The sequence below is a fragment of the Sceloporus occidentalis genome, unplaced genomic scaffold, assembly GCF_023333645.1.
Source record: "Sceloporus occidentalis isolate IW3139 unplaced genomic scaffold, rSceOcc1.0.p SCAF_204, whole genome shotgun sequence".
Classification (NCBI taxonomy): domain Eukaryota; kingdom Metazoa; phylum Chordata; class Lepidosauria; order Squamata; family Phrynosomatidae; genus Sceloporus; species Sceloporus occidentalis.
Window position 1 is genome coordinate 725,197 of NW_028317184.1, and position 72,089 is coordinate 797,285.

Genomic DNA, 72,089 nt, shown 5'->3' on the forward strand with positions numbered 1-72,089 from the left:
ACCTTACCTGGTGTTTCACTCTAACGTCCGCTGTCTGTCAGAGCCCTTCTTCCTGAGTGTGGCAAGGACCTGCCAGACAGGCAATATATGTGGATGGAGGTGCTCGGTGTAGGCTCTTTCTAAGAGTTATTGCTTTTCCGCCCAGTCGTCTTGGTGGTTTCTTGTGAGACTGACCATTTTTTGAATGAAGTGAATGGCACGTGGAGTTATTGTGTTTATAAAAACCAATTCTAGTGCAACATGGTAAAAAAGTATAGTATTCAGAAGAAACATTATTTTGATTGCTACAGTGATTGGACCATTTCACAAAATTGCTGTGATATTTTTTTGAGATATGCTTACATTGATTTCACCAGGTTATCCAACCATGTGACAAGTTTTTAGGAATATAGTACATCATTGTACATAATTATCCTGATTTTTACCACAGTATTCCATGCACCATAAACCAACATCAGTGAATTAATCACTACAACCTCTATTTATGAATCAGCAGTTTTAAATATGGATTAAAATAAGCAATATGTATTCAAACCCCACTATATATATATACATATATCAGTGCAAACAATTATTTTAATTTCCAATCCTCATTTTTCCTCAGTAAAGTATTCCTTCTCTTTTAACGTGATAGGTGTGATGAGAGTTCCTAGAAGAGCTTAATGCAGACAGAATTCAGAGAAAATTCAGCAAAATGGTATATTATGTTAAGAAAAAGGAATACGTTAATTTAGGATGCATTTTAGCACTAATTTAGTACTAAACAATTTAGTGTAAACAATAGACATGGAAATGGCTCTGTGTACTAAAATCTGATAAAGGAATTACAAACTCTTTGATGAATCTTCATAAAAGCCACTTTGAACTCTTTGTTTCTAAGGCTGTATATTAGAGGATTCAGGAATGGAGTTATAACTGTATAAAACAGAGATAATATTTTATCCTTATCTGAGAAATAGTTGGCTTTTGGCCGTACATACAAAAAGATGCAAGTTCCATAAAATATTAAAACAACTGTTAAATGGGCGGCACAGGTGGAGAAGGCTTTTTGGCGGCCAAGACTGGATGGAATTCTTATAATGGTTTTAATTATATAAGAATAAGAGACTGTAGTAACAATTAAGGAGCTAAGTACAACCACCCACGCAAATGAGAAAAAAACTGTCTCACTCAATGAAGTATCGGAACAGGACAGTTTTACCAATGGAACAAAATCACAGAAAAAATGATTGATATGGTTGGGCCCACAAAACTTTAACATGGCAGTTGGAATTGTTAATGTCCAGCCAGTAAAGAAACCGCTCAGCCAAGATCCAACAGCAAGATACTTGCATATTCTTTCATTCATTATAGTCACATAACGCAGGGGATAGCAGATAGCTGCATATCGGTCATAGGCCATGACAGTGAGAAGAAAAAACTCAGTAGGTCCTACTGAGAAGACAAAACAGAGCTGCGCCAAACAGCCCTTGCGGGAAATTAGCTTGTTCTGAGTGATTAGATAATTTAATGTGTTGGGAATAACAGCAGTTGAACACCAGGTGTCCAGAACAGCAAAATTACTGAGGAAAAAATACATTGGAATGTGTAGGTGAGAGTCAAGACAAACCATGATAATGATAAGAAAGTTAGTTGTAACAGTCAATATGTAGATTAACAAAAAGATGAAAAAGTAAAGTAATTGTATTGCAAATGTCCCTGGGAAGCCCCGGAAAATAAAGTAAGTAACGTCACTGTGATTTGCAAGTGAGTATTCTTTTTCACTCATCTGTGAATACAAAGTTATCTTATTCAGTATCGAAATGTTGGCAAAAGTCCAGTACAATGTAATTGTAATCAATATCAATGTAATAGACATACCTGGGAGTCTCAGTGTTTTTGCCCAAATCTCAGATGGGTTACTAAACGGTGGAAATTTAAGAGTCTCAAGGTCAGTTGTTTTAGAAACTTCCCAGGTTTGGTAAGAGATGAAACGTTAAAAGTCTGAATTGTAAATGCAAGGTTCAAGAATGATAATTATTCAAGTGTCCCTTTCTCTTAACTATACTATGTCTCATACATTTTGAACACTTAATAGTGTCAAGTATCATTACTCATTTAGTAAATGCACATTAGCCCCAAAAATCTGTTAATCCTTTAATCAACACCATATTTGTAATGAAAATGCCCACCATCATACTTATGAGGGGTTCATAATAACTCAAGTTCAAAATGATTATTTAATCAATTGGAATAGCAAATTCCTGTTTGAATCATGAAATAATTTTCAAATAATCTACCCACAATGACAATTTACCTTACCTGTTTAAGGTTTGGTTAAACTCGCAAATTATGAGATACTTTTATAGAGTTAACAAGTTAATTGTTAAATCCATGAATGTATAGAATTATGAAATGTCATTTCCCTCTGTACCAGTATGTCTTAATGAGCGTTAATGTTTTTAATTGTGTAGATTGCCAGTTAATTTTTACTCCCTCTATTGTAATAAAGCTATGGAATCTGTTGATGCTCTATAAATAACATATAATGTAATATCTTTGAAATTGAGATGGAAATTTTAAGATGAAAAATAGTGTGAAAATAACTATTGTTTAAAAATGCATGCTCGGCAATAGATGTATACATATAAGACTTCAGGCTTTTTTTACATAGGTGTTTCAAACTTACTGACCAGTCCTGGTGAGCTTCTCCTGCAAATCTGGCCAAGCTGACCTTCTATAATTCTCCATACAGGGGCCTGAAATGTGCACTGGTTGTGTGTATGTGTGGTAAGGCTGCCAATTGCATAGAATTTGTATAAAGGCTAATGGCATCCTTGATTATTTTTGTAAAATATGGTGTTTCTGTGTAGATATGGTTATTGAAGTTCAATATTTGTATTTTAATACAGATAATGTGATTAGCATGGGGTGTTTGGTCTTAATCTATGTAGAAATGTACAATGCCTGTATACATAGTTTTTAAATAAAACAAGGATTGTACATAAAGAATTAATTTATAATAGTGTATAATAATAGTGTATACACACAGTGGTATAAACTATAAAGCTATTTAGTTTTCTATACTCTAAAATGTTTGCAGGTTAGTTGAACATTGCAGCGTCCTGGTGCTACTTTGGATGATAGGCAAACCCTTGTGAAATGTCCTGAGCTGACATAAGTACATCATGCAAAATACATAATGTGGTGAAAATTCCACATCATGCCAATGGTCTATAGAGGGCCGTACCAGCCTTCCTTGCAGGAGAATCTCAGGTTGGATCCTTGAAATATTTACCAATGTAATGGAGTTTAAATGTTTAAATGTCAGTAAACACAATTTTTGGGTGAATTCTGATACTGGAGAAGTATGAATCATTCTGTATGAATATAATTACTTAGAGGTATGCAGTATTTGGGTTGAAAAAAAGGGTTAACTGTCCCTTACACATTACCTTTTTGAAATTATATAAGTTGAAGAAGTTCGATTGTTTTTGTGGTTTACAGATGTACTTCTATTTCATGTACCTTTCCACGTAATAGGTATTTTCATGGTGAGTGCAGACTCTTGTGCAGATATACAGGAGGAGCAGTCTGTTTGTCCTTGTCGCAGCAATAAGCCTAAGAAGTTATACAGATATTTAAATTCCTGTATCCCTGAGGTATAATCAGTGCCACCATAATAATTGGTTGTCATTATGTGAATGTAACAGCTGTTAATATTTTGATTAATATACTCCTGATTTAAGGGTGTGTTTAAGGAAAGATTATGTCCAATGGGACTGCATGTATGTTATGGGAAATTTAGCTAGATATGTCCCTGGTGAAAGCTGAAAATATTCTCTATTAATTTTAACACATTTTAGTATTTTTATTAGGGCATTTTTGCATGAACTTGAAGACTCATATCTTTCTGTAGCTTTTACTTAGTAAATTAATAATAAAATACACAGTAATACAATGATTAATATTATTATTATTGAAATTCTTTAGGGTAAATCAATATTTATTAAGTATTTAAGCATGAGGGATACAGACAGGAAAAGAAAGTGAAGGGGGGGGGGGGAGCAGGCACAGACAAAATGCTTAAGCAAAGGCACCAGGCATAGCATATCCAAGCAACCATATAATACATCATCAGCGCTTACATTTGGAGCATACAATAATCATATCAGGCGCATATTTCTGCATAGCAACACTGTGTACTTTAGAACAGCCTATGGCCAATTGGGGGAAGGGGTGATCAAAAAGGGCATGTGTTGGATAAGGAGGAGTTTGGGCGTAAAGGGAATAGGGTTATCAGTGAGGGCCTGGGTGTGAGTATGTACAGCTGTCCAGAAAGGGCGTATACACGGGCAGTCCCACCACAGGGGAGGGAGCATGGTGAAGCCCCACACCTCCAGCACACATCCGTCATACCAGGGGTGTAGTGGGCTGTAGTAGCTGGGGACCTATACTATGGGGCTAGCAGCTTGTATGCCATCTCCTTGTCTATGTTGTCTAAGAGAACAGCGGTGGGTCGAGGACGCCACGGGAAACAAATCAATACCCATGCCCGGGGAGAAATACGGGTTATCTCTCATCAGTGTAAGCGGTGATGGGATAATGGAGAGGGGAGTTCCCCGAACCAAAGAGTGCCAGACGCGTAATGTTGCTCTGATAAAAGGATGGCTTGAGGCCCACTGCAAGGCAGTGTCTACCGCCAACAAGGTATCGATCAAACGGGGAGGCCCAGCAGTCTGCTCTGAACATGAATCCACTGCTTCTGTCACAAACCATGTACCCATTCCAGTACACGTAGAAGGTGTACTGGAAAGAATTAAAGTAAAGAATTTGATGCGGGGGGAGCGGTGGCCCCAAACAAACCGTAGAAAGGCCGAACGACAGAGGCAAAAAAGGAAGGAGGGATATGTATAGGGAGAGTCTCAAAGAGATAAAGGAGCCGGGACAAATAGAATACGTTTTGGAATCGCTACATTTATTTACTAGAATGTAACAAAAAGTGACACACAAAGTAATATTGCGATGAACTGAGATGTGCTTCTTGTTCCATCCAGTATTTCAATGTGTGAGTGGCCACTTCCTCGGGTTTACTTAGACATATTCCTAAGCTTCTCCAATATCTGGTTCTTACTCAGCTTCACATTTTCTCTTGAGACGTGCAATAGATCTTTCACCTCTAAATTGGTAAAGGACATTTTCATGCTGGAATACTTTTCCCTCCATTCTTCAACTTTATCTGTGAAAATGTGGCATACTTTGACAGTTATGATGGTCAATATATTTTACATATGTGAATTTACATTATAACTTTAGCATCAAAACTTAAAGTAACACAAATTTGGGTCTATTCACTAAGACATAACTTGTTAATGGATTCAATGGTTTAGATGAGGAATGGGGGCAATTATCCGCCACCTAGGGTAATAGAGGTTCATAGGGTCACCCTTTGTTTTTTTGCTTTACCTATGGTATTTACATGTTTATTTTACTTTTTTGTCAGGCCCAATCCAGGCTGCGGAGCTGCATGTCTGCATGTAGTTTCCCTGTCTTGCTACAGTTTCCCTAGTCCTTGCTACAGGGTTCCTAGTCCTTGCTATGTTTCTGTTTCTGTATCATACCTGCTCCAGGGTGCCTGCAGGATATCACTTTGTATTGTTTTCATCAACATCCGCTACTATGTCAGGGTGCTGGTATGTGGCTGCACAACCCTGGGTGCTCGGCGCCCTGGAGGGTGCGGTCGCCCTGCATCAGGCCCTGACCACTCCGCTACTGCACAATAACCCCTGAACAACATCTTTGGGCACTCTGGGTCACGGTAGCCGTCTGACCACGGACCTGGGACCTGACATTTTTGTTCTGGAAAGTGGGATCTAATCTTTGGGCATTTCAGGCAAGGACATAGGAGTTCTCATTCAATTTGCATCGTCTTATCTGAAACATGCCAGGGGCGATCCAGAAGCCTACTGGGCTCACATAAGCTGTAAGTGTATTACTAACTTATTATTAGTATTGATTTTAATTATTTTATTAGATTATATATGATAATGTCATGTTTATTACCGTATGTGCTCAATTATAAGACGACCCCCAAAGTTTGAATATTAATTTTAAAAAAAAAGAAGAAAAAGCCTGAATATAAGACTACCCTGTAAGAAAAAAAAGTTTAACTAGTATGTGTTAGTTTATGGTGTTAACATGTATGAGCATATGATGTTAGAGTATGCGAGTCAGCATATGGTTTGTGGGTGTAAGCCTATGGTGTTAGTGTGAGTGTGTCAGTTTATTGTGTTAAAGTGACAGGGGGGAATCTTTGCTTAAAAGTGCCTGGGAGAGGGGAAGAGAGGAGGAGAAAGAGAGTATGTGTAAGTGAATGAGTGCAAGTTTGCATGTTGGTACATGTGTGTTAGTTATGGAGGGGGGCTCTTAAGAAACACTGCACCCAGGTGCCACTAACCCTAGGCCCGCCCCTGATCCCCTGTGCTGCGAAATAGGTATGAAAATGTGGATAGAAAAACTGAGATTATGGCCATCAAACTGTACATGTACTTGGCCTATTGCTGGCTAGCTGCAACACAGTAGGCTTCTGCTTGTCCTCAATAGCAACGTTACTCTCATGAGCTATATAGCAGTCTGCTTTTGGCACAGTGTCATAGGTAGTGGCATAAAAAAGCATATTTAAAGAAAATATTTTAAAATATTTGTCTTGTTATCTCAAGAGGTCTATGCAGCTTTTTGTGTAATAGAATCAGTATTCCTTAAATCATTATTTAGTAAAAAATAATGTGTCCCTGATAAAGCTAACTTCATGTAGCAATACACAGTTTAATGTGCTATAAAAAATATGTTCTCCTGCATTCATACTGGTCATGCTCTGGGCATGGACAACTCACGTAAAAGCACTGAACTTTATATAAGTCAACATTTAAAAAGAATGGAGGAGGTCTATTTTACAAGTCAGAAGTACTAGTTTGATCAGGGCTAGTTCCCTTGTAGGGTATTTGCATATATTAAGGGCTATTCACTTTTGTATATTAATATGTGAGAATGTTGGTCACAGGGATATGAATTATATTTGTAATTTAATTTTTTGTATTTCTTTTTTACTAAAAGGGGAACACTAAAAAATTTTCTGCTTCTACTTACAGGTGTAGGCAGAACAAATTTTATGGGGTTTTCATGTTTTCTACACAGTGTTTTATCCTTAAACAAACATTAATTTGCAAACTACTCGACAACCGATTCTCATGGCATAAATCCAGATATAATCTAACCTCCACAACTCTTGTTGTTGAAAAGTGGGAAATGCATGACCACTGGGGTGTCCTTTTGATCCCCTTCAAATACGTAACAGTTTTGTGAGGGGCTCTTTTGCTCATCTTCTCCATTTTGAATGTGGATCTTGGGGAATGGGATATGGTTCTTCTCACAGTATTCTGCTGTTTGTTTTATGGTCTGTTTAACAAAAAAGAAAACACTTCTTAAGCAGAAAAATGGCAAATTTACATTTACAATAAACCACATTAAACTTATATTTACCATAAACGGATCACCTTCGCTGAAGTCAAAGGACAGAATGAGGTCTACTTTGCGGTATGGAGCTAGCATTAATGGGTAAGCAGAATTTATCTCCAGTCCAGCATCAATTAGATGGATGTACTCCTGACTGGAAAGCTCAGTGGGGACCTTACCTGAAAGACAATCCACACGTTTTTTACTGTTTTTTACTGTTCAAGGGATTTTTAATTTTATTCTGCATTTGGTAACATATGATGTATCAAAACTTTCTAAGTTAGTCTACATAATGTCTGCTTCTCAACTACCCTATATCACTATTTCTTGCTTTTTTATATATTTCACTTTTAGCGACAGAATATGATCTCTTGCTGAGAGCTAAGTTCAAAAATACAATTGTTTCGATTCATTAACCTACAAGTTGATTGCAGGTTGCAAGGTATGACAAAGGTCTGCACAAGAGTAAACATTCCTGGTAAAATAAGCCAAATGGCTAATGATTTAAATTAATGAAAAGAATGGCCAAGGGTGTGGCAGCTGCAGTTTAAAAATGCTAAGTATAAAAAGTATAAAAAAATGCACTTGGGACCAGGGGCATACCTAGAGTATTTGGCACCTGGGGCAGATCCTGTATGTGGCACCCCCCCCACACACTTTAAAACTGCATAGCTTCTATCGTTATATACGCAGACACTGAAGGTGGTACAGCATAGCACCTATCACTATATACTGAGGCAGACATTGACGGTGGTACAGCGTAATCCCTATCACTATACATTGAGCCAGACATTGACAATAGTGCAGCACACCTCCTATCACTATATACTAAGCCAAACATTGATGTGGTGTAGGCCTACCACTTAATTGTCTGGCTTAGTAGTAGGGATGCACCGAAACAAACTCTGGACTGAAACCAAAAATGCAGCATTTACCTGGCCAAAACCGAATATGACCCCCCCCCACCATAAATAAAATCTAACACTTTTATTTAAAGTAAGTAACACACCGAAATAGGACATAAATAAATAACAATATTTATATATATATATATATATATATATATATATATATATATATATATATGATTGTTAACAGCAATCACTCTCCTATTATGCCCAGGCATACCCAGATTCCAGCGTGTACTAGCTGACTTGGCATGATAGGAGTATGATTGCCAACAGCATTGCAGGTATAGATCAACTGGAAATCACATAAAAACTCAGCAATAAAGGTAGAGATAAAACTACAGGCATAGATGATAGGTTACACAACCCAAAGCCAGCCCTGGCGTCCACACTGCCCACATAGAACCTGACCAGCACCCAGATTACACACAAAGGACCTGGCATATTTGTCCCCAAACAGCCTAGCATGAATCAACTTTGTCCCCAAACAGCCCGGCCTGTGCCATCTTTGTCCCATAACCACCCTGCCTGTGTCATCTTGGTCCCCAAGGCTCAAACATCCTGCTTGTGCCATCTTCGCCTTTCCACAAATCAATTATACATCTATCATACACACAAACACTTTTACAGTCACTCACAAATTCACACTTTAATTCAGATAATTAATTCACACAATCATTTATTCTCTCCCTCATTCACACAAATTTTCCACACATTCATTTATTCTCTCACCCATTCTCACAATGCATCCACACATTAATTTATTCTCTCACTCATTCTCACTGTTTATTTATTCCAATATACTTACTACCCACCTTTCCCCCTTTTCTACCCCCTTCTAACTCCCTTCTGCCCTATCTACCCCCTTCTGCCCTATCTACCCCTTATCACTCCCTTCTGCCCTATCTACCTCTTCTCACTCCCTACTGCCCTATCTACCCCCTATCCCCCTGTCTCACTCCCTTCTGCCCTATCTACCCCTTCTCACTCCCTTCTCCCTATCTACCCCCTCCTAACGATCTACCCTCTCCCCCCTTTGAAGTTCACTTACCTGGAACAGGAACAATAGAGTGATGGGAGTTATGATGTACTTTAGAGCATAATTATAGAATGAAAAAGACATTGGAAATGGTACAGCATAACACCCATCACTCTATGCTGTTCCAGGTAAGTGAACTTCACTCTCACACATTTACCAATCCATACTTACCAATCCACACATACTAATCCACACATACCAATCCACTCTCACTGTCACTCTCACTGAATGCTTTCCTACCTTTCCTCTGTCACTTTTCTTCTTACAGCAGTTGACTCCTTTTCCACCTCTTCGCTCTTCTTCTTCTTCTGGTTCAGAGGGCACGGACGGCCGTGGGCGCGGCTTCAGTGTTGTGCGCTGGGATCTGACAACACACCCCGGCGCACAGCAGCAGTTACCACGCGCATCGCAAGAGAGCGGTATCGGAGGTCTTTAACAGACTTCCAGCTCCCTTGAGTGATTTTAAGCCGGTTAAAGGATCTCCCTTTAACCGGTTTAAAATCACTCAAGGGAGCCGGAGGTCTGTTAAAGACCTCCGATACCGCTCCCTTGCAAGCCTGCTCCTCCAGCGGCGGACATTACTGTCCGTCTCTGGAGGGGTGCCCGGGGCCGGCAAGTTGGCACCCCCCTGATGAGCGGCACCCGGTGCGGACCGCCCCCCCCACCCCCCGCTAGGTATGCTACTGCTTGGGACACAGATATACAGTGGCAAGAAAAAGTAAATGAACTCTTTAGAATTAATTGGTGTTCTGCATAATATTTTCATAAAATGTGATCTGATCTGAATCACAAGTATAGACAGACACAATGTGCTTAACCCCTCAACGACCAGTGACGCCACTTAACAGACACTCAGCGACCAATGACGTGCATGGCAGGATCGCTTTCTTTGCTTAAGTAGTGTTGCTGTAATGCCTCAATGTCGATCATTTTAAAATGATCAATGATCGCCTCCTAAGTTTCAATGATGTCACTAAAATGCCTCGATAAACTCGATAACACCCACCCCAGGACACACTGTGACGACTCCAGAGAGCAGTAGGATGAACTGGAATGGAGAATGCAAGCCAGGCCTTCTCGTCCAAAATCTGTGCCTGACTTCACAAATGCTTTACTGGATGAATGGGAGAAAATTCCAACAGAAACCTTCCAAAATCTTGTGGAAAGCCTTTCCAGAAGAGTGGAAGCTGTTATAGCTGCAAAAGGGGGACGTCTATATATATTTAGAATGCGATGTCATAAAAATTGTTGGTGTAATGATCAGGTGTCCCAATACTTGCCCCATATTACTTCTAAAATCTCTTTGGAGAGGCAAGGACCTCAGCCTATTCTTCCTCCCTTCTCCTTATCGTTGTGCATCCTGGATTAATAGTGAGACCTGAGAGTTAATAAATCTAAGTTTCTTGCTTTATACAACTTGCATTTAATTGATACTCCTTCTGCCCAGTTGAAAGTGCAAGTTTCAACTGATGTTTTCCAAGTGCATTGAAAGTTAGCTTTAGTGAATGTACAAGGCTGCTGAAAACACACATTTTTGACAACTTTAACCCCTTAAGGACCGGGCTCGTTTTTTCTTTTTGTACCCTGTGGGACCGAGGCTGTTTTAATACTTTTGTGGTGCTTGTGTTCAGCTGTAATTTTCTCCTCACCCATTTAGTGTACCCACATAAGTTATATATTGTTTTTTTCAGGACAAGATGGGCTTTCTTCAGATACCATTATTTTGATCGTATCATCTTATTTACTATAAAAAAAATAAAAAAAACATGGTGAAAAATTGAAAAAAACCCACATTTTATGACTTTTATTTGAAAAATCTTTTACTCACCTAAAAAAGCAAGTAAAAAACTAGCTAAATAGATTCTACTACTTGTCCTGAGTTTAGAAATACCCAATGTTTTTATGTTTTTTTGCTGTTTTTTGTAAGTTATAGGGCAATAAGTACAAGCAGCGTTTTATGATTTCCAAATCTTTTTTAACAAATCTGGTCAGTCTGCCTCCATCTCCTCTTTGGAACATCTTTGAAGCCGGTTAACTCAATTTAACCCTGTCAAACCATATATTTTTGAAAACTAGACACCCCAGGGTATTCCAAATGCTGTTATTTTAACCCTTTCCATGCACCAATTATACAACTACACTTTGTCAAACTTTGTAATAGTAATTTTTTTTATTTTTTTCACACAAATTGTACTTTAGTTATAGATATACAGGTTCTGGTATATGTCACTGTCAAACAATGTGTGTTCAGGAACATCTCCTGAGTGCAGTGATACCCGACATGCATGGGTTTGTCGTGTTGTTTGAGATTTAAAATGCCACATTTGGGAAGTGCGCTTTTTTCTCCATTTTGGTCAGTCTGTACCTATGCCCTATCTTTGAGCTCGGCCACTCCAATTTACCCCATCTGCCATTTTTTTTTATATTAGACACCCCTTGGGTATTTGAAGTGCTTTTATTTTTTTGAGAAATCTTAGCAATCTTGCTCAAAATAATAAACTTTATTTTTTTATTTTATTGTATTTTTTTAATACTTTTTTTTTATATTTTTTTACACATTTTGCTGGTACTGGATGGTTCATCTAGTGACATCACTGCATAATTATTTTTAAATGTTAGCACATTTTTTTCCCCCCCATTTTTTTAAATTATTTTTTTAATATTTTACTAATCACATTGTGATTAGAAAGCTGGGCTCCATTGACTTGCATGGTTGAGTGCAGTACCTGTATTCAACCTGCAAGTGGAGCCAGAGTTCTCTAGAGGGTCAGGAGACCGTCTAGCGAACTCTTTCTTCTTTATTGTTTTTTTTCCCGGGCCGCCGCCATCTTGCTGATGGCGAAGATCACCGGCAGCTGCGGCTGTGACCGCTCTCCGGAGCGGTCACAGCCCATCCAAAGGTAAGTGTTTGGTGTCGCTGGATGCCTCCTGATCGAGGCATTCCAGCGACACCATTTAAGTTTAGGAGGTGATCGTTGATCGCCTCCTAAACGCTTTTAAAACGGGCGTCCGCCGCCATACAATGTATGGCGGCTGTTGACGCCCCGGGGAGGGGCCAGACATGGCCCCCGATGCCGATCTCGGCCTTGCTGAATGCCTCGACATCGAGGCATTACAGTAACGCCGTTTAAGCGAAGAAAGTGATCGTTGATCACTTTCTAAGCTTATTTAATTTTTTGACGGTTCAGGACCGGCAAAGGTCGTTAAGGGGATAAGAACCTTTGCACTATGGTGAATAGACCCCAAATGTGTAGTCCTTGATAATGTTTTAAACGATGTAAACTCAAAACAATATTTTTATTATGACTTCTGAAGTGGCTGCATAAAATCTGGGAGCATTTGCAATTTATCTTCGAGGAGAACAAGAGAAAAACAGAACTATCACTTTGCCATGTAAATTTTTACAATTTAATTAAGACACTTACCTGATTCATTTTGAAGGTAAAGGAAGTTATAGGTTGTTCCCCATTCCCACTTAGCAAGAGAAACCAAACAATTAAGTATCACTTTCCACACTTCACAGTCATCTGTACTTAGAGAAAAAAAAATATGACAACAAATTAGACTATATTATTGTCCTAAGCCAATTTTTCCTAACTGTAACTCTATCTCTTTCTGCCTTTTATATTCTGATGTGACAAATTGCCCCATCAACATACATTGATAAAATTTTATCCACTTCTATAAGTAAATATTTCATGGAATTCCACTGCTTGATTTAATACATAATGATTACTCCATCATTATACTAATACTGTATTGGCCCGCTTTTTCCCCCCACTTAAGTCTTTAAAGTGGGGGTGCTGCCTATATTCGGGGTCTAGCGCCCGACGCCCGGGACATGCAGTCCTGGGCGCCAGGCAGGCAGCGGGGTTAGGATACAGATCCCCCGCAGCGGTGCAGGTGACCTGTATCCTACTCTCCGATATGCTCTGACAGCCTCCCCTGCTGGCACTTCCCACGGGGGGAGGGCCGGCAAGGGAGATTGTCTAAGCGCATCGCGCAGACGTTCACCGGGAGCGGCGATGAGCGTGAACGACCTCCGCTGCCGGCACGTCTGCTTGATGTGCTTTAACAATCTCCCTTGCCGGGAATTCCCACGGGGGGGAGTCCCAGCAAGGGAGATTTTAAAGCACATCTTGCAGACGTGCCGGCAGCGGAGGTTGTTTATGCTTGCATCGCCGCTGCCGGTGAACGTCTGCGCGAACAATCTTCCTTGCCAGTACTTCACACGGCGGAAGTGCCGGCTACCGGAAGTTGAATACGCGTTATGCGTAGGTGTCCCCCGCTGGTCCTGCAAGACCCCGTGGAGTCTGCACCGGTAAGTCTGGTGGGGGGGGACATCTTGGGGACAGAGTGGCAGCATATCTCGGGGGGGTAGAGTGGCAGCATATCTCGGGGGGGTAGAGTGGCAGCATATCTCGGGGGGGTAGAGTGGCAGCATATCTCGGGGGGGATAGAGTGGCAGCATATTTCGGAGGGGGGATAGAGTGGCAGCATATCTCGGGGGGGGCAGAAACTTTTTTCTTTAAAAAAGCACCTAACTTTTAGGGTGCGGCCTATATTCAGGTGCGGCCTATATCCGAGCCAATACGGTAGATGGTCACGGGAATAAGTCTGCTGATTTAAAGTTATTCAGATGCAACCTATACACACTCACAGATAACAGGCAGCCACACATACTCTTGTACTGGTTTAGATTATGTTTGTTAGAAGATCGATCTCACTTTTGAATGCAATTCATACCTGATCCAACTTTTTCTTCCGTGCTGAAATCCCTCGAAGATTCTTTTTCTTTGTTATCTAAAAACAATCACCCATACCATTATATCTGTACTATGCATACACAGTGTACAAATGTCATGGAAAACAGTTTGTTTTGATATGGCTAGAACAGACATTTAATATACAAGTATACCTTTGTCCCAAAAACCATTTGTTTTGGTTTTACAGCTCAGCCCCCCTATACATTTCGGGGTATGTTTTAATAAAATGTAAATGTCAATAAAGGGCAAAGACAGAAAAATCATTTTTACTCCATGTGTGGTTTAGATTGTAGCTGCAACCGATCCGAATTGAAATAGAATAAATTAATCATGTCCATGTCAGTTCCTTGCAGTGACTACACAAGTGATCTGGCTGATGACTATATGCACATATCATACACAAAAAGAAAGATTGGAATACAGCACTCAGCAGTGAAATGGTGCATGAGCCAGGGTACCACCAAGTCCCTCAATAAATCCAAAATAAAGAAGCAGAGGCTCAGCACTCAAATGATAAGGTGAGTTTATTTCACGCAGGCAACGTTTCTCAAGCCTTAGAAACATTAGTGCACACATTCAAGTATTTATGCAACAACAAGTGATTAAGGGGTCGGACACACCCGATCCTACATAACAATTTAAAGTGACAGTGCAAACTGACCAGTCTATATATAAAGTGACAGTGCAAAGATAGCCAGTCAACGTGTATATATAAATAAATAACATTATATAAAAAATCAGAATAAATATGAAAGTGAAGTGATAAATATACTACAAATATATATATATATATATCTATTATATAAAAAAAGTGTACACAAGTTTAAAATCAACACTGTACTACAAATACAGACACTATATGATCTAAAGATATTACTGTAACAAAACTGTGGTATGATAATATACAATATTAAAGATCGGTCTGTCAGCGCAGCGGCACAAATATTACATAATCTCAAAATTTACAAAGAGGCATTAAATAAACCTACAGGGCCAGCTATGTCCCGGAATAACCATCAGCCGAGCTAAAATAAAGAGAATCTAAAAGGGATAAAGGATAATGTTTAAGTTAATAAATAGGAATATCATTATATAAAAGTATATATTTCCAAAATAATTTGATTCCCAATCATCCTAAATGTCTGCGGTTTTTTGGGTTTAAAAAAATGGTACAATCTTCCTATGTGAATCAACCTATGTAGTTTATATACTTACATGTCCTTGTAACCTTTTATATGTGGGAGAAACTACACAGAAGATCAAAAATAGATTTTCCAAACATAAATCCACCATCAAATTAAGGAAATTGGATTTACCGGTCCCATCCCACTTTGATGAGTTGAAACATAAATTGACGGACCTTAAATTTCGTGTTATTGAACAGGTATTTAGACCTAAACGAGGGGGTGATCGAGTTAATATTCTAAAACAATGTGAAGCATGGTGGATTTATGAATTGGATACATTATTTCCAAATGGACTTAATAGGGAACTGGATTTAATGCCATTCTTGTGAGCCTATGGCCATACTATCCTGAATACACCCGATCTTGACTGATTTTGGGAGCTAAGCAAGGCTGGGCCTGGTTAGTATGTGGATGGGAGACTACCAAGTGTCATACGCTGTTAACTTGTGTGAAAGCCTTTCCCTAATATGAGACATTTAGGATGATTGGGAATCAAATTATTTTGGAAATATATACTTTTATATAATGATATTCCTATTTATTATGTCACTTTAAATTGTTATGTAGGATCGGGTGTGTCCGACCCCTTAATAACTTGTTGTTGCATAAATACTTGAATGTGTGCACTAATGTTTCTAAGGCTTGAGACCTGTGCGTCGAAACGTTGCCTGCGTGAAATAAACTCACCTTATCATTTGAGTGCTGAGCCTCTACTTCTTAATTTTGGATTTATATGCACATATCCACATTCTAGGATTGCAAATATTTTGTTACAGATACCAAATGTAATGATGTACTAAAATGCCCATCACTTTCTCTCTAATATATATATAAAGTGTTTAGAGGGGAACATCACATTGGATATAAAACTATAATTTAATTCAGCACTATTATTTCTCTCTCTAAGAGAAAATCGTATTTGGATCCCACTGGCAGCTCAAGTAAGAACGCATTTCCTGCATAATTGTCAGCTAGAATGTGCATTAATATTACATATTAGCATATTTGCATGTCGAAAAAAAATCTCTCTCACTGCCCCCTTTTATTTGCTAATCCCTTTTTTCTCTTTATCTCTCCCCTTTCTTTCTCAGCTCTACTTTCATCTTTCCCCTTTCTATCTCTTCCTCCTTTCTCTACATGTGTCCCCCATTTTCCATTTTCATTATTTCTAATTTTTCTCCCATTCTCTCTTGTTCCTTCTGCTGTCTTCCCCTTTTTCCCTATTCTCTCCTTATCCCCTTTCTTTCAGTCACTACCCGATTCTACCCCACATTCTCTTTCTCTACTCACATTCTCTATTTCTGATCTTTCATTATTTCCCTTTTTCTCACTCTTCTCCTTTCTCATTCTCTTTCCTCCATTTTCTCCCTCTCTAGTTTCACTCTCCCTCTCTCCCCTAAGCCTATAAATAATTCAGTTGTTCACTTGCATTATCTTTGACACTTGCAAATGTCCTTCACTCTTATTTTCTACCTCCTACAACCACACCCTCCCAAAAGTTCCACTTAAAGGCTAGTGAATCACCTCCCTTAATTACTGCTCACACAGTCCTACCCTACACATGCCTCTAAGTAATTATACAAATCTCCATTCAACCATGTTTAAATCACCCGACTCCTTTTTTTTTTAAACTTGCCCCCACCACACCCTGTTTTCTGTACCCAAAGATATCTCACTACCAAAAACACCACTACGTAACATTCTCCACCCGGATAACCAGAATATTACCCTGGTAGCTGGAGCTAATTGCACATATCTTATCATAGTCAAACAAATCCACTACAATTGGACCTTCACTTAAAGGCTTGCCAAGCCTGACTAACAATTCAACAGTCTTTTAGATGTACAAAAATAGTTCATGACAATAATGTTTCTCTACAAATGTAATAGTAGATTAGTAGCAGTAATTTTTATATAATTACTTAAGTGAAAAATAATACATTGCATAATTGGTATGTACATGAGTGGAAGAGCTAGGATTAGCATTCGTATGAAATGTGATAGTTGCTCTTTAGGAAGAAAAAGTGTTGCAAATGCCTCACCATCTAGGAATTTTCTCAAGATGAGAAGTAGCTGCTCTTTCATATTGTAATCCATACTTTGTTGTTCCTCAGAGAGAAGAGTATGCAGACTTTTACATTTTTTGCACTTGCTTTGATGCGCTATGTTCGAAACGAAGCATAAAATGTTAGTTAGTTAGTTCTTGCTGTGGGAGCTATGCATGGTGTTCCCATCAGTCAAGTTTTGACGATGGGACTTTGCCCAAGTGAACAGGAAGAACAGCATTGGACATGTTGCTTCACTAAGAAAATAAATAAGAAAATAATATGGTAAGTTGTAATGAAATAACTGTCATTTAAATGGAATATTACATGTGTAGAAGGTAGAACACATATGGGAAAACAGAATACTTCAACAGCAGCTTGAAAAAACAGAGGGGGAAGGAGATTCCATTTTAGTATACTGTAGGTGTAGAAATCTTCAGCAAACAATACTAAGAAGGTACAGTGAGCTTTCAAAATAATTAAGACGTTTTAAAATCAAAGCATAGACCACTTCAGTTTAAGTAGTTTTTAGGGGTATAGCAATAGCTCAAAATGTGAGTGCTATCATTGGGTAATGTCTACCATGGTGTTTATGATGATCAGTTCCATGTTATTGACCATCTTTTAATTCTGCTGAACCAGCGAGATAATGGTATGGCCTCTTAATGTGTATAATAATACAACTTTATCAAAGGTTATTCATTTTGTAAATCTCATTCTCTTCACATAGTGTAAATTTCTCACTGCATATGGCCTAGTGCTTTCTCAAACCTTTGTATTCATCACTTGTATTTACACCTTTGTTGCATGCTGCTTTTCCGAACGTGTCACCAATATGATCTGTAAAAGAAGATGCCATAAAGCATTATCCTGACACTGCATTATGATACAGTATACTAATTATCTGTGTGTGAGTATAACCTAGGCAGAGAGTGGGTGGAGGCAAACACTAGCCCTCCATGCCTAGAGATGACATTTTGATTCTAGAGTCCAATCAACCAGATCTCAAAACCAGAAAGTTCACAGATTTTTGTTACTTGCTAATTGCTCTATTGGGATTTATGTTTATTACAAAATAATATGAGGAAACTCAGGTTGCTGTGAGTATTTCTAGGCCACATGACTGAGAACATAACTGCATGTCTCAATTATGACTTTTTTGGACTCACAAATTTCTTGGAATAAAAGATTTGCTGAACTGTAAGTATTGATATTAAATACTACCACCTTGGTTCCATGGGATGCTGTTACATATTTCAGCAGAGTGACATGCATGTAAACTATTGGCTGCTAGAGAGATGGGCAAGGAGATTTGAGTCAGAAACTCATATGAAAACTTATGTTTCTTTCTACTGGCTTATCTGATCAAAAATATTGTAGTGAATGTTTGTACCTTTAAGGATACCCCAGATTGCTTCCTTGCTGGCAAGGGCGCTTCCCCACAATCCTAAAATGAACAGAAAAACAGAACATTAATCTAATGACACAAAGCCTTCCTTTAGTGAACATAAATGTAGTCTAAAACACAAAGTAATACAGCAATTTAACTTAAAAAAAAAAACACATGCCCATCATGTTCATCAACACTGTTAATCCAGAAGAATGTGCAAAACCCACATTGAATCAGTTTCCTGGTTTCTCACCAGGTCATTAAAGCTATTGTCAGGCATGAGCTGCGAGGCAAGGAGACGGCGACAAGGAGACATTCATGGAGAGTGTAAGAGAGTGAAAATTCTGAGCTTCATTTTCATTTGTCCTGTAAGAGGCCTTCCTTGTTTTTGTAAAATTGCACAAGTTGACAAAATTGGCCAAATTTGTGAAAAAGGAAATTCTTATGAATGTGAAAGTTTAATTTACACTTTATTTTGAGTGCCTGGATTAGCTGGGTATCAAAGAGTAGTAGATATAGATGGAGAGTATATATAGTCCAGCCAAGTATAGTGTCATAGCTCTTGCCGCTGCAGACAGAGGGAGAGGCTTGTCTCAGTTCTGGGGTTGTCTTGGCACCACATCTCCTACAAGGCTGATCCAGGCTTCTTCCAGGAGGTGTGGCTGTACAAAATGATGTCATCAGGGGGTGCCATATTTCAACCTCCACATTCCAGTGATTTGTGAACAATGTCATCTGTGATATTTTATATATCTTTATGGTGGTTTATCTAGACCACATTCTTATCTTCTCGGCCACCCTACAGGAGCTCATGTGCACCAGGGTTCTCACCTGCCTATGAAAACATCACTTATTTACAAAAATCGAGAAATGCCAGTTTGCATGGGTGCAAGAAGTGCATTAGGTGGATGGGTGGATTGGTGGTTATGTGACCGTGAACAATTGTGTGCTGTGGATATCACTACCATTTTAAAGAATCAAATAAATTACTCATTCCAATGAACTTCTGGTGAGCCGGCTCTTATTTGGTTTTTCTTGCATTCTAACTGCTGATTGTAGTGTCTAGGAATTACACTGCATGGTGCGAGTGCATGTTGATCCTCCACATTGTCTTGCTTATTGTATACTATTGGCCATTCGATGTTGATGATAGCCCCTGTCTTTAGGAACCCTGGACTCTTCCCGGCCACATGTTTCCTCTGTGGTGCGTGATATATAGCTACTTATGCAATTGGGATATAGGTTTTTGTTTATTTTTGTGCATTGTAAAACAGCCAGTTTATGTGGTATCTCAAACTGTTGTATACACGGACTGTACAAAATAAAGTTTGCATAGTGTTTAATCCTGTTTGAAGAGTGTTGTGTCTGTGCCTAACACTGTCAAAATACACACCAGAGGCATAGAAATATTGCAAACCCCTTTTAAAAGGTATAATCTGCACATTTATTTTTCCAAAATGTAAAACTTTGTATTTGTCAATATTACATTTTATGTGACTGTCCAGTACGCCAATTTGACCAAATCTCCTTGCAGAAGAATGATGTATGTCAAAAAGTGCTTAAAGGAACATGTTATAAAAGTCATAACTATTCTTATTACTTTAAAATGAAAATCTACAGCAGTTTCATTGTGCTCACGCTTTACAAATAAAAAGATATTTAAACATGCCTGCCTCCATAAAGAGGTTTGCCTCATATTGTTCCAGCAGACCTAGAGGTTATTATTAGACCATGAAAACGAGCACGAAGAGGCCGTTTTTTTGTTCGTTCCGAAGACATGCCGAAGAGAATACAGTGCCGGCAAAACGTAGGAGAAGACGAAGACTTACAACCATGAAGAATCGAAGTTCGTTTTTGCCGCGCAGCCGCCAAAATTTCAAACAGGAGTGAGCTGATCTCGTCTGTCCAATCAGCTCACTCTTGTGACGTCATGCTAAGGGTCTCGTCCAATGCCTGTGCTGCTGTTTTTTTAATTCTGAAGGCGCCTTTATAAGACCAGAGCTTGCCTGAGAGATCCATTCATTTTTCGCTGTGACTGCTTTGGCAACACTGCTGTGCTGCATCCGAGCGTTACAGAGAGAGATTGTTCTGTTCTGTGTGAGACTGATAAGCCTTAGCCTGCCATTTCTCACAGTGTACTTCATCCTCACTTCAGTTCTACTTAATTAATATATTTAATAATAATAATTTGATTTAATTTTTTATTTTATTTAATTTGTCATCAACTGTAGTGTAAGTGCTGTTGAGTTGACAGTGCACCCAGTGCCTCAGTGGCACTGGGGTGCCCTTGCCCTGGGCTGGCACTAGTGCCTACTGCCTGTCCTGCTTAAATAAATTAAATAGAATTTATAAATAATAATTTAATAGAATCTATAATTTAATAGTACATTATAATATTATATATATATTTGTCAGTCATATATATATATACTATAGTATACTAGTGTAGAGTGTACTGTAGACATTCAAGACATCTACTAGTGTCTAATCTAAAATCAGTAATATCAATAATTCTATAATTCTTATCTTCTTAAATTAGCTATAAATAAAAGTAATAATATTAATTAATTACTACTAGCGTATAGTTCAGCTAATCTTATTAGTACTGGTGCTGCAGCTCTATAGTTTGTGCTTTGCTTTAGCAACAGCAAGAGACCAAGTCAATTTTTCTTAATTAATAATCTTTCATTTTATTTCATTTGTTTTGCTCACCTCAGTCCATCAGTGAAGTGAACTTGTTGGGCTAGTGAGTGCAGCTGCATAAGTGCTGTGTTTTTTTTTGATCAGCAAGCAGTGACGTTAACTGTTTTGCAAAGATTTTCTCATTTATTTTACATTTTATTTCAATTTTATTAAAAGTACCCTTAGTGTTTTGCTCACCTCAGTCCATCAGTGAAGTGAACTTGTTGGGCTAGTGAGTGCAGCCGCATAAGTGCTGTGTGTTTTTGTTCAGCAAGCAGTGAAGCTAACTGTTTTGCTGTGACATTTTATTTTATTTCTTTTCAAGAAAAATTGACTGTGTGACGACAACAATTGTACTAAGCAAAGCTTCAAGCTACTAGCTGTAGTACTAAAATAATTCTAATCTTCTTTAATCTTAATCTATAATATATTATAAATAATATATAAAAATATAAATTCTAATTCATAATCTATAATATAAGTAATTCTAATTCTAAATTCTAATTCATAATCTATATTCTTCTACCTATAATACCTAATATATAAGTAAATTATTTCTAATCTATTAATATTATATAACTTAATATTAATTAATAAATCATATACTGAATCTGATTTAACCTCACTTTAGCTTAGTGGGTTTGAGAGCGTCTGCCTAGAGATAGACTTATAGTAAGGAAATATAGCTTTAGGCTAGCATAGTAGTAGGCTAAGCTCTTAGGCCCGTGTAAATTCAAATTAAAAATAAAATACTGCTAGTTATATAAATAGTTAATCTTGAGTTAATAATTTAAATAACTTTAGCACTTTGGCAGATTGCACACAACAGCACAGTGCAGTAGTGCATAGTTTTACTTTTTAAGCAGTAGCACTGAAGAGAACGTCCTCTAATTTTTTTGTCTTTAATTCGTTTTTCCTTTTTTTATTTATTTTTTTTTATAGTTTTTTAAACACTACACTACACTACACACACAACACAAAATTTGAAATGGATCCTCCTTTTGGGACTAAGGAGGGACAAGCTCCATCTACCACCCCACCAGTTCTAAGATGCAGCCTTTGCGTCAGTCTAGTCGGCCAAGTAGGCCAAGCTCTCGCTTATCATTTGGGGAAGCATTGCTTGAAGGATCATCAAGTAAAGGAAAGGCACCAAAAGCAGGCAGTAGTAGTGCGGCTAGGCCCACAAGCTCTATGGTTTTTTTACGGAAAGCCTAAAGCACCAGAAGCACGTTCAAAGTTAAAGGGTAGCACAAGTAGTACCAGCCCAGTGACTAAAAAGAAGTGCCTTTTGCCCCAAGCAGCATCTTCCCCATCCACCAGCAGCATGCAAGGTACCAAGCAGAGCCAAATTAGCAGCAAGACTCAGAGGGGTCCCAAACCAAAGCGATCTCATTCCTTTGTAGGGAAAACCACCACCACCACCACCCCCACCTCTACCGCCTCTACCACCACTAGTGCTGCGCCTACTGTTCCCACTGGTACCGCCACGCCATGTCCTCCTAGTACCTCTAGCAAGCCACCAAGTCCTTACAAAATTTTTGTAAAGACAGTTAGAGAGAGGGCTACACATAGTGGAACTCCACCTAGCGAGGTAGCAGAGGAGCCTGAGACTGAGAGGCCAAGTGCAGAGTCTATTCTTCCTGCTCGCACTACTACTAGTCACGAGTCTCACGACGATATCAGTCTTAGCTCCAGCCTAGCAGGAATTCCATTCGATCTGGCTAATGAAGAGCTAGACTATGAGCCAGAGGAAGTAGAGGAGATGAGTGGTCAGGAATCAGATTCCTCAGGGAGCAGTGTCCAAATGACTAGTGCACAATTTTCCCCTGAGCCTCCACCTTCTCCGCTACGATCATCACCACCACCACCACCACCAGCAGCAGCAGCAAAACCTAGCAAATCTAAAGCAATTAGCAGTCCCACTATGGCCAGTACTGTTACCACCAGTCCCACCACCACTAGTTCTGCCTCTGTCCATCCACCCCGAGCAGTAGGAGCAGCACCCAAGGCACACTCCAAGGCTATGCGCACCCCAATTTGGGAGCACTTTGAAAATGTTGAAGAAGGGCGCTATGGAAAGTGCAAACATTGTGGGAAGCTAATAAGCAGAGGGAAAGTGTCTGGCCATTTTACCAGTGCTAGCATGAAGCATCACCTCAGCACTCAACACAACGCTGTGCTATTGGGGAAAGATGCAGAGGGAAAACTTAGTGCAGGCAGCATAGCTGGTGGCCGTGGAAAAACCCCAACAGCTTCTTCTTCTGAGCCAATAGCAGCAGCAGCAGCAGCAGCAGCAGCAGCAGCAACTAGTGCTGGCAGCCAGAGACCAAGGCAGGTTGGAGCACTGCATGTCCAGCCCACCCTGGAACAATTTGTGGCATTCCAATCCAAAAGGTCAATGCCCAAACAGCAGGCCAATAAAGTAACGCGACTGATTGGTCAGTTCATTGCTGTTGGAGGGGCATCCTTCTCTATGATCGAAGGGGAGCCTTTCAAACAATTGATGGCGGCTGTGGCTCCACAATATACAGTTCCGTCACGTTCCACTTTCAGCAGGAACATTGTCCCCTCATTGTATCGGTCCTGTGTTGCAGCAGTGAAAGAGGAGCTTTCCAAGGCTGCTGGTCAGTCTGTTCATTTCACTACAGATTTGTGGAGTGCACCTAGCGGCCAGCCTGCCTTTCTTTCTTTGACAGCACACTGGTGGCAGCCCGGTGTGTCTAAGGAAGCTGCTGCAGCAGGCTACCGATCTTTCCTTCTCCATGCAGAAGTGATGGATGAAAAGCACACTTCCCAAAACATTCTGCATGCGATGAGGAAAATGTTTAGCCTTTGGGTGGGAGCAGAGGCGGGCACCAATGTTGAAGTTGGTTTTGTGGTAACTGACGGAGGTGCCAATATGGTGAAAGCGCTGCGAGATGGTCATATTGTTGGTGTGCGCTGTGCAGCCCACATCATCCATCTTGTAGTGAAGGCAGCAATGTCAGAAGGAACTAATGTGACAGCAGTAGTTCTGTCCCGCTGCAGAAAGATCGCTGGGCACTTTCACCATAGTGTTAAGGCTAGCCAACTTTTGAGGGAAGAGCAAGAGAGGTCAGGTCTTCCCGTACACTGCCTACGTCAGGATGTCAGTGTGGAGGTAGCATGCAGACTATGTCAGACACCCTAGGGAGCAGTATAACATAATTATATGAAAAATATAAATTACAGTCATTATAGGTGTAGAAGGACTTAAAGTGATCTGACCTAACCAAACAATATTTGGCCAGTTCAATTCACATGCACACAAAAAGGACAGAGACTTATTGAAGTGCAAATGCAGCCCCCGAAGCCCACATCAAAGGACAACTGTAAATCATGAATTACATTGTATGTATAGTCTGTTTGTAAATAGTGTGTGATAGTGTTAGTATTGTCTTTTGATGTTGTATCCCTAAGATTGTATCTATAGGATTGTAAATTGTATGTATTGTCTTTTTGATTAGTTAATCCATATGATTGTAAATTGTATGTTGTGTGATAGTATTGTCTTTTGATATTGTAATTAGTTAACTAATACGAATGTAAATGGCATGTACCTTTGATCCCACCCTATAAGAACTCCCTGTATGTTGCAATCTTCCCATCCTTGCTGCAGTTAGTTACAATCTTTCCATCATTGTTGCAGTCACAACTTCATTACCAATGTAACCCTGTGTGTGTTAGCCTTCATAGGCTTCATCACAGCAATAAACCCTACATTTTCCTATCAAAGAAGCATTTTCCTGTGATTATTCGTGCTACCTGGATTTAAGTTATTAACCCCTAGACGAAGGTGTGTCGGCACCTGGAATCCCCTTTTTCCCCAAATATATCCCATTTCCGACAGTCAGTACACGGTGGAACTCCACGTTAGACATGCTGGAGATGATTTTGGAGCAGCAGAGCGCAATCCATAATCTTGCCTCAGAGCATAATAATGGGATTACATCTCCATTGAATAGGGAGGATTCGACAGTGATCGCCCAGCTAGTGGGAGACCTTAAACCATTCAGGGATGCCACAGAAAATTTAAGATCAAACACTGCCAGTCTGGCCCAGGTAATCCCAGTGTTCTCCCATCTAGGCAGCAAGATGGATGTGTTTCTTGAAAACCGTGAGGCTGTTCAAGGTGGCACTCTACATCCTGACGTAGCAGCCATAGTCAGGAAGCTGAAGGATCTGCTAAAAGTACACCTTCGCAAACGAATGGAAGAGAGTCCCGAAATGATGCTAGCGTGCCTTTGCGATCCAAGAATTAAGGGAAAGCTAGCTTTGAAATTTAATGTTCTCAGTAGCTACCGGGAGCAATTGGTCAACAAGGTGCGTGACTGGCAGCGTAAAATGGGAATGCTGTCCGAGGAGGGAGAGGTGCAGGAGGAGGAAGAGATGATGTGGTCTGCTACTCCTAGCAGCAGCATCAGCAGCAGTGCCACAAGCAGCACAACACAGCTGAGTGGAGCAGCTGCGTTTTGGGAAGAGGCACTTGGGAGTATAGTTGGACCATCTGACAGAGCTAGCAGCAGAAAGGAGAGTAGTGCTGCTGAAATGGTCAAACTTTACCTCTGTGAAGTTCCTTCTGCGCCTAATGTTGATCCTCTTAGCTACTGGGATGAAAAGAAGAGTGTGTGGCCTGCACTCTCATGGGTTGCGCAGCAGCTACTATCATGTCCGCCAACCACTGTTCAAAGTGAGCGCGTGTTTTCTATGACTGGAAACATACTGAGTCCACAGCGCTCACGCATGGCACCTTATCTGAAGGAGCAGATTGCCTTTCTTAAATTCAATCTGCCCAAGTTGGGTTACCCAGCTCTTAGCTTGGAAAGTTAATTTTTTTTCTCTCTAATGTTTAAGGTAGTTTCTCCCCCTGGTTGCACGTGTTTGTGGTGTGGCAACGTCTGCTACCTCCGCCGGTGTAGCCAATTTACGCTAGGGCCTAGTGTCTTAGTTCTGTAAGTCCGCTCCCAAACGCCATGGACTGACAGACTTTCATGCTTTGCCCTGGGGTGAAACAGGTGAGCGGGTCGTCAATTGCCCACTCATTCACCTTTTTCCGTTTCCAACGCTGCTGCTGGTGGTGGTGGTGCCAGTTCGCTTCCTGGCTGAAATCATGCCTCAAATGTCCCTAATGGAGAGGGTAGTTTCTCCCCCCTGGCTGCGTCTGTTTGCGGTGTGGCAACGCCTGCTACCTCCACCGGAGTGGCCAGCTTACGCTAGGGCCTAGTGTCTGAGCTCTGGAAGTCTGCTGCCAAACGTCTAAGACTGACAGTGTTTGGGTGCTTTGCCCTGGGCTGAAACAGGTGAGTGGGTCGCCAATTGCCCACTCATTCGCCTTTCCCATTTTTCAATGCTGGTGGTGGTGGTGCCAGCATCTCTTCTGTGCCAGTTTGCTTCCTGGCTAGAGTCATGCCCAAAATGTCCCTAATGGTAAGGGCAGTTTCTCCCCCCTGGCTGCGTCTGTTTGCGGTGTCGCAACGCCTGCTACCTCCGCCGGAGTGGCCAGCTTACGCTAGGGCCTTGTGTCTGAGCTCTGGAAGTCTGCTCCCAAACGTCTAGGACTGACAGTGTTTGGATGCTTTGCTCTGGGGTGAAACAGGTGAGTGGGTCGCCAATTGCCCACTCATTCGCCTTTTCCATTTCCTTTTCCATTTCCATTTCATTATTTTCCTTCTGATACACAACCAACCAACCAAACATAACACACACAATAACACAAATAACACAGTGACATAACATATAACACACATAACACATATAACACAGTGACAACACACATAACACACATAACACATACACGTACAATTCACAAATCACAAGGACCTTTCCTCTTGTTATTTGTCCTGGCCTTCACTTCTACACTCACTAGCATTAACGCTATAACTCACACTTCATACTATAACATTTTTCCATCCAAATACCTGCCAACAGACCCAACTTTTTCAGGGACAGTCCTGCTTTTTTCCAGTCCTGTCCCATCTAATTTAGCTAAACTAGGTATGCAAATACACGTTGATAGTTATAGCTCGGTAGGTAGCACTAGTATAAACATTAAATAAATATAATAAAGTACTAAATAATAAATGTAACTTTAAAATACATTTAAATAAACCCCTAATTTTTTTTTAAAAACCCATTAAAATTAAAATTAAATTATTATTTAGACATAATACATCTTTAACCAAACCAGTGCACTGCTACTAATCTTAAACATAACCGTACATTAACCCTAAGCTATTTTTTAGTTCTTGTCCAACATTTTTCCATCCACATACCTGCCAACACACCCAAGATTTTGGTGGACAGTCCTGCTTTTTTCCAGTCCTGTCCAGTAAAAGTTGGGTTGTTGCAAAGTATGCCATTGTAAATAGGTAGCAAATGTTAGGCATGTATTACAAGTGGTCCAAAATCAATTTAAAAATGTAAAATAATCCCTATTCTTTTATTAAACATCTATGGATGTGTGATTGTGTATGATAAACGGAGGCCAAGTTCCTTGGAGCATTTGTCTCTAGGTCATTTTGTGTACAGTACACCTCAGTACGTGTGTGCAACTCTATTGGTCGTTTCGGCAGGGGGCTGGCCTGCCATCAACGAATGAAGTGCGTTCTGCAATTCACTCGTTGATGCCAGACCAGCCCCCTGCCGAAACGACCAATAGAGTTGCACACACGTACCTTCATGGCAGCTGCTGCTGCTCCGATGTGTTGTTAACCCCGTATTAACCCCTCCTAGGCAACCAGAAGGGAAACGAAGATTAAACGAGCACAAAGAATGTCCGCGAATATTTGCCCGAAGAGAAGACAGGAATGGGCGAACATTCGCGGAATACGAAGATTTTTTTTCCCCCGAAGACGAGCACGAAGACGAACACGAAGAGCCCCCTGGTGCCCAAGTCTAGTTATTATTGCTCAGTGATGTGATGTTTTAGGCAAAACATTATGAAAACATATGTTTTAATCTGATGCTAGTAATAAAAAATGGTTGCAGTTCCCCTTTAAAGCAGCTATCACCATATCTCTCAAGTGTCAAGTTTAGGATGGACGATTTAGGACTCAAATCTCTGTCTCTTTTTTCAGCTTATATACAGTACCTACATTCCCAGAGCTTAGCACTGGTAATAGGTGTTAGAAAAATGTTTATGTTATCGTAAATATTATTGCTGTCAAAGACAAAAGAAAGCAGGGAATGTCTAGTCTATGATATATGGACGAGTTCACGCCGACATGTCTACTCTATGTTCTTCTATATATATATATATATATATGTGCAAAGGGTCAAGTCTAGGCCATTCTTAATTATGCAGCTTAAAGAGGTGTAACCTGCTTGAAAAGTAACCAATCAGAAAGAAGCATGCTATTAGAAGTAGATAAGATGCTATATAAACCAAGTAATCTTAATGTGTAATTAGACAACGCTTCGACTTTTGTGTGTTGTGTGCCTTGTCTCGATTATGCGCATGATCTAATTAAAGGAAACTCTTTCTGAGGAGAATTCGACCATTAATTCAACCAACATTTTGGTGCCCCCTGTGAGGAGGTTCTGACCGGAGACGGGGACGACAGTCCTGAGGAACTGCACCTCGAGAATCTGCATCTGGGGTAATATAAGTCCTCCAGCTAAGATTGCTGTTAAACAGAGGCACTTTGCGACATCGTCCCTGAAACCGGCAGCATCCTCCCGAAGATTTATTACGGTCTTCTCTTCAGAAATGTGAGTAAGAAAAATATTTCTGGGAAATATTATAAGAGGTCAAAGTCTGTCAGGGACTACTGAAATAAATTACTGCGTATGCATTCGATAATAAGGAATAGTACTTGGAGTACTGAGGCTGATCAGGAGAAATGTGCACAGGTAGTTAGTCATTATTTTTGTGATAGCGAATTGTTGTTTGTAATTGTGACAATACTGTTGATGTTGGTTGCGGCTTGTATTATTGTGAAAGAGTATCACAAGACCTTAAAGAGAAGAGCTCTTATGGTCCAGGGACAGCTATACCAACCCATGTCACAAATCTTGTCTGAATGAATCTGTGTGAATGACTGTTCAGGAGTCCTTTACGGCGAACGAACAGTTAATAAGGTTGTTGTTAATACGCCCCCCGGCATTTGTGAGAAGCTCTCTGTGATCAAGTGCTGGGATTGCAAGTGAACAACTTCGCTGCGAGAGTGATTTATCTGCCTTTACTGTCTAGGAACGGTATCTTATAAATACCAAGAGCTCTTTGTTTAACCCTGTCCAGATGTGGTATCTTATAAATACCGAGGTCCTTTGTTTAACCCTGTCCAGACGTGGTATCTTATAAATACCAAGAACTCTCTGTTTAACCCTGTCCAGACGTGGTATCTTATAAATACCAAAATATTTTCCTTGTTTTCTGCTTTGCGGTGAGATTGTATCATGGGGAAATCCCACAGTAAGGGAAAGAAACAAAAGGATGAAAGTGTTTTCTTGTGGATAAAGAAGAAACCACTGAAAGAAGACAAACAGTTTATGTATAAACTTAATCAAGAAAATGTTTAGGCATAAATTCACATTGTTCAGGTATAGTGCACTTAAAAATAGAGGGTGAATCCCTCAGGTTTCGGATGGTTGGACCATCCTGGTAGAATCTAGACTCGGAGTGGTTGGACCACTCGGTGAATGTGTGGATTTAGAAGAAAATACGTAGTGACTAAATTATAACATTCCAAATTCTATACCATGTTTCCAGCTGGTTCCAGAATCTGTTAAATGTATGTCTTGTCTGTTATCTGTGATCGATCATAAATTATATGTAGAGTCGACATTAGAAAAGCCTTTTTATCTTTTTATTCTAATGCTTTTATGCTTTTTCCAGAATTAATTTAAATAAGGGTTAATAATTTAAAAGCTAAAATGTATAATTAGCACATATTTTGTTTTTAAGGTAATAAGATATCCTGTATACCTGTCTGTGGTTTTTATTAGACTTGGGCACCAGGGGGCTCTTCGTGTTCGTCTTCGTGCTCGTCATCGGGGGGGAAAAAACCTTCGTATTCCGCGAATATTCGCCCGTTCCTGTCTTCTCTTCGGGCGAATATTCGCGGACATTCTTCGTGCTCGTTTAATCTTCGTTTCCTTCCCGGTTGCCTTGCAGGGGTTAATACGGGGTTAACAACACATCGGAGCAGCAGCAGCTGCCGTGAAGGAACGTGTGTGCAACTCTATTGGTCGTTTCGGCAGGGGGCTGGTCTGGCATCAACTAGTGAATTGCAGAACGCACTTCATTCGTTGATGGCAGGCCAGCCCCCTGCCGAAACGACCAATAGAGTTGCACACACGTACTGAGGTGTACTGTACACAAAATGACCTAGAGACAAATGCTCCAAGGAACTTGGCCTCCGTTTATCATACACAATCACACATCCATAGATGTTTAATAAAAGAATAGGGATTATTTTACATTTTTAAATTGATTTTGGACCACTTGTAATACATGCCTAACATTTGCTACCTATTTACAATGGCATACTTTGCAACAACCCAACTTTTACTGGACAGGACTGGAAAAAAGCAGGACTGTCCACCAAAATCTTGGGTGTGTTGGCAGGTATGCGGATGGAAAAATGTTGGACAAGAACTAAAAAATAGCTTAGGGTTAATGTACGGTTATGTTTAAGATTAGTAGCAGTGCACTGCTTTGGTTAAAGATGTATTATGTCTAAATAATAATTTAATTTTAATGGGTTTAAAAAAAAAATTAGGGGTTTATTTAAATGTATTTTAAAGTTAGATTTATTATTTAGTACTTTATTATATTTATTTAATGTTTATACTAGTGCTACCTACCGAGCTATAACTACCAACGTGTATTTGCATACCTAGTTTAGCTAAATTAGATGGGACAGGACTGGAAAAAAGCAGGACTGTCCCTGAAAAAGTTGGGTCTGTTGGCAGGTATGTGGATGGAAAAATGTTATAGTATGAAGTGTGAGTTATAGCGTTAATGCTAGTGAGTGTAGAAATGAAGGCCAGGACAAATAACAAGAGGAAAGGTCCTTGTGATTTTTGCATTGTACGTGTATGTGTTATGTGTGTTATGTGTGTTGTCACTTGTCACTGTGTTATATGTGTTATGTCACTGTGTTATTTGTGTTATTGTGTGTGTTATGTTTGGTTGGTTGTGTATCAGAAGGAAAATAATGAAATGGAAATGGAAAAGGAAATGGGAAAGGCGAATGAGTGGGCAATTGGCGACCCACTCACCTGTTTCACCCCAGAGCAAAGCATCCAAACACTGTCAGTCCTAGACGTTTGGCAGCGGACTTCCAGAGCTCAGACACAAGGCCCTAGCGTAAGCTGGCCACTCCGGCGGAGGTAGCAGGCGTTGCCACACCGCAAACAGACGCAGCCAGGGGGGAGAAACTGCCCTTACCATTAGGGACATTTGAGGCATGACACTAGCCAGGAAGCGAACTGGCATCGAAGAGACGCTGGCATCACCACCAGCAGCAGCAGCAGAATTGGGAAAGGCGAATGAGTGGGCAATTGGCGACCCACTCACCTGTTTCACCCCAGGGCAAAGCACCCAAACACTGTCAGTCCTAGACGTTTGGCAGCGGACTTCCAGAGCTCAGACACAAGGCCCTAGCGTAAGCTGGCCACTCCGGCGGAGGTAGCAGGCGTTGCCACACCGCAAACAGACGCAGCCAGAGGGGAGAAACTGCCCTTACCACTAGGGACATTTTGGGCATGACTCTAGCCAGGAAGCGAACTGGCAGAGAAGAGATGCTGGCACCACCACCACCAGCAGCAGCATTGAAAAATGGGAAAGGCGAATGAGTGGGCAATTGGCGACCCACTCACCTGTTTCACCCCAGGGCAAAGCACCCAAACACTGTCAGTCCTAGACGTTTGGCAGCGGACTTCCAGAGCTCAGACACAAGGCCCTAGCGTAAGCTGGCCACTCCGGCGGAGGTAGCAGGCGTTGCCACACCGCAGACAGAGGCAGCCAGGGGGGAGAAACTGCCCTTACCATTAGGGACATTTGAGGCATGACACTAGCCAGGAAGCGAACTGGCATCGAAGAGACGCTGGCACCACCACCAGCAGCAGCAGCAGCAGAATTGGGAAAGGCGAATGAGTGGGCAATTGGCGACCCACTCACCTGTTTCACCCCAGGGCAAAGCACCCAAACACTGTCAGTCCTAGACGTTTGGCAGCAGACTTCCAGAGCTCAGACACTAGGCCCTAGCGTAAGCTGGCCACTCCGGCGGAGGTAGCAGGCGTTGCCACACCGCAAACAGACGCAGCCAGGGGGGAGAAACTGCCCTTACCATTAGGGACATTTAAGGCATGACACTAGCCAGGAAGCGAACTGGCAGAGAAGAGACGCTGGCACCACCACCAGCAGCAGCAGCAGAATTGGGTAAGGCGAATGAGTGGGCAATTGGCGACCCGCTCACCTGTTCCACCCCAGAGCAAAGCATCCAAACACTGTCAGTCCTAGACGTTTGGCAGCAGACTTCCAGAGCTCAGACACTAGGCCCTAGCGTAAGCTGGCTACATTGGCGGAGGTAGCAGGCGTTGCCACACCGCAGCAAGTGCAACCAGGGGGGGAGAAACTACCCTCTCCATTAGGGACATTTAAGGCATGACACTAGCCAGGAAGCGAACTGGCATCGAAGAGACGCTGGCACCACCAGCAGCAGCAGCAGCAGCATTGGAAAAGGCGAATGAGTGGGCAATTGACGACCCGCTCACCTGTTTCACCCCAGGGCAAAGCATCCAAAGACTGTCAGTCCTTGGCGTTTGGGAGCAGACTTCCAGAACTCAGACACTAGGCCCTAGCGTAAATTGGCTACACCGGCGGAGGTAGCAGGCATTGCCACACCGCAGCAAGTGCAACCAGGGGGAGAAACTACCCTCTCCATTAGGGACATTTGAGGCATGATTTCAGCCAGGAAGCGAACTGGCAAAAGATGCTGGCACCACCACCAGCAGCACCGTTGGAAAAGGAAAAAGGTGAATGAGTGGGCAATTGACGACCCGCTCACCTGTTTCACCCCAGGGCAAAGCATGAAAGTCTGTCAGTCCATGGCGTTTGGGAGCGGACTTCCAGAACTCAGACACTAGGCCCTAGCGTAAATTGGCTACACCGGCGGAGGTAGCAGACGTTGCCACACCGCAAACACGTGCAACCAGGGGGAGAAACTACCTTAAACATTACAGATAAAAAAAATTAACTTTCCAAGCTAAGAGCTGGGTAACCCAACTTGGGCAGATTGAATTTAAGGAAGGCAATCTGCTCCATCAGATGAGGTGCCATGCGTGAGCGCTGTGGACTCAGTATGTTTCCAGTCATAGAAAACACGCGCTCACTTTGAACAGTGGTTGGCGGACATGATAGTAGCTGCTGCGCAACCCATGAGAGTGCAGGCCACACACTCTTCTTTTCATCCCAGTAGCTAAGAGGATCAACATTAGGCGCAGAAGGAACTTCACAGAGGTAAAGTTTGACCATTTCAGCAGCACTACTCTCCTTTCTGCTGCTAGCTCTGTCAGATGGTCCAACTATACTCCCAAGTGCCTCTTCCCAAAACGCAGCTGCTCCACTCAGCTGTGTTGTGCTGCTTGTGGCACTGCTGCTGATGCTGCTGCTAGGAGTAGCAGACCACATCATCTCTTCCTCCTCCTGCACCTCTCCCTCCTCGGACAGCATTCCCATTTTACGCTGCCAGTCACGCACCTTGTTGACCAATTGCTCCCGGTAGCTACTGAGAACATTAAATTTCAAAGCTAGCTTTCCCTTAATTCTTGGATCGCAAAGGCACGCTAGCATCATTTCGGGACTCTCTTCCATTCGTTTGCGAAGGTGTACTTTTAGCAGATCCTTCAGCTTCCTGACTATGGCTGCTATGTCAGGATGTAGAGTGCCACCTTGAACAGCCTCACGGTTTCCAAGGAACACATCCATCTTGCTGCCTAGATGGGAGAACACTGGGATTACCTGGGCCAGACTGGCAGTGTTTGAGCTTAAATTTTCTGTGGCATCCCTGAATGGTTTAAGGACTGCCACTAGCTGGGCGATCACTGTCCAATCCTCCCTATTCAATGGAGAGGTAATCCCAATATTGTGCTCTGAGGCAAGATTATGGATTGCCCTCTGCTGCTCCAAAATCCTCTCGAGCATGTCTAACGTGGAGTTCCACCGTGTACTGACATCCTGACGTAGGCAGTGTACGGGAAGACCTGACCTCTCTTGCTCTTCCCTCAAAAGTTGGCTAGCCTTAACACTATGGTGAAAGTGCCCAGCGATCTTTCTGCAGCGGGACAGAACTACTGCTGCCACATTAGTTCCTTCTGACATTGCTGCCTTCACTACAAGATGGATGATGTGGGCTGCACAGCGCACACCAACAATATGACCATCTCGCAGCGCTTTCACCATATTGGCACCTCCGTCAGTTACCACAAAACCAACTTCAACATTGGTGCCCGCCTCTGCTCCCACCCAAAGGCTAAACATTTTCCTCATCGCATGCAGAATGTTTTGGGAAGTGTGCTTTTCATCCATCACTTCTGCATGGAGAAGGAAAGATCGGTAGCCTGCTGCAGCAGCTTCCTTAGACACACCGGGCTGCCACCAGTGTGCTGTCAAAGAAAGAAAGGCATGCTGGCCGCTAGGTGCACTCCACAAATCTGTAGTGAAATGAACAGACTGACCAGCAGCCTTGGAAAGCTCCTCTTTCACTGCTGCAACACAGGACCGATACAATGAGGGGACAATGTTCCTGCTGAAAGTGGAACGTGACGGAACTGTATATTGTGGAGCCACAGCCGCCATCAATTGTTTGAAAGGCTCCCCTTCGATCATAGAGAAGGATGCCCCTCCAACAGCAATGAACTGACCAATCAGTCGCGTTACTTTATTGGCCTGCTGTTTGGGCATTGACCTTTTGGATTGGAATGCCACAAATTGTTCCAGGGTGGGCTGGACATGCAGTGCTCCAACCTGCCTTGGTCTCTGGCTGCCAGCACTAGTTGCTGCTGCTGCTGCTGCTGCTGCTATTGGCTCAGAAGAAGAAGCTGTTGGGGTTTTTCCACGGCCACCAGCTATGCTGCCTGCACTAAGTTTTCCCTCTGCATCTTTCCCCAATAGCACAGCGTTGTGTTGAGTGCTGAGGTGATGCTTCATGCTAGCACTGGTAAAATGGCCAGACACTTTCCCTCTGCTTATTAGCTTCCCACAATGTTTGCACTTTCCATAGCGCCCTTCTTCAACATTTTCAAAGTGCTCCCAAATTGGGGCGCGCATAGCCTTGGAGTGTGCCTTGGGTGCTGCTCCTACTGCTCGGGGTGGATGAACAGAGGCAGAACTAGTGGTGGTGGGACTGGTGGTAACAGTACTGGCCATAGTGGGACTGCTAATTGCTTTAGATTTGCTAGGTTTTGCTGCTGCTGCTGCTGGTGGTGGTGGTGGTGATGATCGTAGCGGAGAAGGTGGAGGCTCAGGGGAAAATTGTGCACTAGTCATTTGGACACTGCTCCCTGAGGAATCTGATTCCTGACCACTCATCTCCTCTACTTCCTCTGGCTCATAGTCTAGCTCTTCATTAGCCAGATCGAATGGAATTCCTGCTAGGCTGGAGCTAAGACTGATATCGTCGTGAGACTCGTGACTAGTAGTAGTGCGAGCAGGAAGAATAGACTCTGCACTTGGCCTCTCAGTCTCAGGCTCCTCTGCTACCTCGCTAGGTGGAGTTCCACTATGTGTAGCCCTCTCTCTAACTGTCTAACCTTTTGTAAGGACTTGGTGGCTTGCTAGAGGTACTAGGAGGACATGGCGTGGCGGTACCAGTGGGAACAGTAGGCGCAGCACTAGTGGTGGTAGAGGCGGTAGAGGTGGGGGTGGTGGTGGTGGTGGTTTTCCCTACAAAGGAATGAGATCGCTTTGGTTTGGGACCCCTCTGAGTCTTGCTGCTAATTTGGCTCTGCTTGGTACCTTGCATGCTGCTGGTGGATGGGGAAGATGCTGCTTGGGGCAAAAGGCACTTCTTTTTAGTCACTGGGCTGGTACTACTTGTGCTACCCTTTAACTTTGAACGTGCTTCTGGTGCTTTAGGCTTTCCGTAAAAAACCATAGAGCTTGTGGGCCTAGCCGCACTACTACTGCCTGCTTTTGGTGCCTTTCCTTTACTTGATGATCCTTCAAGCAATGCTTCCCCAAATGATAAGCGAGAGCTTGGCCTACTTGGCCGACTAGACTGACGCAAAGGCTGCATCTTAGAACTGGTGGTGGTGCTGGTGGTGGTGCTGGTGGTGGCGGTGGTAGATGGAGCTTGTCCCTCCTTAGTCCCAAAAGGAGGATCCATTTCAAATTTTGTGTTGTGTGTGTAGTGTAGTGTAGTGTTTAAAAAACTATAAAAAAAATAAAAAAAAATAAAAAAAAAGGAAAAACGAATTAAAGACAAAAAATTAGAGGAAGTTCTCTTCAGTGCTACTGCTTAAAAAGTAAAACTATGCACTACTGCACTGTGCTGTTGTGTGCAATCTGCCAAAGTGCTAAAGTTATTTAAATTATTAACTCAAGATTAACTATTTAATAACTAGCAGTATTTTATTTTTAATTTGAATTTACACGGGCCTAAGAGCTTAGCCTACTACTATGCTAGCCTAAAGCTATATTTCCTTACTATAAGTCTACCTCTAGGCAGACGCTCTCAAACCCACTAAGCTAAAGTGAGGTTAAATCAGATTCAGTATATGATTTATTAATTAATATTAAGTTATATAATATTAATAGATTAGAAATAATTTACTTATATATTATGTATTATAGATAGAAGAATATAGATTATGAATTAGAATTTAGAATTACTTATATTATAGATTATGAATTAGAATTTATATTGTTATATATTATTTATAATATATTATAGATTAAGATTAAAGAAGATTAGAATTATTTTAGTACTACAGCTAGTAGCTTGAAGCTTTGCTTAGTACAGCTCGTCACAGTCAATTTTTCTTGAAAAGAATTAGAAATAAAATAAAATGTCACAGCAAAACAGTTAGCTTCACTGCTGGCTGCACTCACTAGCCCAACAAGTTCACTTCACTGATGGACTGAGGTGAGCAAAACACTAAGGGTACTTTTAATAAAATTGAAATAAAATGTAAAATAAATGAGAAAATCTTTGCAAAACAGTTAACGTCACTGCTTGCTGATCAAAAAAAAACACAGCACTTATGCGGCTGCACTCACTAGCCCAACAAGTTCACTTCACTGATGGACTGAGGTGAGCAAAACAAATGAAATAAAATGAAAGATTCATTAAGAAAAATTGACTTGGTCTCTTGCTGTTGCTAAAACAAAGCACAAACTATAGAGCTGCAGCACCAGTACTAATAAGATTAGCTGAACTATACGCTAGTAGTAATTATTTAATATTATTACTTTTATTTATAGCTAATTTAATTAACTATTAAGACAAGAAAGAATTATAGAATTATTGATATTACTGATTTTAGATTAGACACTAGTAGATGTCTTGAATGTCTACAGTACACTCTACACTAGTATACTATTACTAACTATAACTGACAAATATATATATAATTTTATAATGAATTCAATTATTAATTATATTAATTAATATTACTGATTTTAAATTAGACACTAGTAGATGAATGTCTACAGTACACTCTACACTAGTATACTATAGAATATATATATATATATGACTGACAAATATATATATATATAATAATGAACTATTAAATTATAGATTCTATTAAATTATTATTTATAAATTCTATTTAATTTATTTAAGCAGGACAGGCAATAGGCACTAGTGCCAGCCCAGGGCAAGGGCACCCCAGTGCCACTGAGGCACTGGGTGCACTGTCAACTCAACAGCACTTACACTACAGTTGATGACAAATTAAATAAAAAAAATTAAATTAATCAAATTATTATTATTAATTATATTAAGTAGCACTGAAGTGAGGATGAAGTACACTGTGAGAAATGGCAGGCTAAGGCTTACCAGTCTCACACAGAACAGAACAATCTCTCTCTGTAACGCTCGGATGCAGCACAGCAGTGTTGCCAAAGCAGTCACAGCGAAAAATGAATGGATCTCTCAGGCAAGCTCTGGTCTTATAAAGGCGCCTTCAGAATTCAAAAAACAGCAGCACAGGCATTGGACGAGACCCTTAGCGTGACGTCACAAGAGTGAGCTGATTGGACAGACGAGATCAGCTCACTCCTGTTTGAAATTTTGGCGGCTGCGCGGCAAAAACGAAGACGATCACGAAGAATCTTCGATTCTTCGTGGTTGTGAGTCTTCGTCTTCTCCTACGTTTTGCCGGCACTGTATTCTCTTCGGCGTGTCTTCGGAACGAACAAAAAAACGGCCTCTTCGTGCTCGTTTTCATGTTCGCCCGAAGACGAATGCGCAAGTCTAGTTTTTATGATATATATTCTTGTTTTATTTTTTGTTCAAATTAATATGCTTAAAGTAACATTATAAGTAACGCACCTCCTTATGGAGTAATCAAGGTCAGATATATCCGTTAACCATGTGGGTACATAGAACATGAACAGAGGAGGATCTTAAAAAAGCTACTGAGCATGTTAAAAAGCCAAAAGAGGATCCCCAACAGTTTGAGACTGATATCCGAGGGCTCTGTAACAGTTATCAATTAAATGGTAATGGTGAAGAAATAGAGAGAGTGTGTCGACGAATTTTGAAATCAGATTAGAGTTTAGTAGAACTGAACTGGAATGGGTCCGATAATCTAAATCCAAGACACCCACTCCCAGGGGACAGTGCTGATTTAAATAATCGATTAAATGTCTTTATAACTGCTTGCACAAACAGGTGGGCTTGTAGAACAAATTGGAGGGAGATAAATAGATATAAGCAGCAACTAAAAATGTGTTTGTGTCTGGGACACGTAAAGAGATAAATGCGAATGTCAGTTAACATATGGTGAACCTCTGTACTGCGACGTTGAATGATGTGTTGGAATATGCTAAGCATTCTGAAAAGTGGCACAAAGAATGGGAGAAAAAGAAAGTGAGAGAATGTTAGCAGGAGAGGAGTATGAAGGAATGTTGTATGAAGGAATGTTGACAGGGAATAACAAAAGAGTGAGAGAGAGATTTCGAGGTCGTACCGAGGTAGAAGAGGTAGAGGTGATAGATGGTCACAAGGATGTTATAATTGTGGAAAGGAAGGTCATTGGGCAAAAGAGTGTCCCGAGCCAGACAAGAGAAAGCAGAATTCCCCAGAACAATGACTAATACAGGAAAAAGAGACATTGGATCTCAGTAATGTTCATGATGTGTTGTTATTGTCAAACTTGCCTGAAATTGATTTAATTGTAAATAACAAACGTGTAACATTTTTTGTTGATTCAGGGGCTTCGCGAACCCTATTGAATCATCCCACCTGCACGGGCATACAGAAAGGGACTGGTAAAATTCACATAAAGGGAGTAAATGGGAGGACACATACCGAAAGCTTATCTGTTCCCCTCCAAATACAACATCCAGAGTCTGGAAAAATAATTACCGCCAGTGTAATATTATCTGAGGTATGTCCCGTAAATCTTCTAGGAAGAGATCTGATTAGAGAGTTGGGAGTGCACATTGCACCCGTGGGAGACAAGTTTGATGTTACAGTGGGGGGAAGAAGAAATAACTATCAAGGACGGCATGATCATTACTACTATGCTTTAAACATAGATTTTACTGAAAATAAGGGAAATATAATACAGGCTTTAGAACTTGTACATAAAACATTCGAGATCTGTGATCATTTACAAGTTCAGCATTCAAATGATTTTCATTGTACAATGTATGTTAAGAAAACAGCAGGAGGAGACGAGTATTATGAATCTAAAAGATGAACAAAGTACTGTAATACAGACAGAATACTTTTACTGGACAAAGGACAGGGGGCATTATCTGGTATATTAACACCCCGAATAACCACACTTTTTGTCTCTGTGTAAACACTACATTTGTCTCCGTGTAAACAGCAAACTGATCAGTAGAAGTCTGTGGGAGATATGGTGTTGCGATGTGAGATTAATCACTCGTGGAAAAGAGATAAAGGAGATATTCAATGCAATACTGAAGTAAGAGAGGTAAATTATCTAATCATTTATTAGCCCAGGCGGCTGAGTTAACGGCTCTCATAGAGGCCTGCAAATGGGCAGTAGACAAACGGGTAAATATCTATACCGACAGTCAATATGTATTTTCTACTATACATGTGTTTCCACAACAATGGAAAAATAGAGGTATGATTACCTCCACAGGGAAACCAATAAATCATAAAGCCCTGATTGAAGAACTATTAACGGTTATAAATCTACCAAAGGAAGTAGCTGTAATAAAGTGTGCAGCCCATACCAACAGCAAGGATCCTATAGCATTAGGCAATAACTGTGCAGATATTGAAGCAAAAAGAATTGCTCAAGAGATGTTTGCCATAATCACTAACGAGATACAAATTAATCACCAGGTTCTGTATGATATGCAGCAGGCTGCCCCTATATCTGAAAAACGATATTGGTGGTCTAAAAAAGCGACTCTATGTAAGAAAATGTTTCACATTAACAACAAACCAATATCGCCAAAATCATTGGTTCGCTATGCAGCCTTATTGAGTCATGGGCTGAGCCATGTCTCAACAGGAGGGATGGTAATAGATAGATAAGGTGTTCCAAAATTACTCTAAAAAAAAAAATAATTTTGTGTGCTAATTGTCTTCATGATAAAAGAAATCATTCCTAGATTTGGAACACCAGAAAGAATATACAGTCATTTTGTCAATCAACTAATCTCCAGATTTGCACAAGTATTTGGTATACAATTAAAGAATCATTGTGCCTATCATCCTCAGTCAGCAGGGTTGGTAGAAAGAAACAATGGAACAATAAATAATAAATTAAAAAAGACCATGGCAGAAACCGGGAAGAATTGGGTTTCTTGCCTACCTATGGTAAAATTGAGGATGCGTATTACACCCAACAAGCAAGGTCTCACCCCATTTGAAGTAATGTACGGGAGACCCTATAGTTTGCCGCAGATAAAGGTAAAAGAGGCAAGTAATGAAAAAGAATTAACCCTAGCAGAATATATGGCAAAAATGTTGAATACCAGATCAATACAAACTGTTAATTCTCTTCCAGAAGCACAAGAGCCAATTCCTGAGAAATTGAGTGTTGGAGATTGGGTACTAATAAGGATAATCAAATGAAAGAATTGGTCATCACCGAGGTGGGAAGGACCGTACCAAGTACTACTAACTACCCCCACGGCATGTAAGATAGCTGAGAGGAGTTGTTGGATACATCAGTCGCACTGTAAGAAGGTAACACCACTTGCTGGTAGTCACTCATTAAGTCTGGGTACAAAGGGGGGTCCAGACGATAGGTTGGACTCGTCTCAAGCCAGTGAAGAAATCCATTCCCCGAACCCTGAGTTGACGGCCAGGTAGGATGAAGGGGTGGTGCCTGCTTATAGTTTATTGGGTAGTGACTGATGCTTTTACAATAATTCCTTATTCTAATGCTAATGCTAAGTGGGATCAAATGGGAAGATACCAAAGCACAAAATCTGACTTTTTCATTAGCAGGAGATAGTTCCATTGAAATTGATCTGTGTAAACTGATTCATTGTGAAAATATTGGGCAAGCAAGAAAATACGCTAAGGCCGATGTATATGTATGCTGGATGCCCGAAAAGCCCCCTGGAAAACGAAGTATAACATCATGTCTTGGTTGGGATTATGCTATGTGGACAACAGCTAGTCGAGATTGGGGATATGATACCCGGGGCAAGAGCGAGTAAAATCAAAACGAGATTATCTGTAAAAAGATTACAATCTGAATGTACCACCTATGATAATTGTAATAAATTACTATTTACTTTAAAAGAACTTATGAAGACGGATGAAAGACTATATACCATAGGCGCGTAGGTTTCTGATAATAAAGCTGTTAGATAAGACTTATACCCCACCTGGAAACGGAACTTGTCATATATTGGACTTGTTTCCCAAGGTTAAGAGACCTGAATTACCTCTAACAGTGCAAATATATGGGGGAAATTACACCTGTATGAAACTTCAGGGTAATAGCAGCTATTTTGATTATAAAGATTTGTTTAATTCACTGTGTGTCGAGACTTTTTCCACAGGACTGAGACAGCCAACCCAGATGAGAGCAGATATTTGGTGGTTGTGCGGAGACCAAAGCCCTTGAAGGACTAACATCCTTATCAAATGAATTTGCCGAGAATGCAGGAATACATAATGTGTTCACCTCTTGGTTAGAAGGATGGTTCGGGCGATGGTCGGGAATGATAATGTCCGGAATAATTACTATCACTATAGTATCCGCAGTATTGATATTCGGAGGATGCTGTTTTATTCCATGTTGCAGAGGATTTTTGAATAAGACAATTGATAAAGCTGTAAATCAGACTATGTACTCCCAGATCAACAAAGAAGATTGTGATCAATTATTAAAAGTATCTGAGACTCTACATATTAATGACGTTATTGACATGAAAGATGAATTATCAGTGCTAATGACGGATACTGAAGATGAAGAGTCTGATATTGAATAATATTTTGATAAACAGGAGGGAAATGTTAGAAAAATGTTTATGTTATCGTAAATATTATTGCTGTCAAAGACAAAAGAAAGCAGGGAATGTCTAGTCTATGATATATGAACGAGTTCACGCCGACATGTCTACTCTATGTTCTTCTATATATATATATATATATGTGCAAAGGGTCAAGTCTAGGCCATTCTTAATTATGCAGCTTAAAGAGGTGTAACCTGCTTGAAAAGTAACCAATCAGAAAGAAGCATGCTATTAGAAGTAGATAAGATGCTATATAAACCAAGTAATCTTAATGTGTAATTAGACAACGCTTCGACTTTTGTGTGTTGTGTGCCTTGTCTCGATTATGCGCATGATCTAATTAAAGGAAACTCTTTCTGAGGAGAATTCGACCATTAATTCAACCAACAATAGGTTTAAGTGTATCACTGTGCTCAACAGCCTTAAAAGTCACAATAATATGTATACAATCCTCAAAATCATGTTTATAATGTAAACACCTATATATATATTTCTAGAAGTCTGAATTGTTATGTGACATCCTATACCTGTTGGTGCCATATAAATTAATTAATAATAAAAATATAAACACAAAGCACCAAATTGTGGCATTAGCATCCGGGTGTATGTGCGCATATAGAGTGTGTGTGTGATTGTGCAAGGCATTAGCATATGTGTGCAGCCTAGCATTAGTGGCACCTGGGTGCATTATTTCTTTAGCACTCTCCCCATAACTAACATGCATACATACTTACATGCAAACTCACTCTTACACTGTACATATACCCCCCCTTGTTTTCATAAGATGTGCTTAAGGGAGGATCATAAGGCGGATGTGATAGGTGGAACACAGACTGCTCAATGGACCTGACAAAGGGATAGTGTAGTAGATACATTATATTGCTGTTGAATAAAGATAAGCCATTATTATGATCCCAGCTGCAGACTGCAAAGAGGTCTTCAGCAGGATTTGTTATTTTTACATACCTTGCATAAAACAGAGGTCCCTCTCAGGTGTGATTTTGCATAGCTTCCCCTCTGTGAACTTACAGCCCAGGTATTGTGTGTCCACAAAAGAGTTGTATGCTGGAAAACCAGCCTTGTGCGGGGTGAACTCAAACCACGTCCCTGAAAAACAAACAAACCCCACTAGTGATAATAAATCAAACAGGTGCAATACAGTCATACCTTAGCACTTATTTTCATTCTGCTCTCACCTGGATCATGTTGTATTTTTTTATCCACGTTTTGCTTTTGCACTGCAGAGTAAATAGGATACGGGTTTTCTCCAGTTTCACAGGCTGCACGGTGATCAGACAGCTTATTCTCAGTATTCTAAATGCAAAGGACATTCAGATAAACTCAATCTGCTATTATTCACATAACATTTAATTTAAAAAAAATTACATATATAGATACAAATATTCTACACTATTAAAAGTAATCAGGTTTTTTTTTTATAATTATATTATATATTTAGTATCACTGTTATATATTACATGTATACTTTTTTTCAGGTGATTAAACTATGCAGATATTGTTCAGCAGAATCCCCAGTAGAAGAAAATAAGAGGATATTTTCAAGGATGAATTGCAGTATTCTAATTCGATTGGTGCATTTCCAAGTAACATAGAAAGCCTTTGTTTGATATTGTTACTCTACTAACATCTTTAGTCATTGTACGAATCACAACATAGGCCCAAAAGGAGGTCAGGGATTCAGTGTCCTTGTTCACTCTTCGATTTAGCTTCTCCAACGAGTCTTTCCAGTCACACTTGCTGTTGCTGATTCTTTGGCATATTGTATGTTCCATCTTTTCCATGCAGGTTGACCAGTTGGCAGAGTTATAGAGTGATGCCATGCACCTGAAACATATACAGGCATACCCCACATTAGCATACACAATGGGTCCAGAGCATGAATGTAAAACCAAAATGTAATTAAAGTAAAGCACTACCTTTTCCCCACTTATCAATGCATCGTCAGGTCATTTGCACCACAAAACCCAAAACACTTAAAAGACGCTCCAAAGACCTGCTGGCATCCTGCTGTTATGTGTCCGTTCTCGTGAAGCCAGTGTATGTAAACAGAAGAATTGTTGTGCTGCAACTATGTCCATACTCACACTAAGACACGTTGTAACACAATAATTGCTGCCTGCCTTGACCCCTGGATTGTGACCTTGATACTGATTGTTTGCTGCCTGCCTTGACTCCTGGACCGCAACCCCAACTTCTCTTTTGGATTTTTCCTTGTGCTGGGACATTTGTGGACTCTGTACTGTTTTCCTGTGCTACGCTCCACACCCTGGCCTGACATTATTTCAACTCTTTCCATGCACACATTTTTATCACCAAGCTTTGTCAAAGTTTGCAGTAGTATTTTTTGTGTGTTTTATCCCACACAGGTATGAATTTACCACTCCTGGTATATGTGACTTGCAAAAGACAAATTTGTGTTCAGCAATATCTCCTGAGTCACTGATGACGCCATCGCAAGTGCTGCCATATTGTTCATCCTCTCACCCGGTTGGAGGATCGGGTAGGATGTCACCACAGGGCCTTTTGGTGGAAGTTGCTGCCAAGTTATGTCCTTGGAGATGTGAATAAGAAAGAAGATAGCAAATTAAGGATAGAAGATAGATGATGATGATGATGAAAAAGAAGGTGCGGGGGAAGATGTGGAAGCAGAAGTGGTTGGCAGATAAGGTAGGGAAACATTAAACAGTGTGAGAGAGTGAGAATGAGAGAGTGAGTGATAGTGTGAGAGAGTGAATGAGAGTGAATGCGGACACTAGGCACCGAATTTTGTTTCTGAATCAAATATGCCACAAGTTCATCCAAAACGAACGAGCAGGGAACTAAATTTGTTGCCGAAAATGAATTTGCACATGTCTGATGTATATATATCTATAATAATATGTGTCATATGGTCTGGAACAGCACGTCAGATATATATATAGGAAGTCTCTGAGTGATATCTCCAAAGAAAGATGGTATAAATAGTATCCTAGTAATAATCCTAGTCAAGTATGTGTTTGCTCCTTGTCACTTACATGTCTCACATGTTAATGCAGCTGTGTCGAAATATCATTTGACATTAGAGCCGTGGATAATTTTTGAAATAACTATTCTATAAACATCCCTGGTATGTAATCATTGGAATTGCTATTTTTTTAAATTTATTCCTTCATTGTATGACAAAGGTTATTGAGATGTTGGAGATTTAATTCAAAATGGATTAATTCACCTGCATCATCCACTTCTCTGATAACGTCTAAATAAAATGTGTCATCTAAAATATGTCTTAGTAGTAATACATTTATTATTGATCCTCTGGAGATCTTAGTCCCCTTGGACATCTATAGTATATGACAATACATTATTCAGTTATGGCAATAACTGAATTCCCAATCCCCAAGGATTTTGGGTGGGGCTTAATTTGGAGAGTGATTGGGTTGTCCTTAATGTACTCCTTTAATAAGAATGAGAAGACAGGTCATATAATATACAGTATTTGTTTAGGGTACAATTTTTTAAATGACACCGTTTGAAACAAGGTGTATGTATAGGTTGCTCTTTTTCTACTGTTTGATATTGGCAGGGATCCAGCTGATATATATACATTCTACTGACATGCACTTATATTCCTGGTTTCCCCTGGACAGGTATTTTGTTCACGGAAGCAAAATCTTTATTTCTCCCAGCTAAACAGGTTTCCTTGGAGTATAGTGCCTTTGTGGTTTCTTATGACATACCTGTTGCAATCAGCCAGCGGTAGTCTATGGTGGCTGAAGTATGACGCCTTTCAGCTGTCCTAGATCACATGACAAGGAACTACCCGTTAACCCAACGGCAGACTATTTGTGCTGACATCATCCAGGAGCACAATGCCATTGGTTGACTCAGACTACATTATCTAATACTGCCTTTATAAGGCACAAAATTCAAAGAGGAACAGTCCATTTAAAGACTAGACTTCGATTCATACGAACATTGCCTGTTTCGTGCATTCGTATGAATCTCTGTTAACAAGGTCAATTGCAAATGTGATGACATTTTTTGTTATGATTCATCCATTTGTTGCCATGTGTAGCCGCCATTACATGTTGCTTTGGCTCAATTACAAGCGGTTGTGGCTTTCATTGATGAGGTTTAGTGGGAAGGGACTGTGTGTAGGAGGGTACATATCAATAACTGATAGGGAGGCAAATAAAACGAAGAGGTGGTCCCATAAATGGTTGTATCTGTAATTGATGGGTCCAACAACCAGTGGGAGCTTTTCCTTACTTTTTTCACTCTGGCCAATCAGCCTTTACTAAGGGAAGGGACAAGCATTAGATATATAAGTGTGCTGATGCAATTTTAACTTGTCAGTAACAGTAGTTACATACTGATGAGAGTTTGAGACAGTGACAGTTAGCTTAGCAGAGGCTTAGATGCTCATTGCTCATTTACAATACTACAAGTTAATTAATAAAACTAATAATGGTTTATTTAAGTGCAGAAATTTTACTGGTGTGTGGTGGATTGGAGATGTTGCAATGTACTACTGTAGTCTATGCATTTAATTTATATACCATTTACAAAGACTGCATCAGACATATTTTGCCATTTTTTAGGGCAAAACACAAAATATTTTGTGTTATCATATATTACTCTTCATCTTCATTTATAAATATTGGTGACAAAACTAGACATGCTAATGACCTTGTGCACAGTGCGACTGTCTTATAGTTCCTGTGTAGTTTAAGACAAATGCCGTTTCACGCTACCAGCCAAATCTATAATTATTTAAAATGATCTTTCTATCATATCTTGCATTATTTTTCATTGATAAGTAAATATTGGTGACAGAACCAGGCATTATAATATGCATAATATATAATATTAGGGACATTCAGCTCCAATCTCCTTGTGCTTACTGCGGGCGATGGATTATTTTAATTTGTGTAATATTGGGGAACTTCATTTATGCTCCAAGGGGCTGCAGGTGCCTATCATTACTTCCTTACTCTGATGAATTAATTTTTATTTTTTGTAATATGGGCAGTCTTGTGGCTGAATGTGTCTGTCTGCCAGTGCCTGGCCCTTCCTGTGCCCTGCCCTGTGCCTTAATGCCCTTCCTTACTCAGGTGGAAGAGTTCTTGTTTCTTATATGAAGGAGGGGAGGGAGATAGTCTGTCTGTCGGTGCCAGTTATGTGCCTCTGCTGCCGCTCCATTACCTTCAATACATTTGATATATTTTTTTTTTTTAATTTTGGTGGAAATTCAATGTCCTGTATGGTAGGGCTGGATATGTACCAGTGTCTACCCACTCACAGTGTCCTGCTACAACTGCTGCCATATCACTTTCCTTACTCTGAGGGATCAATGAATCAATCAATTTTGGAGAAATATAGTCCCATAGCATGCTGCTGGATGTGTTTGTCCTTTGGTGCAGCACTGCTGTTTTTGGTAGTAGTGGTCCTGCAGAGCAAAGCCGAATGTGGAACTCTTCCTTAACCTTTGGATGGTGCTGCTGTAAGTGAAAGGTGAGTTCAGAAGCTGTCGGACACCTGCCCCTTTGTGAACGCCCCTGAATATCATTAATCTTTTTTAAAAAAGGCCCCCGAATTTCATCTGAGCCGAACAACTGGGAAAGCAAATTTGTGGCCTGAGAGCAAGTGCTGAAAAGACTAAAATTTTGATGGAATCGATTTTGCTACACAAGTCTACACTTTGCTACTTCCCTGGGGTGGATTATCCCTTTAGTTTGTCTGATATTGGACTTGTGTTTCAACTCCAGCTTACTGACCACAACTTGAATCTTGTTCTCAGGATTTCTAAGCTACAAAACCTTCTCTGACTACAATTCTCGGTGCTCCTTGAGCCCTGTGTGCCGCGGTAGATGAGTCAATCTCTGGACAAAGCATCTGTTGTAGGGGAAAAACCTTAAGGAGGACTGCCAATCTTGTACAGACTTAAAGCCTGGGCCCCCATGCCCCTCCCATCAGCCTGTCCCATGTCTATCCCATTGTCCCACCTATTGCTCCTCCCATTTATCACCCTTCCCCTTGCCTTACAATCCTCCCATAAGCACCACTTCATCTATACTATCCCAGTATCAGATAATACACATTACATGATTCTGCTGGGCGCCCCAATTACTGGATGCCTGGGGCCAATGCACTCATGGTGCTTCAGCGTACCCCTGCCTCCACGTAGAAGGGCCCAACCTCGTTGCTCTTTTAGGTGAGAGAGCAGGGAGGCTGGGTCCCCCCTTTCTTGCCAGGCCCGGTACACCAGGACATGCAGCACTTATATTTGAACATTTAAATTTTTTATGATTTATAAATGGAAATATTGATTTCAAAGCTAGAATTTCTGCAGCAATTCACAAATAAAACTTTTTCACTATTAGATAGAAGGGATTTCTAAATGTCACATACCAGGTAGATCCAGAAGTACCACAGAGGTATGTAACTGTATCTAGAAAACATAGATCAGCCATTTCTGCAAGGACTCCGAGGAGTCCGATCATGGCACGTAGACTACCTCCAGAGCCCAAAACTGCAACAACTGGTACTTGGTCCTGCACAAAGGATAAAACAATATGATGTAAAAATTACAAACTAATTATGCAAACTAAAATATTCACACGGATGCTATTGGATTCACATAGGATCCAATATATTTTCTTTTTTTTCATGACATGATATATTAAATAATGAGTTTCTATAAATACTAAATGCTTCCCACTTATTACTCATAATGAAACACTATTGACAAGCTCAAGATAAGTGTACAGTTCTATCACAACTTGGGGTACAATAGCTGTTATTCAAAATTATTACTAATCAATATTTTGCATATTGTAAAGTATAAGTGAAACATAAGCATATGTTCTTAATCTGCTTATATGATAGATGGCAAAAACATGGTGACTAATATTATGGAATAAACCCATTAACTTCTTTAGACTATTATCTATACAAGGTCCCTGCAAGGTATTAAATGGCAATTTATGCATTTAGCTGACAAAATATTGCAAAATCAATTATGCTCAAACTAACTATACATATTTTTATAGATTTTTTAAATATCACTATTCCAGCATAAACATTACTGTCTGTACCATGGTGCTGAGGTCTCTGTGTCAGAACCCCTGCCACAGTGTTCCAGAAACACATAGTTAGTAATTTTCAATAACAACTGCTGTGCTCCAAAGATTATTGTACAACAATACACATAATCAAGGCCTTATCTAAAGGCCAATGAAAAAACTGACTATTCTATTTGAGACTGCTAGATGTTCATGTACAGTATACGATTGCTTTGCATCCCAGAAAGGCATAATAGAGTTACAGGTCTAAAGGCCATGAAGGAGAACGGCATCAGGTAAGTGGCATTTCGGGCAGGATAATTGGTCAGCAAGTGGAGCTTAGGGGTGCAATATTTTTAGAAACATCTTAATATAATCTCTAAAGGAGTATTTAGACTGCAATTGTACCAAAGTTAGCTGTTATAGCCTTCGTTTGGATCTATAAAGTCATTGATCAAATGACCCCCCCCCCGGGACAAATGTCTAAATAAAATATCCTCCCTGCCATGCTATAACTGTGGATGGATTACAGACCAGAGGGAGAAATCTGGAGTAATTAAACTCCGACCCCCATACGGCTCCTGACATGCTCCCACACCTTAGAAGTATGGTACAACAAAGGATTGGAGATAAGAACGATGGGCCAAGAGGGCCTAGTGAGGTGCAGGAGGCTAGAGAGATGTCAGGGGACATTTGCTGTTCCAAATTGGAGTTCATAAATCTATTATAGTATAGTATAGATCCTGTCCGTAGCAAAGCGGTAGTTAGCTGCCAAGTTGTAGTCAAGCAAATTCAGAAGGTTTAAACCACCATTATGGACTGGTTGTTGGAGCTTAATCATCGGAATTCTGGCTTTTTATTTTGCCATAGAAATTGTCACAAAAGTTTGTTGTGAAACATAATATACTTTTTTCAAGGTAATGGGTATGGGTCCATTTGAATTTAAATGTCCCATTCCAACCCTGTTTTGCCTTGTTCATGTTCGTCTTTGTCTTCATCTGCTAATCTCACTGGCCCCTTCCCCATCTAGCCTACTGTCAGGCCCCCAACCCCTCATCATGCCCCTTACCGGGGTCTTTGGCTGGACGCCGTGCTCCGTTGCGGGGCGGACTACGTCCTCGTCCTCCGGTGCCTCCCGTGCCGGCAACCACGCGGCAGATCATCCGTCCATCACGGCCGCCAGCGGCAGTTGCTGCAAGGCGCGCCCCCACGCTGTTGCGGCCGCGCACGGCAATTACAGCAAGGCGCGCTCCCGCACAATCCCAATCTCAGGCGCCCTCTGCTGGCCGCCGCACGGTAGTGCAGGGCAGACTAAGTTAACCCCTAATTAACCCCCATGGTGGGGAATACTTATGCTCTCGGGTGTAGGTGTAACACCTGTGAGTCAGTGGGAGGAACCTGGCCTGTAGAATATAAAAACCCAGCTCACCCTTCAGTCTGGGCTTAGTTATTGAGCTTCTAGTGCCTTGTGTTCTGCTCTGTGCGATTCCCCATTTATCCTGCCTTTTTGTGTTTGACCTCCTGGTATTCGACTTCGGCTTGTTTCTCGTTATTGCTCCTTCGCTGCCTGCCCTGACCCGGATTTATCACTCGGAATTTGTATTTGGCTTATTCTTTCCATCTGGTGCTACCCTGCTCTACGCTCCCTACCTTTCCAGCTAGCACCCCGACAGAATAACTAAGCCATGGAGCCTGCAGGAGTGGCCGAAGCCATTCAAGCTTTGACCCAGCAACTTGTTACGCTGACACAGACTGTTCAGGGTGTACAGGATCAGCAACACCAGCTTCAGACTCAAGTCCAAGCACTGCAAGCGGGCCCTCCTATGGGGGTCCCACCGCCTCCCCCGATTCCTTATCAGGGTCTCCATGATGAGGGGGCGGCCGCTGCACCAGAGCCACAGGTCAAGCTCCCCGAACGATTTGACGGGGACCGTACACGGTGTCAATCTTTTATCACGGCCTGTGAACTCCTCTTCGCGCTCAAACCAAGAACGTACGCCACTGATTTCGTACAAGTCCGTACGGCTATCTCCTTGTTGACAGGCGGCCCTATGACATGGGCACACCACCTCCTACATGTAAACCACCCGGCTCTAGCCACATGGCAAGCCTTTCGTCGGGCTATGGACGCTTTGTACGACGATCCCCATAGAATGGCTTCAGCAGAAACCACTTTGCGTGCCCTGAAGCAAGGACGTCGACCTGTTGAGGACTATACTGGAATACATGGAATGAACCTGCTTTATTGCATCAATTCCGCCTAGGCCTGTCTGACACACTCAAGGATGAGCTAGCTCGGGTAGGGGTTCCCGGCACCCTGGAAGAAGTTATCTTCCTCGTCACCCAGATGGACCGACGTCTTCGGGAACGACGACTGGAACGTGCCACTCCTTCCACACCTTTCTTGCGCTCCCCAGTGCCTACTCGCACTCCCGACCACCCACCACAACTTCCAGCCGAGGAACCCATGCAAATCGGGATGACTCGAGGACCTCTCTCCGCCACTGAGAAGAATAGAAGACGCCAAGCTAATTTGTGTCTCTACTGTGGTGGTGCGGGCCATATCGTGCACAACTGCCCCGAACTCGCCTCCCGAGGTAAGCCTCCTACTTACTTGGCGTCAACGTTTTTGGGAAATAACGCTCCTCACCTATCTCTCCCTGTTTCCCTGCAGTGGGGAGATAAGAAGATAGCTTTAACCGCTATTATCGACTCGGGTGCCAGCGAATGCTTTATTGACCTGTCTTTGGCAGACTCCCTCTGCATACCCACGCAAGTCAAGCACCATCCACTGACGATCCAACTCGTGGACGGGAGCAACATTCAATCGGGACCTGTCATCAAAGAGACTGTGTCTATCTCGTTGATATCTGGTGTCAAACACTGTGAAACAATAAAGTTTAACTTAGTCAAATCACCTTTGTTTCCTCTGATCCTGGGTTTACCGTGGCTCCGCCTCCATGATCCTCTCATACGATGGGCGACCGGTACTATCTCGTTTACATCTCGCTATTGTCGCCATCAGTGTCTGTCTAACTCCGTTTTGGCTCTCACCAATGGAGTCACCCCGGGAGAAAACTCAAGTCTTCAACTCCCCGCTCCCTACATGGTTTTCCGTAAGGTTTTTCGATAAAAAGGAAGCCGAGCACTTACCCCCACATCGACCCTATGACTGCCCTATAGACTTGCAACCCGGAGCGGCCATACCGTTCGGTCGCATTTTTCCGCTATCAGAACCTGAACTGGTGGTGCTCAAGGACTATCTGGATGACAGTTTAAAGAAGGGCTTTATCAGGCCTTCAACATCCCCAGTCGGCGCCAGGATATTCTTCGTCGGGAAGAAGGATGGAGGTCTAAGACCCTGCGTGGACTATAGAGAAATCAACAAGATAACGATAAAGAATAAATATCCTCTTCCTCTAATCCCTGAATTGATGGATCGGCTACGTGAGGCTCGTATCTACTCCAAACTTGATCTACTGGGGGCGTACAATCTCGTACGTATCCGCAAAGGGGATGAATGGAAGACAGCGTTCCGGACTCGATATGGCCACTTTGAGTATCGGGTAATGCCATTCTGGTTATGCAATGCACCCGCTACTTTTCAACATTTTTTGAATGATGTGTTCAGGGACATGCTCGACAGGTTCGTGGTCATCTACTTAGACGATATACTGATCTACTCACCCACCTTGGCGGAACACAGACAACACGTGATTCAAGTTCTAACACGTCTCCAACAACATCGACTATATGCAAAGTGGGAGAAGTGTGTATTCGAAACTACTAAAGTGGAATTTCTGGGCTACATCATTACGCCGGGGAGGATAGAGATGGACCCCAGGAAAATTTCAACCATACTACAATGGCCTGTACCAACTTCAGTCAAGGCAGTCCAACGGTTCCTAGGGTTCGCCAACTTCTACCGGCGCTTCATCAAAGGCTTTTCCCGAATCATGCAACCTGTCACATGCCTAACCAAGAAGGATGCTCGCTTCGCATGGACCCCACAAGCCCAGCAGGCCTTCGATGAGTTGAAAAGGAGGTTCACTGAAGCACCCATCCTCGTCCTTCCAGATCCCCGCAAAGCCTACTTCCTGGAGGTTGATGCCTCGGAAACAGCGGTAGGTGCCGTGCTTTCACAGCGTCACGGAGAGAAGAGCCTCCTCCAACCTGTTTTTTTCTTCTCCAGACGTCTCAGTCCTGCTGAACGGAACTACGGTGTCGGAGATCGGGAGTTGCTAGCCATTTTACTTGCTTTACAGGAATGGCGACATCTTCTGGAAGGGGCCGATCATCCTATCACGGTGTTTACCGATCACCGCAACCTGGAGTATCTACGGTCGGCACGCCGCTTGTGTCCCAGACAAGCACGGTGGGCCCTATACTTCACTCGTTTTCAACTCCACATCACCTATCGCCCGGGGGCTCAAAATAAAAAGGCCGATGCTCTCTCCCGACTCCATGATCCCGTCGAAGAGGGTCCCGCACCTACCCACACCATTCTTCAGCCTGGTCATTTTTTAGCCACGCAAGGCTCCATCCTCAGCCAAATCCGTGAAAACAGTCGGGATCCTGAACAAACCACTGGTCTCCCTCCTCTGCGTTGCGAACATGGACTCTTATATAAGGACAAACTCCTTTTTGTGCCCACCAAAGCTAGAACCGTTGTCCTTCATTCTGTACATGACCATCCCTTAGCTGGGCATGGAGGCGTCAAAAGCACCTTAAAATTGGCCCAACGCACCTATTGGTGGCCAAACATGGGGCGAGACGTACAGCGATCCGTACAATCATGCGATACCTGTGCCCGTTCTAAAGGGAATACCACGAAACCCGCTGGACTGTTACAACCTTTACCCATTCCTGAACAACCTTGGTCCGATGTGACTGTAGACTTCATCGTCGACTTACCCTTGTCTCACCATTGTGACACCATCATGGTGGTAGTTGACCGGCTCACCAAGATGGCCCACTTTGTCCCCACATCCGGAACACCCACGGCCTCCACTACCGCTGAGCTCTTCATTAACGCTATTTTTCGTCTCCATGGGATTCCACGTTCTATTCTCTCCGATAGGGGGGTCCAGTTCACATCTCGCTTCTGGAACGCCTTCTGTACTGGACTACGTATCGACCGTCGTTTATCCACCGCATACCATCCGCATACCAATGGTCAAACTGAGAGGACAAACCAAATACTGGAGACCTATCTTCGTTGTTATATCAACTCCGTTCAAGACGACTGGTCCCCAATGCTACCTCTGGCTGAGTTTTGCTACAACAGCCGCCATCAACGATCCATTGGGATGTCTCCCTTCAAAGCCAACTATGGATACGAGCTCAAGTTGCATCCTGACTTACCTGCCTCTCAAACCGTTCCGTCTGTTGCTGAACGTATACTCCTCATTCACCAAGGACTGAACACCCTCAAATCACATCTCTCCCGAGCCCAAAAGGAATACAAGCGATATGCTGACTGCAGACGTAGACCCGCTCCTTGTTATCAAGTCGGGGACAAAGTTTGGCTCTCAACATCCAACCTCAAATTACCCGGTCCTGCGAAGAAACTGAACCCCAAATACGTTGGACCATTTTCCATCACCTCCTTAATCGGCCCAGTGGCAGTTCGCCTTGACCTTCCTCCGTCTTGGCGTGTACACCCTACCTTTCACGTGTCCCTCCTCAAGAAATGGTACCCAAGCTCGGAAGCATCAACTCACGCTACTCCTTCTCCTGTCCCAGTTGCTGATGCTGAGGAATACGAAGTAGCTCCCGGATTCGTTATGGTCGCCTCGAATACTTAATCCATTGGAAAGGCTATGGTCCAGAGGAACGATCCTGGGAACCTTTGTCCAACATCCACGCTCCTGCCAAACTACGAGCTTTCCATCGGGCCCATCCTGGCCGTCCAGCACCATGTCGCGCCCGGAGGTCGCGTCTAAGGGGGGGGATCTGTCAGGCCCCCAGCCCCTCATCATGCCCCTTACCGGGGTCTTTGGCTGGACGCCGTGCTCCGTTGCGGGGCGGACTACGTCCTCGTCCTCCGGTGCCTCCCGTGCCGGCAACCACGCGGCAGATCATCCGGCCATCACGGCCGCCAGCGGCAGTTGCTGCGAGGCGCGCCCCCACGCTGTTGCGGCCGCGCACGGCAATTACAGCACGGTGCGCTCCCGCACAATCCCAATCTCAGGCGCCCTCTGCTGGCCGCCGCACGGTAGTGCAGGGCAGACTAAGAAAACCCCTAATTAACCCCCATGGTGGGGAATACTTATGCTCTCGGGTGTAGGTGTAACACCTGTGAGTCAGTGGGAGGAACCTGGCCTGTAGAATATAAAAACCCAGCTCACCCTTCAGTCTGGGCTTAGTTATTGAGCTTCTAGTGCCTTGTGTTCTGCTCTGTGCGATTCCCCATTTATCCTGCCTTTTTGTGTTTGACCTCCTGGTATTCGACTTCAGCTTGTTTCTCGTTATTGCTCCTTCGCTGCCTGCCCTGACCCGGATTTATCACTCGGACTTTGTATTTGGCTTATTCTTTCCATCTGGTGCTACCCTGCTCTACGCTCCCTACCTTTCCAGCTAGCACCCCGACACCTACCTTATCTACGCAGCATCGCAGGGGTTGACAGAAGAGGAAATTCGTAGGTTCGACGTCAGAGGTTAAGGGGCCGTGCGAACGACTCTATTGGTCGCCTCTCAGGGTCCTCCTCTGGCATCAACCAATTGGTTGATGCCAGAGGAGGACCCTGTAAGCAACCAATAGGATCACTCGCACAGCCTTTTTAACTCCTGACGGCAAACCTACGGATTTCCGCTCCCGCTAACCCCTGCGATGCTGCATAGATAACGGGTATCGGAAATCCGTAAGGTTCGCCGTCAGGGGTTAACTTGGTGCAACTTGGCTGGCAGACACCACTGGTCTCCCTGCTCCAACAGTTAAAAGTCCGTACGAACGACCAATAAAGTCGCTTGCACGGACCTTTAACTGTTGGCACTGAGTTAGGGAACAAGGTTGGCACTAGGGAGCTTTTTTGAGGGCCAAGCTTGGCAATGGGAAGCTGTTTTGTTTGGACAAGGTTGGCAATGGGAGGCTGTCTTTTGGAACAAAGTTGGCACTGGCACTGGGTCAGACTTTGGCGTAAACAACATGAAAGCATGAATCCGTTCTGCCTTGCATCAACAGTTCAAGCTGATGGTGGTGGTGTAATGGTGTGAGGGACATTTTCTTGGCACACTTTGGGCCCCTTAGTACCAATTGAGCATCGTTTAAATGCGACAGCCTACTTGAGTATTGTTGCTGACCATGTCCATCCCTTTATGACCACAGTGTACCCAACTTCTGATGGCTACTTCCAGCGGGATAGCTCACATCATCTCAAACTGGTTTCTTGAACATGACAATGAGTTCACTGTACTCCAATAGCCTCCACAGTCACCAGATCTCAATCCAATAGAGCACATTTGGGATGTGGTGGAACGGGAGATTCACATCATGGATGTGCAGCCAACAAATCTGCAGCAACTGCATGATACCATCATGTCCATATGGACCAAAATCTCTGAAGAATGTTTCCAGCACCTTGTAGAAAGTATGCCATGAACAATGAAGGCAGTTCTAAAGGCCAAAGGGTGGTCCAACCCGGTACTAGCAAGGTGTACCTAATAAAGTGGCCAGTGAGTGTATATTTACTGTTGTAAATAAATGTGCTTTAAATGTGTGATTTTTTTTGCAGTTTATTATATATATAATTAGTCATTTATATATGTTTTTTGAAAGTTCCTGCTCTTTTTTAGATGCCTAAAGTGTACAGAAGTATGACCTTTTTATGTAGCCATTTAATCTTTGCGTAAATACTGAAAAATGCACTGGGAAATATGTTTTCACCAGTACCAAACATTACTTTGATCCAATGCACTCATCAAAGTAGGTGTCCCTGAATGACAGTTAGAAAATATGGTCACCCTATGCAGGATCCATTCTGCCACTGGAGCAAAAGATCGGATGAGCATGTGGCATTGTTGGCCTGTGGCCCACTGGGCATTTTTTGTGTCCCAGATGATCAGTCTGGGCCTGCTATCTGTCCTGTTGGAATAACAGTTACAGTTTTATATAAAGAAATTCCTAATACACTATCTTTCCTGACCATATTAATATAGTCTAGACATTAATATCTAGTCTATATACGCATTAAGCTATTGTTTAGGTAAAATATTTTGTAAATGTCAGTCAATTTGTTGGATGCAAACCAGTTGCTCAATTCTGGTTTCATTTAATGTTAAATGCAAATGTACACATTTACCTGGTTGGTTTTGATGCCCAATTTTTGAAAGCCCTCTGCTACTTTTTTTAGTCTTGCCAAAATTGCATTTTGTTCCTCTTTAGACATGTCCATCTCAAGTAGGTGATCAGGGTTGCTGAAATGAAACAGATTGTTATGTTAAAGAGAGACTTGCATGAGTTGGAAAAAAGTCTGTAGTGCTAGCTGACATCACACTACATCACCATACCTGGGAACTCTCCGGGTTTAACCCGGAGATTGCCAGGTGAGCACTGCTTCTCCAGTTCAAGACCCGAATCTTCCGGGTCGCGGGATCAGGGTCTTGACACACCCTTGTATCTATCCCTGGTGTTGAGGTACTGGTAGTGAATAGTGAAAGTGTTAAATGTAGTTAGATTTAGGTTTACAGTTGATGTACAATGTAAGTAATAAGGTTGATTATCAGATTAGGTCACTGGCTAATGATCAGTGAGCACAACCAATGATCAATTTATAAGATCACTTATAAGTGACAAGTTGAGGCCACTGAAATTGATCGGTGAATGCCTGGGTACAATATTTCTCCTGCACCCCCCCTCCACCGCGTAACTAACACACACACACACAGACATACAATGCTGTAAATAGCTTTTTGCTATCCAACCCTACCTGACCCTAGGTGAAAAAGTAAATTTCCCCTTTTTAAATATAAACATAAATAACTTAGAATCTATCTAGCAAAGTGAAGTAGGGTTACAAAGCCATTTCTAAGGCTCTAGGACTCCAGTGAACCATGGTGAGAGACATTATCTACAAATGGAGAAAGCTTGGAACAGTGATGAATCTCCCAGGACTGGCCAAAATTCCTCCAAGAGCCTATCAACGAATCATCCAGAACATAACTGGGAACTTCCCGGAGCCTTCCCTTGCGGGACACAGCCAGGACTGCACACTGACGTCGGTGGGCGGTCCCGCTGAAGTCGGTGAGCGGTCCGGCTGACGTCAAAAACACCCGCATTTAAAGGAAAGAATGGGCGGGGAGCGGGGAGAGCAGCGTTCACCCGGCAATCTCCGGGTCAAACCCGGAGAGTTCCCAGGTATGATCCAGGAGGTCACAAAAGAACCATGTCCTACACTTGCCTCAGTTAAGATCAGTGCTCATGATTCCACAACAAGAAAGAGACTATGCAAACATGGCATCCTTTTGAGAGTTGCAAGGTGATAACCCCCAAGACTCTTGGCATACTATGCTGTGAACTGTTGAGTCAAAAGCAGAACTTTTTGGAAGACATTACATCTGGAGTAAAGATGGCACAGAATTCCACAAAAAGAACATCAACCAACAGTCAAATACAGTGGTGGTGTGTTGGTCTGGAGCTGCTTCAGGACTTAAGTGACTTGGCATAATTAATGGAACCATGATTTTTGCTCTCTACCAGAAAATCCTGAAGGTTTGTGACTTAATGCTCAAGATCAGCCCACCTCTGAATGGCTAAAATGAAACAAACTGAAGGTTTTGGAGTGGCCTAGTCAATGTCCTGACTTGAATCTGATTGAGATGGTGTGGCATTACCTTAAAAAGGCAGTTCATGCTCGAAAACCCTCCAATGTGGCTGGATTTATTAAATTATGCCAATAAGAGTGGACCAAAATTCCTTCACAGCGATGTAAAAGACTTATTGCAAATTATCACAAACATTTGATTCCAGTTGTTGCTGCCAAGGGTGGCACAGCCAGTTATTAGATTTAGGAGAGCAATTACTTTTTCAAATGGATAACATATTCATGGGTGATTATATGCTTTCTGCCCAAAGCATATCTTGCAGGGCATTTTTCTGGGAAGCGAATGGGGGGAAGGGGAAATACATTTGGAGGGATTCTGCAGACATTTTGAACTGCACATTTGGACCAATTTACTTCTTACTGAATAACAGCATTTATTTAGAAAATAATACATGAAATTAATTTGCCAACAGTACATACAGTATAATAAAATACAGTTTGTGGATGAAACACTGCTAGGCACAGACATTCCCAAATAAATGTTTTCATTCTCTTGAAAGGATACAACCCTTGTTGGATGTTTTAGGGTGGAAAATATTATAATTTAGCATTATATACATCACACAAAAGCAAAGTGGAGTTAGAGCCATCTTGTTTTATTTATATTACATAAAGGGTATTTTTCTCTCTCTCTATACTGAGAACAAAGAAGTCTTGTGAATCTAAATGTATTTTAATTAAATGTGGATTGTTACTTACAGATTTGTTAGCCACTTAACATCTGAAACTATAATAGTTGAGTAGGTATTGTATTTTAAAAGCAAGTTATAATCTTTGCTTTTTTATTATATTAATTTTTAGCAATTTTGGTGTAGTGTAGACCTAGACATTTTATTTTACAAATATTATATACATAAGAATAGTTTATTGTACCTTATATATACCTCAAATATACCTTTGCCTTACATGTGATATAGGCTACATTTGTGTCTTATATAAGTTTTGTTAGGTGTGTTTGTACCAAATTATAAATGTATTTTTGTGAGTAGAAGAAATTCTAGATATCTCTATTCTTTTCAATGATAGTAAATTAATCTAATGGTCAAAAATTAAATAAAAGCTTTCAGATGTCATATAATTTAAAAGAATTCCATTTCAATTATTCCTTAGACAACAGTGCCTCTGAGCGGTGTATAATTGCTAAAAACGTGCTATTAAGTTTTTAATACTAATAATAAGCAACACCCTTGAGTCTGATTGGTGGATCATGGGAGTAAATTGTAGTGATAATGATTGTCTTTAAAAAAAATTGAAAGGGCAATAAAATTTTTTTTGACTTTTTTGACAACTTATTTTTGATAATTTGTATCACATAATATTCTTCATATTTACTATTTTTTCCTGGCCGATTGTAATTGTATGGCAGTTTCCTGATTTGAAGAATCTACTTAATTTTTCCCACTGAATCTTGATTTATAACCAACAGGGACCAGTTGGACATCAGCAACAAGAGGTGGTAATTATAATGGTATTTTTCTCATTCTAAATAAATGTGAATCTTGTCTTTAACATTCCTTCAATTTTTTTAATATGGACAAGAACAAGGGACCTGAGAGGTCTTGAAAGCTTGCAATCTATATTTACTCAGTTAGCCAATAAAGGTATCATTCAAACTCCACTTGTCTCCTGTAATTCTACGGCTAACACGGTACCAACTCTCATGTTTTATCATCATGGAAGATACCCCAATGTACCGCACCATACGAAATGTAAAAGACCTCTTGAAGAAACTTGCACACCTGGACAGCGACATCTTCTTCCTTAACCATACTGTTTGACTGATACTTAAAGAGAGGTTTTTCACATTATTGTATAACATGCCTGATGAAGGGACCTGAGAGGTCTTGAAAGCTTGCAATCTATATTTACTCAGTTAGCCAATAAAGGTATCATTCAAACTCCACTTGTCTCCTGTAATTCTACGGCTAACACGGTACCAACTCTCATGTTTTATCATCATGGAAGATACCCCAATGTACCGCACCATACGAAATGTAAAAGACCTCTTGAAGAAACTTGCACACCTGGACAGCGACATCTTCTTCCTTAACCATACTGTTTGACTGATACTTAAAGAGAGGTTTTTCACATTATTGTATAACATGCCTGATGAAGGGACCTGAGAGGTCTTGAAAGCTTGCAATCTATATTTACTCAGTTAGCCAATAAAGGTATCATTCAAACTCCACTTGTCTCCTGTAATTCTACGGCTAACACGGTACCAACTCTCATCTTTTATCATCATGGAAGATACCCCAATGTACTGCACCATACGAAATGTAAAAGACCTCTTGAAGAAACTTGCACACCTGGACAGCGACATCTTCTTCCTTAACCATACTGTTTGACTGATACTTAAAGAGAGGTTTTTCACATTATTGTATAACATGCCTGATGAAGGGACCTGAGAGGTCTTGAAAGCTTGCAATCTATATTTACTCAGTTAGCCAATAAAGGTATCATTCAAACTCCACTTGTCTCCTGTGTTATTAGTTAAAACATATTGTATTTGTTCATTATTATAACTTAATGTGTGAGTAGAGTAAAATACCTAAGTTTTCAAACTAATAGTTGAAATGGCATTGTTAAAGCACTCGGCAGACTGCCATGAAGATACTCATACTCCTCTCTAGTTCTCCTCTGTGTTGTGTTTTGATTTGAGACCAGACCTCTTAGTGTCTGGGATTAGAGACCTCACTCAGGCTGTTGACTACATAACCCCAAGTGCCTTTTCTAGGGAATAGTCCCTGTTCTAGACCCAAATTCATCTGTCCTGCTTTTCTCTCTAATGTCCCACGTTTCTAGTAGCTCACAATATTTAGTATGTATTAACTGTATCACACTGCTCTACATCCCTAAATGCCAATAATGTGTATATATATAGAAGAGGAAATGTGTTTGGTAAAACTACAGTATGCGCAGCTTTTTGTCTGTATTGCTTTATTTCTTGTATTTCTTCCTCTTCTCTCTTTTTCTTTGCTCCTTTTCTTTTATTTTCTTCCCTCAAATCCCCCTTTTCTTTTCTCTTCCTTTCTATATTTCTTCTTTCTCTCTATTTTTCTTTTTCCAGACTCCCTTTTTCTTTACTTTCTCTTCCTACAAATCTGGTCCTAAGCATCAGGGCCGGCCTTTGGGGTGTGCGACCTGTGCGACCGCACAGGGCGGCACACTCCAGGGGGCGCCGCCGCCACCGTAGCGTACCGCTGCCGCCAGCAGCGTACCTAGCGGGGGGGGGCGAGCGGCACCCGGTGCCGCTCATCAGGGGGGCACCCGGCACCCCTCCAGAGACGGACAGTAATGTCCGCCGCTGGAGGAGCAGGCTCGCAAGGGAGCGGTATCGGAGGTCTTTAACAGACCTCCGGCTCCCTTGAGTGATTTTAAGCCGGTTCAAGGATCTCCCTTGAACCCGGCTTAACATCACTCAAGGGAGCCGGAGGTCTGTTAAAGACCTCCGATACCGCTCCCTTGTGATCCGTGCGGCAACAGCTGCTGTGCGCCGGGGTTTGTTGTCAGATCCTGGCGCACAACACTGAAGCCGCGCCCACCGCTGTCCGTGCCCTCTGACCCGGAAGAAGACAGAAGAACTGAAGAAGAAGAACGAAGAGGAGTAAAAGGAGCTGTAAGGAGAAAAGAGGAAAGGTAGGAAAGCATTCAGTGAGAGTGGATTGGTATATGTGTGGATTGGTATGTGTGTGGATTGGTATATATGTGTGGATTAGTGTATATGTGTGGATTGGTATATATGTGTGGATTGGTATATATGTGTGGATTGGTATATATGTGTGGATTGGTATATATGTGTGGATTAGTGTATATGTGTGGATTAGTGTATATGTGTGGATTGGTGTATATGTGTGGATTGGTATATATGTGTGGATTGGTATATATGTGTGGATTGGTATATATGTGTGGATTGGTATATATGTGTGGATTGGTATACGTGTGGATTGGTATACGTCTGGATTGGTATGTGTGTGGATTGGTATATATGTGTGGATTGGTATACGTGTGGATTGGTATACGTGTGGATTGGTATACGTGTGGATTGGTATACGTGTGGATTGGTATACGTGTGGATTGGTATATATGTGTGGATTAGTATGTGTGGATTGGTATGTGTGTGGATTGGTAAGTGTGGATTGGTATATATGTGTGGATTAGTGTATACGTGTGGATTGGTATATATATGTGTGGATTGGTATACGTGTGGATTGGTATACGTGTATATTGGTATACGTGTGGATTGGTATACGTGTGGATTGGTATGCGTGTGGATTGGTATGCGTGTGGATTGGTAAGTGTGTGAGAGTGATGGGTGTTATGCTGTACCATTTCCAATGTCTTTTTCATGATCTAATTATGCTCTAAAAGTACATCATAACTCCCATCATTCTATACTGTTCCATACAGTGGCAGAGCTGGGAGGCAGATGTAACAATCCGACAAGGGACGGGTCCCGTATGCAGAGTGGTGAGCTATCCGGACAAGTAGTTGTAGGAGGAATAGTGGGACAGCAGCGGAACAGTACAAATAGCAAAAACAGGTCACAGTCCAAGGTCAAGGCAGGCAGCAAACAGGCAAAGTTCAAAAAGCAATCCGAAGTCAATCCAGGCGGCGATCAAAGAGTAGTCAGGAACAAAGCAGGAGTCAGAAAACCAGAATATCAGATATATAGCACACTGAGACAGTGATAACGAATGTACCACACAAGGGCTCGGATTAGAGTGAGCAGTGGGCTTAAATTTGGTGCCAAACAGCTGCAGGCAATAATCAGCCAATCAGATAAAAAGCGGGAGGACCCGCCCCCTAGCGTGACGTACGCAGTTGCTGGGTAAGGATTCCTGGCCGCCATGACAGCGTGCACGTGTGTGCACTTCCATATAGTGATGGGAAGTTCGGATCATTAAAGTGAATCGGATCATTTCGATTCGTTCACTGAAATGATCCGATTCATGATCCGGATCTTCGGATCACTCAGTGTGCCTGCACGGAGTTACTGTTTTCCAGTAACTCCATGCAGGCACACTAACGATTGGCCCCGCCCCTTTCATTATGAATCCTCCCCCCTGCCTCCAGTGATGTCAATGAAGGCAGAGAGTCGTTCAAAGATTCGGATCTTACAGGGATCCGAATCTTACAGTGATCCGGATCACTGTAAGATCCGGATCATTGTAAGATCCGGATCATTGTAAGATCCGGATCTTTGAACGACTCTCTGCCTTCATTGGCATTCTAATCATTCAGAAAATGTCACCATACTGTTATAAATAATACATTAATAATCACTGCCCCCAGGATTTACATTCCCCTTTACCTGCAACTGCACCTTAAGCTAACTTTATTAAATTAATTAAATTAACCCTCACCATTAAATTAACCCTAAACACCCCATCAACCATGACCGCCCCTAAAATTAACCCTTAACACCCCATCAACCATGACTGCCCCTAAAATTAACCCTTAACACCCCATTAACCATAACTGCCCCCAAATTCACCCTAAACACCCCATTAAGCATAACTGCCCCCAAATTAACCCTAAACACCTCATTAAGCATAAATGCCCCTAAATTAACACTAAAGACCCCAATAAGCATAACTGCCCCCAAATTAACCCTAAACACCTCATTAAGCATAACTGCTCCTAAATTAACACTAAAGACCCCATTAAGCATAACTACCCCCAAATTAACCCTAAACACCTCATTAAGCATAACTGCCCCTAAATTAACACTAAAGACCCCATTAAGCATAACTGCCCCCAAATTAACCCTAAACACCTCATTAAGCATAACTGCCCCTAAATTAACACTAAAGACCCCATTAAGCATAGCTGCCCCTAAATTATCCCTAAACACCCAATTAAGCATAACTGCCCCCAAATTAACACTAAAGACCCCATCAACCATACCAATTTATTAGGTAATTTATCTGGAGTACATGCAATTAATTTAGGGGCAGTCATGGTTAATGGAGTATTTAGGGTTAATTTCAGGGGCCGTTATGGTTAATGGGGTCTTTAGGGTTAATTTCAGGGGCCGTTATGGTTAATGGGATCTTTACGGTTAATTTCAGGGGCAGTTATGGTTGATGGGGTATAAGGGTTAATTTTATGCTGATGACTGAGGGTTAATTTAATTAATTTAATAAAGTTAACTGTAGGTGCAGTTATAGGTAAAGGGGGGCAAACTCAGGGGAATCTAAATCCTGGGGCCAGTGTGAACATTATTAATGTATTTATTTAGAAAAGTATGGTATCAGTAATATTCTCTGAATGATTTGAATCTCTGTAAGATTTGGATCCTTGTAAGATCCGGATCCCTGTAAGATTCGAATCATTCGACTCTTCGGATCATTCGACTCTTCGGATCATTCGACTCTTCGAACGACTCTCTGACTCTATGAGTCATCGTTCCTGTGTGAATTAATGAGCTGTAACCTGACCCCAGAGTCTGTGTCTGAGTGCTCTGCAGATGACTCACAGCTCTAGGATCAGGTTACAGCTGCATGATTCACAGACTGAACCGCTATAAATGAATCGTTCAGTCTAGTGAACCGATTCATCCGGATCACTAAAAAGAACCGGATCAAATGAACGATTCGTTCATGATCCGGACATCACTACTTCCATAGCACCGAGGACGGCAGCAGAGGAGCTCCCTGGACAGACCCGCCGGCGAAAGGTAACAGCAGAGGCCTTGCACCCCCACCGCAGGACTCCTGAAAGGTAAGTGAACTTCAAAGAGGGAAAGGGTAGATAGTTAGGAGGGCGTATATAGGGAGAAGGGAGTGAGAAGGGGTAGATACGGCAGAAGAGAGTGAGAAGGGGTAGATAGGGCAATCATACTCCTATCATGCCAAGTCTGCGAGTAAATCCTGGAATCTGGGTATGCCTGGGCATGATAGGAATGTGATTGCTGTTAATCATATATATATATGATATATATAGACTTGAAAATCGAAGTTGTTTGTGTGGTTATTTGGAAAGTCCCTGGAGTACCGGTAACTATTTTTGGACTTATATATATATATATATATAATATTATTTAATTGTTTTCTCCTATTTTGGTGTGTTACTTACTTTAAATAAAAGTGTTGGATTTTTTATGGTGTTGGGGGGGTCATATTCAGTTTTGGCCAGGTAAATGCTGCACTTTCGGTTTCAGTCCAGAATTCGTTTCGGTGCATCCCTACTACTAAGCCAGACAATTAAGTGGTAGGCCTAGACCACATCAATGTTTGGCGTAGTATATAGTGATTGGGGTTTTGTTACAAGTTTTGTTACAAGTTTTTATTCCTTTCTTTTTTTGGGATGGGGGGGCGCCAGAGGAGTAGTCCGCACAGGGCGCCAGAACACCTAAGGCCGGCTCTGCTAAGCATATCCCATGCTGTTGCAAAATAAACTCTGATAGAATTTACTGCATATGCAAAACTAAAACATGTAGGGCATGTGCATTTTATTTGGTTAATATATAGTACTGATAATTCTAACAGTATGTATAGATATTTACTATCAGCAGAAATCCTTTTTAGAATCTAAACTGCCTGTCTCAGTTTGCCATCGGCAGGTCAGTAGCCAGAGCCTAAATGTTTATTGACAACATGATATCATAAGGTACAGCCCCTGTCCTAGTTGGTGTCATATTGGTTTATGCTTATCAGTGGACGCCAGTGGCAATCAAAACTCTACATTTGTTTACCTGCCTTATCATTATAGCCGAAAAAACTGTGAAAAATAATTGTAGAAAGTGTGAGCTATTTACACAATGGCAAATTCCAGTATAAAAAATTTTGCAGCGATTTTACAGTTAATAATTTCATTCTCTATGATAAAACTCACTTGAAATTATTTGAATCAAATGCTTACCCTCCACTCTGCAATGGAATGACCTGTTTCTTTGCAAGTATTTTGCTGAAATAACATAACAGGTGTGGGGAATGGGGACGGCCTTTTAGCTAGAACCAATAAAGAGCCAATAAGTGGAAAAGCACAGGAGCTATATTTTTTAAATTAAGTGCAGCTGACACACCTATGCTTTGTTGTCATTAAAATAATACAATAAATAATAATTAAAAAAAAACAATAAAGTGAGCTAAGTGATGTCATTGTAACATCACCGGGATTAATAACATGTTCAAGAGGTCCCTAAGAGGACCTCTAACCATTTAAAAAATATATATATATATATATATAAACAATACAACAAAATAAAAAAACAAACAAAAATAAAATAAAAAAATTATAAAAAAATATATAAAAAGATAATAATAATAAAAAAAAAACCAAAACCTTACATCCCATTGCCCTACCACAACATCTACCCAGTATAACCCTCCTGCCCCCGTTCACAACCCCAAACCCGTTATGCCATAAGCATAAAAATTCTACAAAAAATTTACACCTTATAGTATGTTCCTTGTGCTGGTAAAGTATGAAAAATCTATATAAATTGGGTATTTCTGAAATCAGGACACCTGAATTGATAAATTTGGAGGGGATTTTCCATCACTTTACCTAATTTTGTGAGGATTCAGAGGGAAAAAAAAAAAAAAAAAAAGGTGTTTTTATCTAATTTTCGCTAGTTTTTACTAAATTTCTCATGCTAAATTTTCAGCTAATCATCCAACTATGGTATCTAAAGAAAACTCTATCTCTCCTTAAAAAAACAATATATAGTTTACATGGGTACACTATTCACAGGAAAAGAGAATAATCGCTGAACCGACAAAGCGCAAAAATGGCAAAATTGCTACGGGACTTGAGGTACCAAAAACCCCTGGGATTGAAGAGGTTAAGCTTGTACCATCCACAACATATACAGTTTTCATGTGATCTGAAACATTCAGGTATCTGCTGAATGTGCCCACCTGTTAGAAGTTAACCCTATGTCTCCTACAAGTCTTAAAAGAAATACATACAGTAATGTTAATTCTTACTAATTTTTATGTCCTACAACGCAGTAATAATCCATTTGTGCTTTTATTCAAACACAGGATACTGCTGACGTTCCACATAACCAAGCGCTGTAATTACACATTGAAGCGGAATTTAACTGGACAGCTGCTGTTTCAATTCACTGAACTTACTGAACCTTATGAAAGGTCAACTGCCGTTAACTTCTTCTGCAAGAAGACCTTTGCCTGTATAGATTTACAAAATCACCTTAATAATATAAACTATGCGAATGCAGAGCCTGCTGAATCTGTAGCTTACATGCAAACTCACTTTTAAAATCAAATCTCCACTTAAGTGACAAAATCTCTATGAGTTGAACACTGTCAGAATCATATGCCAGGGTCTGCAAAGGATATTTTTCTTTGGGGCATACAGACAAGGGACAGCGTTGCCAAAGCGTATAATGCTACACTGCAGGGGATGTAGGTTTACACTTTTGAGAATGCAGGGAAGGGACTATAGTTGTCTTAGGTGCATGTATATTGGTGTAACCTGAAACATATAGCAAAATATATCCACCCTCCTTCTCCACACTACCAGTGATCTGAGACTGTGTGACACTTTAAGATTGTGCGATAACAAATATGTTAATTACCCCCGCTAGCAACAACAAAATGATACAGAAAAGAACAATTACTTAAAAAATCTTCAAATTGGATAACCGCTTGATTTACCTTTGTGAGGTGAGTCACCAGCAAGGTCGAAAAGACGACTAATTTCTAATTTGTTTGATAGAGTTTCATAGCTCCACTTCACATGCCTTCAGAACAAGCTTGGCATTAATCCATGTGTTAAGTACATGCCTGGAAACAAGTGGCTGCTTATTTAGTTCAACATCATTGAACTACTTCACTGTCTAATTTGCAGAACACGAAGAGCATCTCATAAAAATGATTTCAGCCCAGAAAACTAATATTCAGACAAAGAAATATTAAATAACCACAAACTTAAACACAATTACAATTTTCAAGTTCTTAATATTATTATGACCTACAAATCGATAGATTATTCTGTTGTTGATTCAATATAATAGATGTACAAAAATAGGTAAGATTTTATAAATAAAGTTCATACAATTGTTAGTGCATATGATAGCTGTGTGGTTCCTTTAATATTAACACCCCAAAACATTAATTTTGTTTCTTTTGAGCCATTTAAAGGTAAACTTGCCTGTGTGCTTCGATCACTGTCCTGATGCATAACCCAACTGCGCTTGAGCTTTAGGTCACACACTGATGGCCGGACATTCTCCTTTAAGATTTTCTTGTAGAGAGCCGAATTCATGGTTCCATCGATTATGGCAAGTCATGAAAAGTAAAGAACACAAAGACTAGAGATGTGCAAATGGGCCAAAAATGAGTTTGTTTTTGGCCCATTTGTTTTCAGGCAACAAATTTCATTCCCTCCTCATTCAGTTTGGCCGGAAATTCGGAGGGGGGGAAATTCATTGCCCGTTGCCCACATTCGCTCTCTCACACTGTTACTCACACTCTCTCTAAATGTTTCCCTAACTTCTCTGCCAACCACTTCCGCTTCCACACCTTCTTCTTCGTCTTCTATCTTCTCCTCTCTCTTCTCTATTCTATCTTCAATTTTTAATCCTTAATCGGGTATCTTCTTCCTCCAAAAAGGCGGCCCTGAGGTGACTTCCTCCCCGATCCTGCAATCGAGGACAAGGATTCCGCCTAAAGAGCCAACTTAAGGCAATATGGCAGCGCTTGCTCCAATCGGATGTCACTGCAAACGCTGCCATATTGCCCTCAGGTGAACTGAAGGCAATGAGGCAGAAGATAGAAGAAGCGGAAGTGGTGGTAAAGAAACAAAGCTAGGGTTTTGGAGTGCTATAACAACAAATACCACCCACCGGCAACCTAGAAAGCCATGGTTTGGACTTCAAATTACCCCAAGATAAATGCTCCCCCCTCATCACAAACAGTATCCAAAGACCGTACACACACCCAGCATCATCCAAAGCCATGCCCCCTCCTACCGTAGTGGTTTAGCCATGGCAGCATTGTGTCATTCCTCTCTAGAGTCTTGCCCTTTAGCCCCAGCAGCACTGGTCCCGGACCCCGCCTTGCCCTGCTTGAAACACCTGGAGAGCTTTTAAGCCCCACCATAACCGGAATACTTGTGCTTTAATTTGCACAAGGCCCCCCACTTGCACTGATTGTCATTAAACAACCAGAAGGTCTTTTTCCTATATGTGGCTGATGAAGGCTCTTGTTCTACGTTGGCCCGCCTTGTAAGGGTGATGCCTTCTGGGCCATCATCAATTTCAGCCAGAGCGGCAGGTCCGTTTGGTCCCACCACATGCCCTGATTCGATGCAAAGTGCTGATGAAAATGCTTGTCATATCACCATTATGCTAATTCCCCCATACGCCTCCTGAAACCTGTCTACATAACAAGGTGAGGCACTTATCAGGAGTTTTTTTCCCCCGAGAACGCTCACCAGGATGCAAAAATCCCTAAGCCGACTAGCGTTTTACAATAACGCCTCTCCTTCTCCTCCTCTTCCTTTTTCTTATCCTCCTTATCCTTTTCTTCCTTTCTTTCAGAGGAAGCAATGAGAACAACTCAAAGTACTCCCCCTTCCTTTTCTTCACCTCTGATTTTAAATGAACCCCAAGGGGTCCAGTGAAGGTGAGTTACACCGTCTACCGCGCTCCCTCCAGTACACTACCCCCAAAGCCCTTCCATCTGCCTCCACCTTACCCGTAACTCCGGCACCACGGTATGAGGCCTTCACCCTCTGCAGCCACTAGTAGAGCCCCACCAACAACTGCTGGAGTCCCCCCACCAAGTGTCACGGCCAACTCCGTGCCCCTCAGCCCCTGGATCCCAAGCAGCCCCAAAAATCCTTGAGGACCCCCCATTTCCATCTGGCCCCCAAAAGACCAGCCTCACTAAGGACTCCACCAGCCAACCACTCCCCCATGGCCAGCCGAGCCAACGTGACCGCAAAGCACGGACCCCCCGGACATGTTGTCCTGCCTTGCCGTAACCTTGGAGAGGTTGCAATGCCCGTTCCCACTACTGCCACCAGAACAACCCCTGGAAACAGACAAGCTGCTACCTCCCCCCCGC

At 41.6% G+C, this 72,089-nt stretch overlaps 2 protein-coding genes across 2 annotated transcripts; both read right to left on the reverse strand.

The window, feature by feature from the left end:
- Nucleotides 1-805: 805 nt before the first annotated feature.
- LOC149277992 (olfactory receptor 6F1-like) lies at nt 806-1,768 on the reverse strand. Its single transcript, XM_089502484.1, has one exon. It carries the CDS (start codon nt 1,766-1,768, stop codon nt 806-808), a length of 963 nt encoding a protein of 320 aa, XP_089358610.1.
- Nucleotides 1,769-5,069: 3,301 nt separating this feature from the next.
- On the reverse strand, nt 5,070-51,387 carry LOC149277993 (cytosolic phospholipase A2 gamma-like). Its single transcript, XM_089502485.1, has 12 exons — nt 51,294-51,387; nt 45,666-45,732; nt 44,807-45,005; nt 44,357-44,474; nt 44,127-44,267; nt 39,671-39,793; nt 18,830-18,883; nt 18,208-18,276; nt 14,185-14,241; nt 7,519-7,670; nt 7,254-7,434; nt 5,070-5,218 (listed from the first exon to the last, which is right to left on the reverse strand). The coding sequence occupies exons 1-12, from the start codon at nt 51,385-51,387 to the stop codon at nt 5,070-5,072; spliced, it is 1,404 nt and encodes a 467-aa protein (XP_089358611.1).
- Nucleotides 51,388-72,089: the final 20,702 nt, after the last annotated feature.

Coding starts and splice junctions, on each gene's coding strand:
- LOC149277992 (XM_089502484.1), bottom strand. CDS start 1,768: ATGAGTGAAAAAGAATACTCACTTGCAAATCACAGTGACGTTACTTAC.
- LOC149277993 (XM_089502485.1), bottom strand. CDS start 51,387: ATGATCTGCCGCGTGGTTGCCGGCACGGGAGGCACCGGAGGACGAGGA. Junction 45,006..45,665: donor CTACCCGATCCTCCAACCGG/GTGAGAGGATGA, acceptor TATATGTTTCAG/GTGCATGGCATCACTCTATA. Junction 14,242..18,207: donor TACAAGTGATGAATACAAAG/GTTTGAGAAAGC, acceptor GATTGTTTTTAG/ATAACAAAGAAAAAGAATCT.